Source organism: Rattus norvegicus, chromosome 3 (genome assembly GCF_021556685.1).
Source record: "Rattus norvegicus strain SHRSP/BbbUtx chromosome 3, alternate assembly SHRSP_T2T, whole genome shotgun sequence".
Taxonomy (NCBI): Eukaryota; Metazoa; Chordata; class Mammalia; order Rodentia; family Muridae; genus Rattus; species Rattus norvegicus.
The window spans coordinates 156,565,918-156,636,800 of record NC_141536.1 but is presented as its reverse complement, the minus strand read 5'-3'; the positions used below and the strand labels follow the sequence as shown (position 1 = coordinate 156,636,800).

The 70,883-nt window shown below is 50.9% G+C and overlaps 1 protein-coding gene and 1 long non-coding RNA gene across 2 annotated transcripts; both read right to left on the bottom strand.

Annotated features, from left to right (window-relative positions):
- Positions 1-26,066: 26,066 nt before the first annotated feature.
- Positions 26,067-32,888, bottom strand: LOC134486212 (uncharacterized). Its single transcript, XR_015684871.1, has 2 exons — positions 32,762-32,888; positions 26,067-27,181 (listed from the first exon to the last, which is right to left on the bottom strand). It is a non-coding gene; the product is annotated as an uncharacterized LOC134486212 (long non-coding RNA).
- A 16,233-nt stretch (positions 32,889-49,121) lies between these two features.
- Pard6b (par-6 family cell polarity regulator beta) lies at positions 49,122-70,206 on the bottom strand. The gene is made up of 3 exons (NM_001108609.1): positions 69,905-70,206; positions 63,915-64,137; positions 49,122-51,890 (listed from the first exon to the last, which is right to left on the bottom strand). Exons 1-3 carry the CDS (start codon positions 69,968-69,970, stop codon positions 51,061-51,063), a joined length of 1,119 nt encoding a protein of 372 aa, NP_001102079.1. The 5' UTR covers positions 69,971-70,206; the 3' UTR covers positions 49,122-51,060.
- Positions 70,207-70,883: the final 677 nt, after the last annotated feature.

Sequence of the window (70,883 nt, the reverse complement as noted above, 5' to 3'; positions counted from 1 at the left end):
TCTCACTGGGGTTCCCTGTTTACCCCTGGCTGTCCTGGAACTGACACTGTGGACCAGGCTGGCCTTGAACTCAGAGATCTGCCTGCCTCCCATGCTGGGATTAAAAGGATGTGCCAGCACCGTCCCTTCTCTTTCTAATGCAATTCTAAAACAACAGATCTCAACCTGTGGTCACCCAGGAACACACACAGAACTCAGGGTCTCCGGTGACTTCCCTGTCACTGGCTGACAGAAAAGGGCATCTGAGAGGATTTCAAGAGCAGTTCCTGACCTTGAACCACAGCTGAGGCTACAGTGTAAGCTATTGCTGGCCTCCAGAATCCAGTGAGCTAGCAAGACTGGGGGCAGGGAGCAAATGCAAGCCCAGGGTGAGGGGCAAACCCAAGCCTGGGTCTCCCAGTTTAGGTGTACCACCAGCCAAACAGGCCAGGTTCTGCTCCATTCAGGAGGCAGGAGGACTAGAAGTTCAAGTGGGTTTTGAAATCCGTCTCAAAAAGGGGAGGTGGTGGAGACGTGACCAAGCAAGTAAAGGCATTTATAGCTCAAGCCTGAAAACCTGAGTTCAATCTCTGGGACCCACGTAAAAGTGGAAGAACCCAATCACCTCCACAATATTAGCCTTTGACCTCTGCACGTGGCATGATGCGCACACTCGAACACACTCACATACACACACTCCCACACATATCCACACATTCATGCATACATACACACATGCACACACACACTCGCACATACACAAGCACAGGGACAGCCACACACACTCACACAGAAACACACACCCACACACCAGCGTGTGTGCATACATACACACATGCACAGACACACACACACACATACACGCACTCGCACATACACATATACAGGCACACATACATGCACACACAAAGACACAGACACCTTCACACAGAGACACACACATATACACATGCACACACACATGCATGTGCACATACATACACATGTGCACATACACTTACACACATACACATTTGCACACACAGGCACACATACATGCACACACAGACACCTTCACACAGAGACACACACATATACACATGCACACACATGTTTGTGCACATACATACACATTTGCACACACACAGGCACACATACATGCGCGCACACACACACACACACACTACAATAAGTAAATGAACAGATTTAAAGTTTCAGTGTGCTGGGCTGGAGAGATGGCTCAGAGGATAAGAGCACTGACTGCTCTTCCCAGAGGTCCTGAGTTCAAATCCCAGCGACCATAGGGTGGTTCACAACCATCTGTAATGAGATGTGATGCCCTTTTCTGGTGTCTGAGGGCAGCTACAGTGTACTCACAACACATAAAGTTTCAGTGTGGAGGCCAACCCCTGGTGGCCACTGTGGCTGCAAAGGCAGACCATCAACAGGGTACATGGATAATACCACAGAAGCTGGACACTGGAAGTGGTAAATGAGCCACTTAAAGAACACAAAACACAGGGGCTGGAGAGATGGCTCAGTGGTTAAGAGCACTGACTGCTCTTCCAGAGGTCCTGAGTTCAATTCCCAGCAACCACATGGTGGCTCACAACCATCTGTAATGGAATCTGATGCCCTCTTTGGTGTGTCTGAAGAGAGCAGTAGTGTACTCACATACATGAAATAAATAAATCTTGAAAGAAAGAAAAAAAGAACACAAAACATGGCATGCTTGTAGGGTAGGCAGAAGGGATGACAGACGCGGTGGAATCCTAGAAACATGAGACCAGATTGGCCAGTGAGGCAGATGCAGGTGAAGCCACTCCTGTCACTTCCATGCCCTTGGTAGCCATGGGTGGGCCCTAAATAGCTTTTTCTGCCTGCACGGCACAGTATCTGGTGAGCAACTGGCCCTCAGTAAATGGAGGGCCAGCAGGATGGCTCATTGGGGAAAGGGCTTACCACCAGACGACCTGAGTTCGATCCTTTTGGAGAAGAGAACCAAATCCCACACGTTGTCCTTTGACCTCCGCACGCGTGCGCCCCACAAGAAAGTAAATAAGGGAACAGATGAAGATGGGTGCTGTGTGAGTGGTGGCGTCATGGAGCGAGCTGAGGAGACCCAGGCGAAGAGGAACAGGCAGGGGTCCCAGTCCTGCCTGCAAGGCAGAGCAAAGTGCCCTTTGACCCCCCACTTCTTACTTATTTCCAGAGGCTTCTCCTCTGCTGTGTCTGGAGGTGTGGCTGGGGGCCCTTTCGCCGCTGGGAGATATTCACTATTTGTGTTGCCCACAGAGCCCAACCACCTCCACAGGCCTGTGGAAGGAACCATGGACGGGCTTTGCCTGAAGTCCGTTGGGATGCCACAGCTGACAGCTCTGAGCGCCCCCAGTGTGCTCCCTCCGCCGAGACCCAGACTCCCAGATCCTGGGGTTCTCAGAGGCTCCCTGCCTGGTCCAGGTCACACTGTGGGCCCAAGTGCTCCCATGGTGACCTCGTTTCCAGGCTCCACTTTACGAAGGGCACCTGATATGCACGTGAGGACATGTGTGCGTGTGCCGGCAGCCCCGCTCTATTGCTCGCCCACCACCCGATTTTCTGGGACAGGCTTCTCAAGTCATCATGGTCTTGACGATCCTGCCCAAGTGTTCGTAGTTAGCGGGATCTGGACATGAAGGAGTGGTCAGTGAGGCTCACAGACAAACCAGAGCCTGGGCCTGTAAGGGCTTCACGGCCTGGGCATGTGAGTGCTTAGACAGCAGCCTTGGCACAAAGACTAAGGTGAATTCAATATGGTGGAACCTGCCTTGATCTGCAGGGCTCAAAGGCTGGGTCAGCCAGCCTATGGTGTAAGTGTATATCTGAGTGTGCACGTGTGTGGTTAAGAATGTGTGTGTGAGTGTGTGTTTGTGTGTTTAAGTGTGTTTGCAGGTGGGAGTACACATGGGTGCGTTTGTGGGTATGTGTGAGCTCTTCTGTGTGCAATATGTACAGGGAGCGAGTGCATGGGTCACAGTTCACCTCCAAAAAGCACCTTCTTACAGGCTGCTACCTTGGAGCTGGGGCCTCTTGGCCCACACATCTGGTGGGGATGCTGAGACCAGAGTCTTGGCTCCCAGCTGCAGCCCATTCTAGTTTTACACTCCTAATGCCCGCCGGAGGGATCTGAAGGGGGCTGGGGCCATGAGGGAAGTGTTGACAGGAGGGGTGGGACCCAGGCCTGCCAGCCAGGGCCATTTTCCTGTACTGGGGTGGGCTCCCTCTGCTCACAGACCTGGCGGGAGGGGCTAGCCACTGCCTCCCTGGTGGCTGGGGTGGGGGAGCGGCAGTGATCCCCCCCCAACTCCTCTCTTTGGTGAAAATGTGATGTTTTGCTTCTTTTTGCAGCAGATGGAGACCATTACAGAAATCCCCACTGGTCATAACGAGAGAACTGACCATGCAGCTCAAATCTAAGGCTTCGTCTACAACACACCCTACACCTCAGGCTCGGCAACATCATCGCAGAAGATGAGGCCTTAGTCAGTAAGGGCCAGGGAACAGGGACATGTGCTGGGAGATGTGTCTAACTGGGACAGGGAAGTCTCAACGATATGGTCACCACCACAAGACCTGCACAATGACATCAGGTGACATGCCAGTGTGGATGGGGGAAAGCTCACCTGGGCCCCAGCCCTGCAAGAAGAGCAACAGACATTAATATTGCTCTGAGAACGAGGGAGCTGCAATGCTGAATGGGGGCTCTCTCTCTCTCTCTCTCTCTCTCTATATATATATATATATATACACACACACACACACACACACACACACACACACACACACCCCTATGCATATACATTGCAGGGAGAGTAGGGGGAGGGTAGAAGTGATGTATCCTCATGCAGAAAATTCTTCCCTCCCCCCTCCCTCCCCCTCTCCCTCCCTCCCCCTCTCTCCTTCTCCCCTCCCTTTCCTTCCCCCTACCTCCCTCTCCTCCTCCCTCCCTCCTCCCTCCCTCAATCTCCCCACTCCGTGTGTGTGTGTGTGTGTGTGTGTGTGTGTGTGTGTGTGTGTGTGTGTGTGTTTCAGCTGCTGGCTAAGCTGGCTGGGGAGAAGGCAGGGACTTGGGAACAGTGCAATGGCCCCAGGTTCCCAGCAAGGCAGAAAGAGGCCACCTTGAGTGAACCACTGTGTGTCCCAGCTGCTGTGACCAGGACACGGATAGGCATCCCCTCGGGATGCTGACCTGGCAGTGTTAGCTTTTATTAATGACAGCCATAAAGGCCCACATGCAGGCCTGAGGCTCACTCGCAGTTTCTCATCCCCAAATGGTAAGTCACACTGATTCTGAGGGCAGGGTGAGCCTGAACTCTGTGACAGCCAATTACAGTGTAGTCACTGGGCTCTGGCCAGCAGGGCACAATAATGACATTAGCCCAGATTGGTCTGGGTAAATGTCCGTTTGTCCTTGAGCTGGGTATCTGGCTCAGCTGGTAGGGTGCTTGCCTGGCATGCACAAAGCCCTGAGTTCAGTCCCCAACACATCAACCAGGCAAAATCAGGAAACAGATACAGTATCCAGGGCATGGGAGGATGCCTCACAGGCACAGAGAATGTTCTAGAGGGATCCTGGGATTTGTTTTAAATATTGTACTAAGAATTCAGTCATCTAAGACAGGGAGCATGAACCTGTGATCCTGGCATTCAGGAGGCCAGACAGGAAGATCATGAGTTCAAAGCTAGCTTGGGCTACCTAGCAGGGGGTTGGGCAGGATTTTTCATTGCCCTGAAACTTTGCCACGTAAGCTATACTTCCTGTGAGCTTCCAGGAAAGGTCTAGAGCTGCTCCTGTCTCCTCCCTGGTGTTGGGATTACAGGTGTTTAATACATGCTTTTCCTTATTCTGTGGGTTCTGGGGACCCAAGCTCGGGCCTGCTTGTTAGGCCTGAGACCTCTCCCCAGTCTTTTTATTTTGTGAGACAGGGTTGGGGCTGTCCAGCGCTGGGGATTGAACCCAGGGCTTCCTGCATGCTGAGCCAACATTCTCTTTACTGAGACATGTCCTCAGCCCATGAGCTACATGATGCTTGGAGACAGCCAGGGATTGGCAGCTTGTTACCATAGCAACAGAAAATCAACCTGGCCAAGGTATGCTGAGCAACTGTTTGGACAGGATCACGGCAGAGGGCTTTCTCACCACAACAGGCCATCAATGGCACACAGTAGTACCTCAGACCACATTCACGGACTGCACACTAGGAAAAGCATGGGGCCCCCAGCAGCTGGGCCCACCCCAGCATGGCGGAGCAGGTCCTCCCTTGCTTTTCCTTGTTCTTACGTGAGCCATAAAATTCAAATGAATCAGCTATTCCAGGGGCAAAGTTTTAATTATCTTCCAGCTCTGCTCGATGCTGACAAGAATGCTAATTCTCCTCTAAGTCAGTATTAAACACAAGCTCACTGCTTCGTCTGTGCTCAGAGCCCAGGTCCCTGTGGCCAATTATGTCCAGCGGGTATGAGTTGGGGTGCTGTCTCCTAGTGTACCCCAGGGAAGGGTCTGGCTCCGTAAGGTTCTGCTGCTTCTCTGGGACAGGGTCTAGGCCATGTAGTGAAGGGAAAGTGCTGTGTCCAGGCTCGGGTATGAGAGTGAGACAAGGCAGTGGTGGAACAACTGGGAATGGAGGGGACCGAGGGGGACAGCAAAGCTGGGCACGGCCACCACTATTTTCTCTGTTCTGTGAATGCTGCAGGAGGATTGTCCTCACTTGTGTGTGACATGGGGAGACACACTAGGCTATGTACCCGGTTATATAAATCTAAACAGTGTCCGACATAGACTTACTGATGGTAAACAGTATTCAGGCTAGGGGCGGATGGCTCAGTGGGTAAGTGCCCCACAAAAGAAAGAACCTGGGTTCAAAACCCCAGCCCCCATGTAAGACCAGGCATGTGATCTTATAATTCCCAACATTGGAGGACAAAGACAGGGCAGTCTCAGGGGCTTGCAAGACAGCCAGGTGGAGGCAGTAAGGTGAGTTCCAGGTTCAGAGAAAGATCCTGCCTTAGAGAAACAAAAGAATGATTGAGGGAGATACTCCGTGGTCTCTAAGCTCTGCATGTGCACATAGATGCACATGCGTGTGCGCACGAGCATACACACACACATGCGCGCACACACGCTCTTGCGCACTTTACTTTTTCTAAATATGTAAATGTGTGACTCTGTGGCCCTGACCTAGTTTGCTTCTCTGTGACTATGATAAAATACTGACTGACAGCAATGTGGGGAGGACAGGGACCACAGCACAAGCCATCACCTCGGGCAGGACTCTGAAGGCAGAACCTGGGGGATGGGACCCGGGAGGCAACTACGAAAGCCGAGACCACGGAGAAATGTACCGTCTTGCTTAGCTTGCTTTCTTATAAAACCTGGGCCCAGCTGCCCATGAGTAGCACTGGCCACAGTGGCCTGAACCTTCCCCCGGTCACACATTAATGAAGAATATGCCCCCAGACTTGCCCACAGGCCAAGCTGATAAAGGCAGTTCCTCAGTGGGATGCTTTCTTCCAAGGTGACTCTAGCTTAGGTCTAATTGACAAACACTAGCCAGCATATGGGGTATGTGCGTGAGTGTGTGCGTGAGTGCGTGTGCGTGTGTGTGTGTGTGTGTGTGTGTTGCATGCATGGAGTATGTGTGTGTACGAATGTGTGTTGTGTATGCCCCTGTGTGGAGGTCACAGAAGGCGGTCAGTTATTTTCTGCCTCATCCCTTGAGACAGCCTCTCTCTCTGAGAGCAGGGGCAGCAGCCAATGAGCCCTGTGGTTCAACCATTTTTACCCCATCCCCATCCACTGGGACTATTAACATAAGAGGCCATGCACAAGAGGCGTTTGTGCTAGGGATTTGAACTCAGGTCCTCATGTTTGCACAGCAAGTGTTCTCAAGCACCGAGCCATCTCTCCAGCCCCCCAAAATTTCAAAAGATGGTTCTAATTCATATTTTCCCTAAGATATGTACAATCTGACTGTCTTGTCATTTACCACCACCAACCGAGGCTCACCTTGAACTCAAAACAATCTTTCTGTTATTGCAGGAATACATTGCCAAACCAACATAGAAACTTGATTTTTTTAAAAAATCACACTGTCATGGTCTTCTGACACACCAGAAGGGGGCATCAGATCCCATTACAGATGATTGTGAGCCACCATGTGGTTGCTGGGATTTGAACTCAGGACCTCTGGAAGAGCAATCGGTGCTCTAACCACTGACCTATCTCTCCAGCCTGAAACTTGATTTTAAAATATCTGAAACAAATTCTTGACCAGCTTGGGCTATACCTTGAGAGATACTGTGGCTCAAGAAGACACCAGGCCATGCAGGAGCACACACTTGTCACTGTCAGCCCAGCACCCAGAAGGTAGGGGAAGGAGAACGAAGACTTCAAGGTCATTCCTCCCTATACAGTGAGTTCAAGGCAGCTAACAAAACCATTAGGTAAAAGTACACGGCCACCTGAGTTTGATCTCCAGAACTCTCAAAAGGTAGAAAGAGAGGAATAATTTCATGAAGTTGTCCTCTAATCTACACCCATGAGCACATACATGTCCATACACATGCATGTACATATACATATGCCTGTATATTTACACACACATGCACACATATGCACATATACAAATATACACATATTTGCACATGTGTGCTCACCCACACTAACACATATATACAACACACACATGCTTGGGCACACACCCGTCTCTTCTGGGCTTTAACCTCTTAAGACCACCTCAGCTTCTTGGAAACAAGGACATAGGCAGATGACATGGGGCCCACAAAAGCCCAAATCTTCTGAATGAACTTTAGGCTGCTCCCTGTGGAGACAGAAACCCTACATTTCTGTCAGTATAGTCTTTTTTTTTTTTTTTGGTTCTTTTTTTTTTTTTTTCCGGAGCTGGGGACCGAACCCAGGGCCTTGCGCTTCCTAGGCAAGCGCTCTACCACTGAGCTAAATCCCCAACCCCTCTGTCAGTATAGTCTTAAGCATTGGGGTGTTCTCCTTCATCAGGAACCGGCCCAGGAACAAGGCAGATTCACGAGTAGGGTCCAGCCTCCTCCCCTCCGGTGCTCAAACCCTCCCAGTGATCATTTACTGAACCAAGATTACCGCTTGCCACAAACACCTGGTAATGGGAGCCCAACCTCTCCATCCTCACGTCCTACGCCAACGACAGAAGTGGATACAGAAACCCCCAGATCCGTTCTCTAAGCCACGTTCTACAGCACTGGAATTAATATTGACAAGCTGATAATTATAGCCAATACTCATTAATAATGCCAACGGAATCACATGCTTCTGAGGGCTTCCCACACAAAGTACTTGAAGTATTGGAATTATAGCTGGAGTCAGCTTCAAATTAACAGTCCGACATGGAGTTTCCTTTTCTTTTTCTTTTTTCTTATTTTTTAATGTTTTTTTCGAGACAAGGTTTCTTTTTATAGCTCTGACTGTCCTGAACCTCTGTAGACTAGGATGGCCTTGAAGTGAGACAAAGACACAGAGAGAGAGAGAGAGAGAGAGAGAGAGAGAGAGAGAGAGAGGTAGTTTTGTGTGTGTGTGTCTGTGTGTGTGTGGTGTGTGGTGTGTGTGGTGTGTGTGTGGTGTGGTGTGGTGTGTGCGTGTGGTGTATGTGTGTGTGTTGTGTGTGTGTGGTGTGTGTGTGTGTGGTGTGTGCGTGTGGTGTATGTGTGTGTTGTGTGTATGTGTGTGTTGTGTGTGTCTGTGTGTGTGTTGTGTGTTGTGTGTGTTGTGTGTGTGTTATGTGTATGTGTGTATGTGTGTGTATGGTGTGGTGTGTGCGTGTGGTGTATGCGTGTGTTGTGTGTGTTGTGTGTGTGTTGTGTCTGTGTGTTGTGTGTGTGTATGTGCCTGTGTGTGTGTGTGTTGTGTGTTGTGTGTGTGTGTGGTGTGTGCATGTGGTGTATGTGTGTGTGTTGTGTGTATGTGTGTGTTGTGTGTGTGTGTGTGTTGTGTGTTGTGTGTGTTGTGTGTGTGTTATGTGTATGTGTGTATGTGTGTGTATGGTGTGGTGTGTGCCTGTGGTGTATGTGTGTGTGTTGTGTGTGCTGTGTGTGTGTGTGGTGGGTGTATGTGAATGTGTGTGTTTAATATATATACAGTTGTTGAAACAGGGCAGTCTCAGGCTCACAGAGATCCACCACATCTAGCTAAGTCTGGTTTTTAAAAGCAAGGAACAATTTTGTAGCTGAACTGACTAAAACCAACTATTCTTTGGGCTGTGCTCTGATCGCTGCTGCTGGATCCTACAAAGAGTCAGGCCAACTTCTGAACATGGATGCAGTGGCTTAGGAGGGTGTGCAGATGAATGTCCCTGGGGAAGAGCGGGATTTGCTGAATCGTCCTCAGAAGAGTCTCTACAAAGAAGTGATGCTGGAGACCTATAGGAACCTCACTGCTATAGGGTACAATTGGGAAGACAATAATATTGAAGAACACTGTCGAACTTCTCCAAGACATGGAAGGAATTTTTATATGTAAGCTGATATGTGTATGCTTTTGGAAGGATTTTATTGCATCCTGGAAGTTTTAAAGAAAAGCAATGGTGTAAACAAGTGTTTTAAGTGTAGCTGTGATTATTAAATTCTCACAAAACCATGGACATCCAAAAAAAAGTGAGGAACAAGGAATGGGAGTGGTGGCACACACCTTCAGCCTCAGCACTAGGGAGGCAGAGACAGGCTGAGCTCTGTGAGTTCAAGGCCAGTCTGGTCTACATAGTGAGTTCTAAGCCAGCCTGGACACTGCCTAAAAAAACCTGATTCTGGTCAGGTACAGTTGTATATTTCTGTGCTCTCAATAACCAGGACAGAGGCAGGAGGATCACACATTTACCAATAGCCTAGACCACACACACACACACACACACACACACACACACACACACACACACACACACACACACACTGAACAGCTGGGCACAGAGGCTCACTTGTAACCCAAACAGGATCTTCTGTTCAGCACAGATTCATTTGTTGGTGTCTCAGTTAGGGTTCACTGCTGTGAACAAACACCATGACCAAGGCAACTCTCATAAGGATAGCATTTAATTGGGGCTGGCTTACAGGTTCAGAGGATCAGTTCATTATCATTATCATCATGGCAGGAGCATGGTGGCATCCAGGCAGGCATGGTGCAGGAGGAGCTGAGAGTTCTACATCTTCATCTGAAGGCTGCTAGGAGAAGACTGGCTTCCAGGCAGCTAGGATGAGGGTCTTAAAGCCCATGCCCACAAGGCCACACCCACTCCAACAGGGCCACACCTCCTAATAGTGCCACTCCCTGGGCCAAGCCTATACAAACCATCACATCTGGCACTATACATTTTCTGTATGCACGTACAGGTGTGTGTGACCATGTATGAGGCAGAGGACAACCTGGAGTGTCTCTCCTTAGGTGGCATCTATCGTGTCTCTGTTTTGTTTTGACTTTTTGCCACAGCATCCTACTATGTAGCCCTGGCTGGCTTAGAACTTATAGGAAACCTGCCTCTGTTTCCTGAGTGCTGGATTAAAGGCGTGTGCCACTATACTGGGATTACCTTGGATTTTTTTATGGGGGGTGGGCAAGGTCTCTCTGTGTAGCCCTGGCTGTCCTGGAACTTGCTTTGTAGACCAGGCTGGCCTTGAACTCACAGAGATCTGCCTGCCTCTGCCCCCCACGTGCTGGGATGAAAAGATGTGCACCACCACACCCAGCCTTCACGTTGTTCTTGGAGGGCTGGCCTCTGGGCCCAGGGATCCTTGTCTCTGCCTCCCCAGCACTGAGGTTATAACCACACCACCATACATAGTTGTGTACTACAGGATCTGGGGACTGAACCCGGCCCTTATGCCTGGAACTTTAGGAATTGCACCGTCTCCCCAGCCTGGAATCTGTGCTTTTAGCTGGGGCTCCAGTGTAACCAGGGAGCATCCAGAGCTCCACCCTTCTTTGCTCCAGAGAGCAGTGACAGCCTCACGCTGGTTCTCCTTCCTTTGAATGTTGTAAGGAGAGCATGGCCAGCCCAGGGTGGACGCGGGGTCTCGTGTGACTTGTTATGGCATATTTGTCACCTCTCAACGATCCTTGCTCCCACTGACCATGTCCTTGTATAAGTGTGTTCCCTAGAGGCCAGCAGGATTCAGTGACTTGCCACAAATGGAGAGGGCTGCCACCTGCATCTTGCTGGTGTCCCGACTTGACTTCCATATTGCCAATGTTGATGAAGTAAAGGGTCCTGCAGAGAATGAGGACAGCCTCCGGCCAGCTGCAGAAAACAACCAGGGAACCAAGGGGTGGCCTATTCCACAAGGACACAGATCCTCACTGTGAGTCACAGGGCCAGTCCACCAGCTTGGCCTAGACCACACCTACCTGCCCATCCTTAACAAGCAGGGTTGTTGGGACCTTGTTTAGTTCTGAGGTCATCTTTGGCTTTGTAATAAGTTCTTGTGCTGGCCAACACAGCTGCTGTTAGAGCAACAGTCGTGGCATAGCTCAAAGACAGCGTCTGAGAGCACCCTCCCCATCCTCCAGTGTTGTAAGATATATAACAGTTATTACTTCTTAATATGACTCGGGCAGCCCCCCCAATAGTCGAGACATAGCCCTCTTGATTCATTTAGTCGGCTTTAACACCGTTACTGAGCGATTACCCCTAAACTGTTTTTCTATGTTCAACTGGTTATTTCCCGGTTGTGATCCCCATGTTACCTGCTGTTTGAGCCCTCAGGGTGCACTTCTCTATCCTCGTACTCCTGGTCCATCTGGTCTAATGGAGACTGGTGCTCCTGTCTTTCTCCTCCTCCTCTCATGGTCCCTGCCTGTGGGGGGCCCCCAGCCCTGGAACTGAAGCCCTGACTATCTGTATCCCCTCCCCCCAGTAATGGGCTATCAGACACTTTCATTTAACCAGCTAGAGAAGATTGGTGAGCAGTTTACACGTCATCAGGTGTAGATGTGAGTGTGCTTGTCTAGACTGCAGCCAGATCGTGGGGGGCCAGAATTTAGCCATTTGAATGCAGACCAACCCCCAACACACCAGTGCTGCGACATTCTTTCTGCCTTTCTCGGGTGATGTTCCCCAAGCCTTGTGTGAGTGTCGGTGTGCATGCGTGTGCATGCGCATGCATGGGCGTTTGCATGTGCATGAGCGTGTGTGTAGGATACACATGTCTTGGTCAACGTTTAGGGCTAAGCACTCAGTCACGTGCTCTCTGTTCTTTACTGGTTCAGTGTCTGCATTAGCCAGTGCCCCACCCCGACCCCCACCTCTCACTGGAGAGCAGCCCTCCTCTGTTCAGATGCAAGCGTTCAAAAGCAAAATGTCCCCTGGACTTTGAAGCCCGTTTCGTCAGATGGCAGAAGAGCAACTCCGACTCCCAAGTCTGTTTCCTTGGATCCTCTCTCCTCTCCCTAAGGACTGTCTGTGGAGATATGCGCCCCTCGGAGACAGCAGATGGCTCCTGATTTTGGTCCAGCCTGCGAATCTGTCTTTTGACTGGAGAATCCAGACTATGGAGTCAGCTATTCCTGAGACTGGTCTTCAGGTTGCTGCCATTTTGAAGATCACGCTGTGTTTGCTTTTTGCTTCGCGCTCTCTCGATGAACTGTCGTTGCTCTGTGTGGTTCAGTCTTTCCTGTGGCCTCGAGAGTCGGCATGTTTTCTCTTCGGTCTGCAGGATTCCTTTGAGCATCCACACTCCGCAGAACTTCCTCATCGGCCACAAGCTCCCAGACAGCATGACTTCCATGGAGACGGGTGATGGTTTCTTCCTTCCGATGTTGTCACAAAGGGTTGTTGACATTGGGGTTTTTTTTTTGTTTTGCTTTCAATCATCGTTGGTGTCTTTGCTGGGTATAGTACTCTGGGTTTGCAGTTCTCTTTCCGAAACTGAAATACGGAGCTAGAAAGTTGGCTCATTGGATAAGAGCACTTGTTCTTGCAGAGGACCCAGTTTTGATTCCCAGAGCCCACATGGAGGCTCACTCACACACCACATGTGCATCGGTTCCCAGAAATTGAAATATGTCCTTCTAAGCCCTGCTGGCCTTTCAAGTTTCACTCAGATGACCTCGTGCTGTTGTGAAGTCCCTAGCTTTATGTGTGACTTGGTATTTCTCTCTTCTCACTTTCAGAGGAAGCAAGCAAGACCCAGTAACACCTCAACACCCATCTGATTTGGGGTACACACTCTCTGCTCCCATGAAAATGCACTTGGCAGCCCAGCTTCTTCCTCTCACACTGTGCATACACAGCCCTATCTAAGCAGTGCACCCAGAAACCTCAAGAGCTCTCTATTCCCCATCTGTATTAGGTTACCAGATTCCTGTCTTTGAACAATGGACTGAGTCTCCCCAGCTCTGGTAACAGCCAAATCTGCACAGTTTCTATCCGAGTATATTCCCCAGGTAACTAGCTACTAGGAACAGAAGGGTCTATCCGTCCTGGACTAGTTCTGAGGGCACTGAAGGAGAACTGTGTCTTCTGTTCATCTTCTAAGAAGAGCTCCCCACTCCCCTCATATGCCCACTATAATTGGGTGTGCATATGATTAAAATCAGATGCGTTGTAGGGAGAGGCATAGCCAGGGAGAAAAGGACTATATATCAATCAAAATTGAAAACTATTCAAACAACACCCTGACTAACCTGTCCTCCTTCCTCTCTTCTTTTCTTTATTTTTATGGGTCAGGGTCTCTCATTCTATACCTTTGGCAATCCTGGAACCCACTATGTAGAGCAGGCTGGCCCTGAACTAACAGATCCACTCGCTTCTGCTTCCCATGTACAGAAGGGGGCGGAGTCAAAAAGGGGCTGCTACACCTGGTGCTTCCTTTAGAACCCCATAAAAAAGGTGCCTCGGGCCATAGACTGCCGCCTTTGGGAAGCCTTACTCAGGAGACCCACTGCCAACCACTTCTTTCTTAGTTTTTAAACTTTTATGTGCATTGGTATTTTGCATGCATGTGTGAGGGTGTCGGATCCCCTAGAACTGGAGCAGCAGACAGCTGTACGCTGCCTCGTGGGTGGGTGGGTGGCAAGTATGGAGCCTGGATCCTCTGGAAGAACAGCCAATGATATTAACCTCTGAGCCATCTCCCTAGCTCCCTACCTTCACCACCACTCCCGCCCCCCCCATCCCCACGGTCAGTTTTGACAGTGTTATCCTCTGTAGCCTGCAGCATTGATTAGCTTGCTCCGTCTATAAATCTATGCACTTTCATTTTCTTATTTATTCCTTGTACCGTAGTTGACATGTGCAGGGTGTTCGGCTGCCATGTCTGTCCGTGTAGCACTTCTGTGTCTACTGCCTGTGGAATCTAGAAAAAGGCATTGGGTCCTGTAGATTTTTTCAAAACCTACTTTTAAAAAAGGTACTTGAGGGGTTGGGGATTTAGCTCAGTGGTAGAGCGCTTGCCTAGCAAGCCCAAGGCCCTGGGTTCGGTCCCCAGCTCCGGGGGAAAAAAAAAAAAGGTACTCGAACTCTTCAACATGCCCCTCCCCTGCTTCTAGCCCACCGTCCAAAGGTAGGGGAGACAAGAAGGTAAAAAGGACAAGGGGGTGTGAACTTCTTTAGAAGTAGTTCTTGGGGCGATTCCAGTCTCTGTCAGGCTAGCAGTCCAGTTCAGTGGTGTGGAGAATGTCCTTACAAACGTGTACCTCATAAATTCTCCCCACCTCGTCTTTAAGCTCGAACGTCCTTTCTTTTCCACAGAAGGTAGATCTCCAGGATCCTCTCTGTCCTGATACGTCCCAGTGCTTCTTTTGTTTGTTCTGCTTTGGTTCTATTGGACTTACTGTAGTTTTTATTTCTAGCATATCACACGGGTCTTCCTCACATCTCTATCTCCTCTTTGAGTTCCCTCGTGCTGTCTGACCATTTCCTTTCAGCCCTTTGTGTCGTTGAATGTAACTAGAATCATTACTTTGGTTCCTTCTCAACCCCACCCCCAGCTGAGGACCGAACCCAGGGCCTTGAGCTTGCTAGGCAAGCGCTCAACCACTGAGCTAAATCCCCAATCCGGCATTACTTTGGTTTCTTTGTCTGGGATTCATCTAACTTACTCTCACTGGATGCTGCTACTGAGGGATTAGTACTTTTTGCAAGAATTACATTCTCTCTCTCTCTCTCTCTCTCTCTCTCTCTCTCTCTCTCTCTCTTTCTCTCTGTCTCTGTCTCTGTCTCTCTCTCTCTCTTTCTCTCTGTCTCTGTCTCTCTGTCTCTGTCTCTCTCTGTCTGTCTCTGTCTCTCTGTCTCTCTCTCTCTCTTTCTCTCTGTCTCTGTCTCTCTGTCTCTCTCTGTCTGTCTCTGTCTCTGTCTCTGTCTCTGTCTCTCTCTCTCTCTTTCTCTCGTTTCTTTTCCTTTTTCCTTTTTTGAAGTAGGGTTTCTCTGTATAGCCCTGGCTGTCCTGAAACTTGCTCTGTAGACCAGGTTGGCCTCGAACTCACAGAGATCTGTGTGCTTCTGACTCTTGAGTGCCGGACTCAAAGCTGTGCACCACCATCCGGCTGCCGGGTTTATTTTTTTATTTTATTTTTTTTTTTTAAAACCAGATGTTTTACCTTTTTTTTTTTAAAAGATTTATTTATCACTTTATTCAGACACACCAGAAGAGGGCATCAGATCCTGTTACAGATGGTTGTGAGCCACCATGTGGTTGCTGGGATTTGAACTCAGGACCTCTGGAAGAGCAGTCAGTGCTCTTAACCACTGAGCCATCTCTCCAGCCCGGGTTTATTTTTTAATCACTTATTTTCCTTCAGTTAAAGTACTGGCAGTGTTTGTGTGACATGTGAAGTGGTAGTATGTACTTTAGAGCTCAGAGTGCCTGGGGCAAACTCTGTCTCACCCCTGAATAGAATGGCTGAATAGCCATTGTATGAGCCAAATTAAGGCCATGGGGCCCCTCTGACAGCCATAACTGCTGGAGAGATGGCTCAGCGGTTAGGAGCACTGGGTGCTCTTCCAGAGGTCCTGAGTTCAATTCCCAGCAACCACATGGTGGCTCACAACTGTCTGTAACTCCAGTTCAAGAGGATCTGATTCCTTCTTCTAGCCTCCACAGACACGCATACTGCATACGGTGCACACACACATTCACAGATGCATGTTTATACGCATAAATAGAAGCAAGGATTAAAAACAAACAAACAAACCGAAAGAAAAGCCAGCAGGCAGTGGTGCACACTTTTAATCCCAGCACTTAAGAGGCAGGGCAGGTCTCTGTGAGTTCCAGGCCAGCCAAGGCTACACAGAGAAACCCTGTCTCAAACAAACACACTTACGGGAGGTTATAATTAAGAAGGAAGAAGAGGAGGGATAAAGATGTGAAAGAGGTAAAAGCTGGGGCACAGTGCAGAGTTCGAGGTGAGGCAGGGGAGGACAGTGAAGTACAGTGAGAGCGGGATGTGGGAGGGCCCGATGCGGGAGATCCGGATGCGGGAGCGAAGCTGAATAATAGAAAATGAGACCACCAAAGAGCCCTTAAGTAGCAAATGGCAGGCTCAGTAGTGACAGGCTAACAGCAAGGCTCTCGGTTCCTCAGGCCCTGATGGGCCCCCTGTGGTCACGTGGCACTGACTTATTGCTGCTTTTTCTCAAGTGAGTATGCGTGCGTGCCTGTGTGTGTGTCCCTCCGCAGACATGCAGAGGTCAAAGGTCACTGTTGGGTGTCTTCCTCTCTTCCTGCCCACCTTATTTTTTGACACAGGGTCTCCTGTGCAGACCTGACTGATCTTGCCTCTGCCTCCTGAGTCTGGTGATTAGAGGTACGCCTTTGAGCCCTGCCACAGTGCCTGGCCCTCTACCTTGTATTCCCCCCCCCCCCCCGGAGCTGGGGACCGAACCCAGGGCCTTGCGCTTCCTAGGCAAGCGCTCTACCGCTGAGCTAAATCCCCAACCCCTCTACCTTGTATTTTAAGGCAGGATCTCTCCCTGAACCTGGAACTCAGTGGCTCAGCCAAGCTTCCAGGCCAGCAAGCTCTCAGGATCATCCTCTCTGCACCTCCTCTGCACTGGATTGTGGGCTTACCATGCTGGGCCCAGGTTTTATATGGATGCTGGGGTCCTTAATCTCAGACTCTCGCATGTACACGGCAAGCACTTTACCCGCTGAGCCATCTTCCAGCCCCAACCTTTATTTTTAGACTGGGTCTTGCTAGGTTGCTCAGGCTGCCTTGAATTTGTGGTTCTCCAGCCTCAGCCTCCTCAGGAGCTGGGATGACAAGTCTGGCCCAGCATGTGTTTCTCTTTCTCTTTCCATCTAAATACAAGAGCCTCGTTCCTGGGAAATCGGTTCTCACTACCACAGGACAACACCCACCCATTGCCGCCTGAATTCTCCTCTGTGTGGCTCTCCTGTGATACATACCCTGCTGATTTATGTCTAACCCACCTCCTCCAAGTGCCTCTCCATGTTTGCTGCCCCACCAATCGCTGTCAGGGCACCACCATCTCCTGCTCCTGGCTCCAAGCCCATCCCCCACAGGGCCACTTGTATCTTGGTCCTTCTTAGGGTTAGGGTTATTGGAGGGTGACATTTGGTGTCTTGTTCACCTGACTTCTGGACCTGATCCCACTCCCCTAGGACCCTAGGCCAGTCCCAGAATACTAAGGACTCAATATCCTCATCTGTGAAATGGGGACAGACACCAGTGATTTGTCCACTGAGACTGGAGAGGATGAACCAGTAGTCTGTGGGCCTGAATGTGTCAGCGATGTACCTACCCAGTCACATGGGTTCTGGAGTTCTTACTTACTTCCAACTTTGAAATTCAAGTGTGACTCTTGTTAGGAGTGACAGCACATGCCTTTAGTCCCAGCTTGCAGGAGGTAGAGGCAGGCAGATCTCTGAGTTCCAGGCTAGCCTAATCTACAGGGAGAGTTCCAGGACAGCCAGGGCTATACAGAGAAACACCTTTTAGAGAAAAAAAAGTAAGTCCATCAAGAAAAGACCAGGTTGGGGTTGGGGATTTAGCTCAGTGGTAGAGCGCTTGCCTAGCAAGCACAAGGCCCTGGGTTCGGTCCCCAGCTCCGAAAAAAAGAACCAAAAAAAAAAAAAAAAAAAAGAAAAGACCAGGTCTGGGACTGGGACAGGGAATGTCAGGGGGACCTGGGGCATCTTGTAGCCGCAGACTATGAGAAGGGCCTGTCATGGAGGGCTGGGCTGGTGAGCGCGGGTGAGGCCTTGGTTTCTGTGCCCCCAAAAGATGGTTAAATATGGGGTAACCTAAATGAGAAAATGTCTCAGCAAATGATAAACCAAGATATAAACTACAAAGCATGCCTTCCACACCCACTGTGCATCGCCCAGGTGCTGGGGAGATGGCTTGCAGGGTGAGGCTTGTCACCAAGCCCGAGTACATGAATTCAATAGATTCTCACGACATCCTCTGACTTCTAAGCTGGAGCTGAGGCATGTGCGTGTGGGAAAGCACGTATGTGCGAACACTTGTGCTCACAAATAAATATAATAAACTAAATAAAAAGGTGAGTTTAAGGGGAGAATGGTGAACCCTTGTGAGCCATAGATGTTTGTGTTTGTTTTTGTTTCTTTGGTTTGTTTTTTTAATTTTGTTTATTTTTATGTACACCATCACTCTCTTCAGATACTCCAGAAGAGGGCATCGGATCCCCGGATTACAGGTGGTTGTGAGCCACTATGTGGTTGCTAGGATTTGAACTCAGGACCTCTGGAAGAGCAGTCAGTGCCCTTAACCGCTGAGCCACCTCTCCAGCCCCGCCATAGGTGTTTGGAACAGTCTGGTATGACAGGGCACACCTGTGATCTCATTACTTAAGCCAAGAGGTGGAAGGACTGAGTATTACCTAGAACAGCCTGGGCTATACACAGTAACTTCCAGGTCAACTTGGATAGTATAAGCTAGAGTCTCTCTCTCTCTCAACAAACACAGTCCCAATAGGAACCCTCCTGAGTGAGGAGCTCCCCAAATGAGGACCGGCGCTCCACACCTGATGAGAGAGCTCAGCATATGAAAATCTTCCTGCAGAAGCCTGTAGAAGCCAACCCCATGTACAAGGTGGGCAGAGGGAACTGACTATCAAGAGTTGTCCTCTGATCACAGTACTTACTTGTGTCTCAGTCCTCCCCCCCGCCGCACAAACTAATGAATAAAAATTTTTAAACTTTAAAAAGAAAGAGAGGGAGGGAGTCAGGAAGAAAGGAAGAAAGGAAGGAAGAAAAGGAAGATTGATCTACATTCTTATGGGTTTTTTTTTTTTTAAACAGCATCTCATATAGCCCAGGTTACCCTTAAACTCCATGTAACCAAGGCTGGCCTTGAACTCCTGATACTTTTTAAAAAAGATTTATTTATTTTATCTATATGAGTACATTGTAGCTATCTTCAGACACATTAGAAGAAGGCATCAGATCCCATTACAGATGGTTGTGAGCCACCATGTGGTTGCTGGGAATTGAACTCAGGACCTCTGGAAGAACAGTCAGTGCTCTAACCACTGAGCCATCTCTCCAGCCCTCTTGATATTTTTTCTTCTTCTTTTTTTCGGAGCTGGGGACCGAACCCAGGGCCTTTCCCTTGCTAGGCAAGTGCTCTACCACTGAGCTAAATCCCCAACCCCTCTAGATACTTTTGAACCACGCCTGGCTTTCTGTTTTATGAGGCAGAGTCTTACTAGATAACCCCTGGCTACCCTTTAACCAGACAGTGACCTAACACCCTGGATACTGCGATTATACTGCTAACCACCGAGGCTAGTTAAACAAAATAAAGGCAGATGAGCTGGTTCACAGTCACAGAGCTAGTAGGGGATGGAAAAGTCCAAGTGGAATGGCTCTCAGCCCGCTCCAGGGCCAGGCTGAGAAAGGAGCCATCAGGTCTGAGCTGTGTATGGACCTCACAGATCAGAAGCACCATGGCGGTCTGTTCCCTCAAATTCAGATGCCTCCCTTGGAGCTTGACTTTTTAGTTTCTGGTGCAAACCCAAAAGAACGACCCCGGAGCACACAACTGGGACTGGGAACATCTGCCCTCTAGTTAACCACACTTCCTACTGCTCCCGGTAGCCTCCCTAACACAGAGTCCACGTCACCCAGAACACTCTTTGTCGAGGAGTTTAAAAAAAGAAAGCGACCCGCTCTTTGCTCGCAGCCCACCCACTCTCCTCGTCTTGTGACAGGCACCTGAGCAGAAGGAGCCAAGATGTCTCCTGAGCCTAACACCAAGCAGACCCCTCCCCAGCCTCTCCTCCTACCTCCCTGGAACCCAGAAGTCTGGGTGGACAGTGCTGAGGTCATCAAAGAGAGCTGGTTATCCAGCATGACCGGAGCCCCAGTAAGGAGAGCCAAATGTAGCCACTGGGTGGAGGCCAACAAGAGCATTTTCTCCATTTGTGTCGTGAAGAAGGCGGCTCCTTTGGGCACAAGGTTGGCCTGAGGCTACGGGGCACTGACTGCTCAGGGGAGCTGCCAAGCCCAGAGAGCTGGAGGCCTTGCAAACCCAGGCACTTCGCAGCATGGCAGGCTGGCTGCCTGTGGCCACCGTGTCTGTTTTTAAGGTTTCATATAGCTCCGTCTGGCCTGGAATCTATGGAGAGGATGACCTTGAACTTCTGACCCTCCCCACTCCCCTCTGTAGTCCTGGGAGGGCAGGAGTGTGTCACCATACCAGGGTCATACTGCTTGCGAGTGGACCCAGGACTTTCTATATTCGAGGCCAGTATTCTACCGACTGAGCTACACCCCATGCCTAGGCCTTCTGTCGTGGAAGGTACCCACAGCCATGCTGGGACTTCCCTGGTCCTCAGTCCACCTTCCAATTCTGCCTTCGCTGGAGTCTGGCCCCATGCAGCCACCGTAGAGGAGCCCAGCTCTGCCTGCCTGTTCTCTCACCGGAGGTTGATCTGAACTCACCTCCTTTAAGTACCAGTTTTAGCATTGCCTGCCTGGCCCTGCCCATCCTTCCTGTCTTCAGGCCAAGAGGCTCTGCTCTGAGGTCTCTCTCTCTCTCTCTCTCTCTCTCTCTCTCTCTCTCTCTCTCCCCTCACATCAAACTTCAGCTCCAAGATGGCCCTTCCTTGTAGACCAGTGCCACACCTGTCTGGTCTTCCCTCAGGCAGATCCATCCAAGGCCCTGGCTCTGTCATCCATCTGCTCACAGACAGCGCTGGGTCTAACTTGGTCCTTGATCCTATGGAAACCAGAATGGACAGAATCCTTTTACGCCTAACGCCTTTGGCTGGTTCAGTCCATGGATTATCCCAGCTATCAGAACCTTCTAGGGGAACCGATGCTCACCCTGACCCAATTCTGAAGTGGAACATTGGCTTTAGTAGTAACATCCTCACAGGTCCCCTGACTCTCCTGTGTCACTTCTATGCCCAGGGAAGACACTGAACTGTCTATTCAAGGAAATCATGATGCTTGTCACAAAGTAGGTGCTCAGTTAACATCTGAGCCTACCTTGCTATTACTACTAGGGCTCTCTCAGACCCTCCAAACACTGTCCACAGGGGCCAAACCTTCACTATTTTCCCCTTCCTGGGTCTTATCTTCTGGGGACAACCACAGATTGGAAGCTTCACAACAGGGTTTCCTGGTTTCACTTTCATAAACTTAGGACCTTCTAGAAAATTCTTTGATTGCCCTTAGGGATCCTATACCTGGCTGACCACAGCCATGGGAAACCTTATCTCATTGCTTCTTCCTCAGACAGAGAAAGCCCAGGGGATTGAGAAAGGAACTTGACGGACACATGCCGAATGCTTCTGCCTGGGCCAGAGGCCTCTCTGGGGCCTCACAGGCCTGAAGCCATTTCCTGGCGGCCTCCATGTTTACAGGGCAAGCTTCAAGGAGCTGAGGAGAGTTAAATATAGTCTCAGGCTCCCTGCTGCTCCACTACCAGCATCCGCGCCCGAGAGTGCCACCTTGTGGCTGGCTCCAGGCTCCTTGGTGGGATAGAAACCATCTCGGGGGAAGGAGTAGATCAAGATGGCTGCCCAGGAAGCAGTGGAGGGGCGGGGGAGGAAGGAGGAGGGAGGAGGGAGGAAAGAGGGAGGAGGAGGGCAGGGATGTGGCTCTCTCCCTTCTGGCCACTGGCCCATTCCTACGGGTTGCTAAGTCACCTCCAACATGGCTTCCCCAGAAAACTCCAGTAAAGGCCTGAAGAGGGGCTGTGAACTCAGATCTCTATACTATGTCTGTCAGGCTGCAAAACTCTTCCAAAGCCAGGAGCCGCCTCCACCTCCCTCGCCAGACAAGGACAGCGTCCTGCCATCAGCAATGGTTTCCAGGGAGATAAACCCCTTCGGTTTTTTTTTTTTTTTTTTTTTTTCTCAAAGCAAAGAACTAGGAACGAGATGCCCAGATCCTTGCAGACCCCCCCCCCCCTTTCCCAAAGCTCCTTAACCTTGCTCTAAATAGCAGTGGCTGGCCGCAAGCTTGACCCACCTACCACGTACTGGTTAAGCCACCTCAGGCCGTCCGCCCCACACACCTTTCAGAAGAGACAGAATGGATACATATATGTAGGAATGGTAATGTTGCCGTCACCCTCTGCAGTGCAGTGCTGCGGAGCTGGCAGATCAGAGAGAGGATGCAACTTGCCCAAGGTCACACACCTAAAGTAGAGGGCAAGGGTCCAGGGTAGGCCGGAGTCCACAGCCTGTGCTGGTAAACAAAACTGGGAGACACGTCCTTTGACTGTCCATTCCAAGCAACTGGAGAGGAAGCAGTTCCTGGTGTCCTTGGGTCTCGGGGAGGCGGCTCAATGGGGAAGTACCCGCTGCAGCACAAACCTGAGGACCTTAGGTTCGGATCACTAGAACCCGCGGAAGAAGCTGGCACTACTGGTGCTAGCAGTCCACAAGTAACCCCGGTGCTGGAGTCTGGACTGGAGGCTCTTTTGGGGCTGGCTGAGTAGTTTGTCTAGTCAAAGCAGGTGATCTCGGTGTTCAATGAGCGAGCTTGCCTCAAAAAAATCAAAACGATTGAGGAAGAGACCCATGCCGACCTCTGACCTCCACATATGTCTGCCTGGCATCACACAGAAACTGAATTTCTAAAAAAAAAATTTGTTGCTGTGTGTAGTGGTGCATGTCTCTAATCCCAGCAGCCAGGAGGCAGGGGCAGTTGGATCTCTAAGTTTGAAGCCAGTCTGGTCTACAGTGTTCCAGGACACTCGGAGTTACACGGTGAAACCCTGCTTAGAAAATAAGATAAGGATCTATTTATTCTGTTAGGCGCATGCGTGTTTTCTTACGTTTCTGTATGCACGCTATGTGTGTGCCGGTTCGTGGTAACAGCAGGTGACCAGAAGACAGCAGATCCCCTGGAACTGGAATTAACAGATGGCTGTGAGCCACCAGGTGGGAGCTGGGAACTAAGCTTGGGTCCTCTGCAAGAGCAGCAAGTGATCTTAACCACTGAGCCATCTCTTCAGCCCCTAACCAATTAACTTCTTAAAAGGGCTGGCAAAATGGCTCAGAGAATAAAGACACTTGCAGCCAAGCCTGAAGGCCTGAGTTCAATTCCCAGACTCCCCCCACCCCCAACACACACACACACACACACACACACACACACACACACACACACACACACACACGAATATAGTTTCTTTTTTAAAGATAACAGCTCACTACGTATACCAGGGTTGCCTTGAAATCACAGAGACGCACTTGCCTGTGTTTGGAAAGTGCCTCCACCTCTGACCAATAAGTATAATCTTTCTTCTTTCTTTCTTTTTTTTTTAAATATTTATTCATTTATTATATGTAAGTACAATGTAGCTGTTCAGACACACCAGAAGAGGGCATCAGATCTCATTACAGATGGTTGTAAGCCACCATGTGGTTGCTGGGATTTGAACTCAGGACCTTTGGAAGAGCAGTCGGTGCTCTTAACCACTGAGCCATCTCTCCAGCCCTCTTCTTTCTTTCTTTTCTCTCCCTTTTTTGTTTTTTGTTTGTTTGTTTTTTTCAAGACAGGGTTTCTCTGTCTAACAGTTCGGGTTGTCCTGAAACTTGCTTTGTAGACCAGGCTGGTCTCAAATTCACAGCGATCTGCCTGCTTCTGCCATCACTGTCCGACCCACTTATTAAATAGAAAAAGACCTCTTGGAAACCAAGCACAGAGAGAGATAAACACCAATGGGCAGAGAAGACTCCTGACCTGACCCCGAGGGACAGCAGCCAGGAGCCACGCGCCTTCTACCGTTGCTTGGTGTGGGTTGGGAGCCAAGCCTAATTTGTCAGCAGTTCCTGCCTGCAGGAACTCTGCCCTGTGGAGGGCTGCACCCTGCTAGGGGCTGGGTGCTCCCTCTGTCTGGAGCTGCGGGAAGCCTCCACAGCTGTGACTGAAACAAATAAAGGCAGCCCAGGTGGGAGGGGCGTAGCTCTGCGGGTTCCACAGTCTTGGTCTGGTTTAGCAGACAAGTGGCCCTGGATTCTATCCACAGTTCCACAAATGAACCAAAACAAAAATAAGCGAGCGAAGCCAGGCATTCTAATCTTGTGGGGAAACACCCCAATGTTTTGCAAATACTGACTATGCTTGCTTGTCTTTTTTTTTTTTTTTTAAAGACTTATTTTAAGTGAGTATGCTGTAACTGTTTTCAGACACACCAGAAGAGGGCATCAGATCTCATGACAGATGAGTTGTGAGCCACCATGTGGTTGTTGGGAATTGAACTCAGGACCTCTGGAAGAGCAGTCAGTGCTCTTAACCGCTGAGCCATCTCTCCAGCCCGCTTGTTTGTCTTTTGAGACAGAGTCTGGTTGTGTGGCTCTGGGTGTCTTGAAGCTCCTCCCTATGTAGACCAGGCTAGCTTCAAATTCAGAGAGATCTACCTGTCTCGGCTGGCTTGGTTCTGGGATTAAAGGCACATGACACCTTACACAGCCAACACATATTTTAAAACTGGTCCCAGGCCAAACAGAACAGGACCCTTTGTAAGGGAATCTGTGGGTACCCAGTCCTGACCCCACCCACTTGTGCCAACATGCGTCTTGGCTCTTTTCCCTCAGGCATGGCTCCTTGACTCACAGTCAGAATCACACCAGCAGCTTAATTACCGAAGGCTTGCCCAATGCAGGAGCCTTTTTCTCCAGCTGACCCTGTCCCTGTACTCCACACCTGAGGGCTCACTTGTGCCCCAAGGAGGTCTGCACATCAAGTGCAGCTGCCTCCAGGGTGAGCCACCCCCACAACGCGGACCAGTGCGCTAACATCTCCTCTCTGGTGTGGTGTGCTATAAATAGGGCCCAGTTGTGGTTCTAAACCCTGAACCCATAGTGCAGCCCTGACTATTTCTGTGTTGTAGAGTCCACAGGAAAGAGTCCTTAGTAAGGAGAGGCAGGGGCGTGTTAGAAAGCGCCAATCCTGGGGTTGGGGATTTAGCTCAGTGGTAGAGCGCTTGCCTAGCAAGCACAAGGCCCTGGTTCGGTCCCCAGCTCTGGAAAAAAAAAAAAAAAAAAAAAAAGAAAGCGCCAATCCCCAAAATGTCACACCAAGGGGTCTCAGAAAATAGTGGCATTGTCGGGGAAGAGCTTGGAGGTCGCTGAGGCCAGAGACAAGAAGTTATAGTTCTTCTGTCCCAAGGAAAGCAAGAGATCAGGTAGAGGGGTGCTGGTGACCCCTGGGAGTAGTAGGCTGTCAACTCTGTCACTGCCCCTGCCCAGGGCACCAAGGCCCAGCTGACCCTGAGAGGCCTGTCCTCTGAGAAACATTTTTGCTAGTTTTGTTTTTAAACAAAGGCAGTTAGCCTTCACAGACTCCATTTCCTGAAACTCTCCTCTCCCCTTGGAGCTGACCTACCAATCACATCAGATTGTAAAGTGGAGCTCTCTTAAATGGAATGAGTCTCAGTCACCACCGAGGGCAGGAAGAAAAGCTGGAAGCCATCTTGCTTCAGTGAGCTCACTCACCAGATCTGGGTTCTGTGGACAGGGAGACAGGAGGCCTGCTCTCTGCTAGGGGCTGATCTCAAAGCTTGGGAGAGACATGCCAGGCAGACTCAGAGTCTGGAAGTGGAAACGTGGGAGTGACGGAGGGAAAGAAGAATGGAGACATTACACATCCGGTCTGTCCTGGGTTTGAATCCACCTTTTCTTTTGCCTGCAGGGCAGCCTCAGGGAACTGGACCTGCTTAGTGGCTGCATTTCTGCGGCTGTGCTTGTGACAGGAGCCACCATTCTCTTGAATCAGGGTTGTCACTCTGACTCAGTCCTACGGCAGATCTCTGGCACCCAACAAGAAGGTAAGACAGGGTAGTCCCTTGTCGGGGTCGTCTTGCTTCATTTTCAGGGGAACCCTCAGACAGGGACCTTTATTGCCTCTTTGTGTGGGCTGAGGAACAGAGAAGTTGCACGACTTGCTGGGGTCACACAGCTCATAAACACCAAAGCCAGAATTTGACCTGAAGTTTTCTGGCCTTAGAGCTGACCTCTGTAGCCATGGAAGGCTTCAGGGACTGTGTTCTTTTAGTTGGTGCCTATCAGCTCTGGTCTCTCTCCTCTGTCCACCTCTTGGGATCTAGGGTGGTGACCAGAAGTAGGCAGGTACAAAGACAGGCTTATTGACTGGCCCACTAATGAAGGAGTGATCCCAAAATATTTCCAACCCACAGGAAGCACTCAAGGGCAGCCACCCCACCAGGCCACAAATCACTCACAGGACAATTTTCTCAAGATAATCTCCTAAGCGGCCTTAGAAATGATTCCTGCAGGCCACAGCCCACACACCTTCCACCAGCCCCTCTCTGTTCTTTGTAACTCCCTGGGTGTAAATTGTTCTGCTTGGAAGGGAAGGAGGTACAGCCTCACTTAAGAGACAGGCAGGGGACAACCAGTGAACACTTTTTCGTTCCTGTCCCCTTCTGCTATAATGTCATTCCAAACTTCCCAGCTGGAAGGTGGGCCAAAAGCCTGGAGGAGCTGGCGCTGCCTATGGGCAAGGGACAAAAAGCCACTCCACCCATGGTCCCCCTCCCGTGTAAGAGCAAAAATGGGTGACCAGTTGCTCAGGTCAAAGACTTCAGAGTTCCCTCCTTCCTCTTCAACCTCCAACCATCCGGCTAGGCAGCTGGGGCTCAGTTCTTCCCTCAGAAGGAAGTCTCCGGCCAGCTCTCTGCTGTCTTCTGACCTCTGTGGGCACAAGGCACGTATGTAGCACACAGACATACGTGCACATGAAACACCTAGACACAGAAAATAAAAGGTAAACTAAAAAAGAAAAAGTAGAAATCTGCTAGGCAGGCAGTACATGCTCACCAGGATGGGGCAACAAAGTCACAAATTCAAGGTTAGTCTGGGCTATGGAAATACATACAGACATACATACATACATACATACATACATACATACATACATACAATCACAGGAAGGGAAGAAAGAAAGTAAAACCAGGACTAGATAGATATATAAAGGAAAGGAAGACAGAGAGACAGACAGAGAGACCAGGGCTCTTAAGATGGTTCAGTGGGTAAAGTCACTTGCAGAGCTAGGGGGACAACCTGAGTTCAATGATGGAAGTGAGGAGCAGTCTCCACAGAGGCCCTCTCTGACCTGTATGACATGGATACTGTACTTGCTGGTTTTCTGTGTCAATGGCACAAGCTGGAGTTATCACAGAGAAAGGAGCCTCCCTTGAGAAAGTGCCTCCATGGGACCCAGCTGTAAGGCATTTTCTCAACTAGTGATCAAGGTGGGAGGACCCAGCCCATTGTGGGCGGGGCCAGCCCATTGTGGGCGGGGCCAGCCCGTTGTGGGCGGGGCCAGCCCATTGTGGATGGGGCATCCCTGGGCTGGTGGTCCTGGGTTCTATAAGAGAGCAAGCTGAGCAAGCCAGGGAAAGCAAGCCAGTAACATCCCTCCTTGGCCTCTGCATCAGCTCCTGCTTCCTGCCCTGTGTGAGTTCCAGTCCTGACTTCCTTCGATGATGAACAGCAATGTGGAAGTGTGAGCTAAATAAGCCCTCTCCTCCCCAACTTGCTTCTTGGTTCTGATGCTGTGTGCAGGAATAGAAATCCTGCCTAAAACAGGCTACCACAGCATACATGCATCATACACACACACACGCCTGATAGTAAGTAGTATGTGTCTCCCTCCATGTACATATGACACCATGTGACTGCACTGCTTACAGAGTCCAAAAGAAGGAAGTGTAATTACAAGGTGTGGCAGTTTGAATAAAAATGGCCCCAACAGGCTCAATGCTTGAATGCTTGGTCACTGGGGATTGGCACTTTTTGAGAAGGATCAGGAGGTGTGGCCTTTTGGGGGGAAGTGTGTCAATTGGGTTTTAAGGTTTCAGAAGCCCATCAAAGACCGAGTCTTACCCTCTCTGCCTATGGATCAGGGTACAGAACTCACAGGTACTTCTCCAACACCGGATCTGTGTCTGCTGCCATGTTCGCCGCCCTGCTTCCCGCCACGATGGAAATGGATTAACCTCTGACACTATAAACAAGCCCCCAATTGAAGGCTTTCTTTCATAGCAATAGAGCAATGACTAAGATACAGGCGTGCTAGGAATTGGACCCCAGTACTCTGCAAGTGCAGTAAGCACCGTTAACTGCTAAGCCATCTCTCCAGCCACTTTAAAACTATGTTCTTAATTCTCTGAAAATATCATGCAATGTATTTTAATCATATTTAGCTCTGGCTCCTTCTATCATCTCCAGATCTACCTCCCACTCACCCCTTCACAACTCCATGGCCCCCTTTCTCTTTCCAAAATAAAGCACTGAGTCCGATTGGAATTGTATGTACTGTGTTGCCTTGTGTTGTTACATTGTATCGTATACTCACTGGTATGTATACTCACCGGTATGTGTGGGGATGTCCACTGGATTCTGGGAGACCTACCAGATGCCAACACCTTTAAAGAAAACCGACTCTCTCCTGACCCAGCAGAAATCAAATACCAGTAATTCCTTGAGTAGGGTAGGGGCTCGTGAGCCCCTTCATGGCTTGATCTTGTACAGGTTCTGTGCAAGCAATCCCGAGTCCTGGGTCTTGTCATGGCCAGAGGTCGATGTTTGGCTCTGATCCCTTTTGACTTCTGGCGTTTACAGTATCTCACTGGAAGCGTTCTAACCTAACACCTAAAACTGGAATGCTCCAAGGCCAGTGGGTCACAGAGCGAGACATACCCTAGTCCTTCCATGGGTTTGCAAGTCAGATGAGAAGAATATTGGTTCTACAGAGACGCCGCCTCGCTCATATTTTCCTTGAAACACGGTGCTGGAGAGGTAACTAAGAGTTCTACATCCAGATACACGTGCAGCTGGAAGAGAGAGACGCTGGACCTGGCCTGAGCATTTGAGACCACAAAACCCACCCCAAGTGAGGCAGTCCCTCCAGTAAGGCCACAGGCGCTCCAACAAAACCATACCTCCTGATATTGCCACCACCTATGAGCCTATGAGGAAAATTCCCACTCTAACAACCTTGTGTGGTTTGAACAAACATTTCCATTACTCTTCTTATCATTTTGGTAATTAAGAAGCAGAAGCAGAGAGCAAACAGCAACCAGACGCAGCCTCCCCATAAGGGAAGTGGTAGGGGCCACTGAGGATGCTGGCTGAGAGCTTAGAGTTTTGCTATGTAGCCCTGGCTAGCCTGGAACTCACTAGGTAGATGAGGCTAGTCTCTAACTTGCAATCACACCTCCTAAGTGCTGGACCTCCAGGAGCAGGCCACCGGGATCAGCCGACTGAGCCTTAAAATGGACGAAGAACCAGATGTGCGGGCACACACCTGCAATCCCAGCGCTGGGGAGGTGGAGGCTGGAGAACCAGGAATTCAAGGGCCATCTTTAGCTGCATAGTGAGTTTGAAGCTAGCCTGTCCTACATGGTGAGTTCTAGGCTAACCAAGGACCCTTTTCAAAAACCAAAAAGCAAGCCTAACTACATGAAACCCCTGTCTAGAGGAACTGATCTGGCACAGCACCAAATTCTGTCTCCAGAGTACTAGTCATAGGTGAGCTTCTCAGAGGTCCCAGAGTTTTCAGACCTCTTTGCTCCCTCAAGCAAAGACCACGGGTGTGAGAATGTCCCCGGTTCCAGGCCACTCTGTTCTCTTGTGAGATGGAAACCGTGTCTACTCCTCTCCAGAAATCCCAACAACAAACCAAAGCTCACCCTGGGAGCCAATCATCTGACTTCCACAGTACGGATGAGGGGTTACTGGCTGGAGGGGGCGTCACCCCAAAGCAATTACTTTAGTGGTAGTCTCACCTTGCCATGAATGAAGTTACCCTTAGCTGTATAAATGGGGAACCTTTTCAATTAGCCTCCCCAGACCCTCAATTAGAACAAGGCAGCAAGGTGTGGCTTGCCTATGATCCCAGAACTCAGGAGAGAGAGGCTGGAGGACCTCTGTGAGTTCAAGGAAAGCCTAATCTACAGAGGGAGTTCAAGGACGGCCAAGGATACATGGTGATACTCTTGTCTCAAAAGTAACAACCACAAAGAATTGCATAATGGCTGTCAGAAGCCTACTGCATCTCAGGTGATGGCCGAGTAACCCTCCTTTTGTGAGGAAAGCCAACAGTTAAGAAAGCCAACAGTTGGGGTTGGGGATTTAGCTCAGCGGTAGAGCACTTGCCTAGCAAGCGCAAGGCCCTGAGTTCTGTCCCCAGCTCCGGAAAAAAACAAACAATCAAAGCCAACAGTGATGGACTCAGAGAAAGCTTAGCCGGTGGGAGGAAGATATTGGCTGTTGTGCTCTGGGGAACCTCAATCCACAACACAACAAACAAAACCTTGTTTTGTTATTTTTGTCTTTTTTTTTTTTTTCCCTCGGAGCTGAGGACCGAACCCAGGGGAGCTGAGGACCGAACCCAGGGCCTAAGCTCTCTACCACTGAGCTAAATCCCCAACCCCGTGAATCCTTGTCTTAACAAAAACAAGGCAGTCTGGCTGAAACTGGTTCAGTGGGCAGGAGCTGGGGAGCCCTGGCCATTTCCATCTTCAAACACCTGGCCCTCACGCTAGCTTGTGAGCTTCCAGGGACCTCCCCTGAACTGCCTGTCCCCCAAAGAGGAAGTAAGCGAAGGAGAAATGGACAAACAGTAATCTGGCTGCCAACTAGGTTCCTCCATCCCGGGGAAGTCAGTACCAGAAGCCCACACAGCCCTGCCCCGCCCAACCCCACCGACCAGCCTCAGCTCCCACCTCAGTGGCGACTTTTCTTCCAGCAACTGTCCTCTCCACCACCAAGAATGTTGGCTCTGCCCTAACGCGGGACCCCTACAAGGACAGATCTCCAGGCTAGAAAGGTTTGTTTTATTAATTTATCTTTAAAAAATATTTTGTGGGGCTGGGGATTTAGCTCAGTGGTAGAGCGCTTACCTAGGAAGCGCAAGGCCCTGGGTTCGGTCCCCAGCTCCGAAAAAAAAAAAGAACCAAAAAAAAAAAATATTTTGTGTGTTATTATTTGTCTGTGTATCAGGTGTGCATAGTGCCCATGGCCTCGTGTCTGTGTATCATGGAGGCCAGAAGAAGGTATCAGGACACCCTCCCCCAGCCCCCACCCCAGCTGAGGTTACAGGCAGCTGTAGGTCACCGTTGTGGGTGCTGGGAATGGAACCTGGTCCCCCACAAGAGCAGCAAGTGCTCTTAACCTCGGAACCTTCTCTCTTACACTGCTGGAGGGGCCTGCAGTTTGCTAGGCGAGTAAGCGCTCTCTCAGTCAGTGAGCTGGGTCAGACCTTCAAATTAACAGCTATTTCTTCTGCTGTGTGTGTGTGTGTGTGTGTGTGTGTGTGTGTGTCTGTGTTTCTGGGAATGGTACCCAGGACCTTGTGCAGACAAGCATTCTACATCAAGTACAAGCTCAGCCCTTGATTTTCCGAGACCCTCACTATTTATTTCAAACACTACTGCACCGCTGTGGGGTCTTACAAGAGACGGGGCGGAGAACTTGGGTAGGTAACTTTTCTCTCAACACCTAGAGAGGCCGCCTGCCACAGCTGGAGAGTCTAGTTTTAGATCCGCTTTGTGTTTCTGCGTTTAAAATAGAAAATACGACCAGGACGCACGCGGTCTTTTTCTTCTTAGCAACCATAGCTGCCCGCCGCCTCGGGGCTTCCTGGAACCCACGCGGCCCACGCACTGCTCCAAGCATCTGGCTCAGCCTGAGACGAGCTGAGGGGGCTGAGACCCTGCAGGAGCTGTGAGCCAAGACAGAGGCTCCAAGGCCCTGAGTGGCACAGGGTGGGCTCCGGGCATTTTCAGCCCAGTGCACTGGAAACCTGGCGACGCTGGGGTCCCTGCATGGAGACGAGACTCTTGTGGGGTGGGTCTCAGATAAGGTTGAGTTTCAAGTAGGGATGGGACCAGAGTGGACAGAGGTCCCAGATGAGGATAGGACCAAGGTGGGAATGGATCCCAGGTGAGGATGGGATCTGGGTGGAGATAAGACTGCGGAAGGGGATATGGGCCCCAGGTGATGATGGGACCAGGGTGAGGATGAGACTGAGGGAGATGGCTGGGAATGGAAACAGGGGGAGGAGATATGGACCTCGGGTTGGGACAGGACCTTAGATGGTGGTGGCCGAGGTGGTGGTGGACCCAGGAGGGGATGGGTCTTGATCGGCTGCAACTGAGTCAGAAGCATCTCTGGATAGCCCCAGGAGGGCAGGGCTCCGGAAAGGTGACCTCGGCTCCCCGCCCCGGTTGATGGCGCGGTGAAGTTGAGGTCGGTTCCGGTTCGGGGCCGTGATCCCCAAGCTGGAGACCGCGCTGCCCCTTCGCACCCACCGCCCTTACCTCTGCCTCAGACTCTGGAGTCAGGGAGAGCGCGAACTCGCGTGCCCCATTGCTCTCCGACTCAAACTGATCGGCGTCCAGGAGGATGTCCTGTTCCGGCCCGCCGCTGTAACCCGGAGGTCCGCCTGGCGGAGGCGGAGCAGGTGCGGTCGCAGGACCGGACGCAGACCGAGCGCTCAGCGCCGCCCAGTGGCAGCGGCAAGCTCTGCAGCGGCCGCAACGCGCAAAGCTCGGATGCTGCGCTCTCCGGTTGCTTCTTCAACAGCCAAGGAGAGCTGTTGTAAACCAGCTCTGGCTGCGTGTTAGAAACTCACAGGGAGGTTTTTAATGAGACCTGGTGCTCTGGGTCACCGCATTTCGGTTAAAAGTTAAAATCATCATCCTTGGTTACATAGTGGGTTAGGTTCGAGACCAGCCTAGGCTACATGAGACCTTGTATCAAAAGCGCCCCCGCGCCCAACACACACACAAAGACCTAATTGAGAGTTCTTGAGCCTTCTCTTCCTCCCCCATTCAGCTTTTATTTGTTTTACAGTTATTTGGGGTGTGTGTGTGTGTGTGTGTGTGTGTGTGTGTGTGTGTGGTGTGTGTGTGTGTGTCTCCTCCCAGTTTTTAAAATAAGTTCCAACCCTATCTTACAAAATAAAGTGTCTCAGGGAAGAAAGGTGTTGCTGCCAAGCCTGAGGCCCTGAGTTAGACCCCTCCCCACTTGAGTGGACACAGAGAACAGTCGGACTCCTCAAGGTTGTCCTCTGACCTCTAGACACCTGTGCTGGCACATGTGCACCTGCACACATGAATACACACACACTACTTGTAAATTTAACACACATAAAAATATAAAGTATAACATATATCTGAAAAAGCTGCATCAGGGGGAGTGGGGGGGGGAAAGATGGGATTCTGGTGAAATGAGTGGGCCAGACTTAGTGGTTCCCAAAAAGAAAGAGAGGAAGAGATAGAAGGGGGGAGGGAAGGAGGGAGGGAGGGAGGGAGGGAGGGAGGGAGGGAGGGAGAGAGAGAGAGAGAGAGAGAGAGAGAGAGAGAGAGAGAGAGAGAGAGAGAGAGAAACACTAAATCTGACCCGCCCAGGCTGGGAGGCTTGCCCAGATTCCCCAGTGCCTAGGCTGAAGAGGACGACCTCCTTACAATAGAAGTGGGACCGCTCAAAGGGGAAAGGATCAGACCATAGTCTAGGTTTGAGTTTCCAGCTGATGTCTTTTAAAATATTGCATTTATTTTTAAATGGGTTGGTCTTAGGGTTGGGACTAAATGCCCACCACCCTTGACCCTTCTCCAAATTACATGTGAGTTCATCTCCTATCTGACACCCCTCGGGAGTCGTCTAAACTCGCTCCATCTGGCTTTTGCGTGTTCTGGGGCTGCTGGCTTCCCACTTCCGGATAAGGATGCTGATGTTCCACATCCGTCCGGACTCTCAAACTCTCTGCCCAGCATCTTCCGGAAAATTCTTGGCAAAACCTTGGGCCCCAGGCACTTAGAAAGGGAATCCACTGAGGCCACACACGGCCACCCCCCATCCTCCGTGTCTATGACATGTCTAGTACTGAGTTCTTTCACACATCACCCTAGCAAACCTGCCAGGGCTGGGGACAGCTGCAAGAGGCCAGAGACTCAAGCCGCTGGGCCAATAACCAGAAGAAAGGCTCAGGGAGATGAGGGAGGGACTGAGGCTTGGCAGGGCGGTCCACTGCCACCAGGCACCAGCTATACTGCTTTGGCTCAGTTGTGACCTGGTCAGGAGGCCTACGGTTAAAGCTTCATTCAGCCAAGTGGTAAGTTTGGGGTGAGAGAGGAACTTGGAGAGAATGTGCTGAAGGTTTAAATATCTGGAAGGCCGCTTTCTTTGAAATTAGTTATAACCAACCTTTATAATACCTTTGGGAGGGAAAGCAGGAGGATCAAGATTTGAGGTGATTCTCTGCTAAGTTTGAAACTAGCCTGGGCTACATGAGTCCCTTTCTCAAAACACCAGCCTGGATTTTTTTTTTTTTTTTTTTTTTGGTTATAGCTGCTTATAGATTTATTTATTTATTATATATACATACACTGTAGCTATTGTCTTCAGACACACCAGAAGAGGACATCAAATCCCATTACAGATGGTTGTGAGCTACCATGTGGTTGCTGGGAATGGAACTCAGGACCTCTGGAAGAGCAGCCACTGCTCTTAACCACTGAGCCATCTCTGCAGCCCTCGGCCTGGAATTTAAGTTTAAAATGTGAGTGGCTTTTGGAAATTGTCACTTTCTGGGGGAACTGTCACACCCTGGGCACAGTTGGGTAAGCCAGAAATCACTGTGTTTCTAGAATCTGGTGCCCCATCCTATTTTTTGTACTGGGGACCCCGGAGAAATGGGGAGCTGGCCTGCCCTTTCCAACAAGTCAGTTGCTAATTGGTTTTGCCCCACCAGATTCAGGAGATCACCTGGTGAAGGCCTATGCCAAGGACCCTGCCCAAGGCCACAGGAAAGATTTTTTTTTTAAAAAAAGAGTTGAATTTGCACAGTGTCTAGCCTCCCAGAGGGCTGGTGGCTATGGTCCTCACGCTCTGCTCTCAGTGGTCCAGGAAAGGCCTGGAACGCACTGCTAGCAAGAGGCCTGGAATGCAGCCTGCAGAGGCCGCACCCTGCCCAAACCAGTTTGAACCAGCTGCGGGAAGAAGCAAGGCCAGTCCCTTCGAGCTCCCTCTGGCGCCCAAGCTGTCTTAGAACTGCTGCGGGTTTTAGAGGTTCCTGTGGGTGGGGGCGGGGACCCAGCAAGGCCTGGGGATGGACGAGGGGGTAGGGTGGCGATACATAGGGTAGAGTTGGGGTGCCTGCCCAGCCTCTGCCTAGCGTGGAGACTCCCGGAGCTTGGAGCTGGGCCCCAGGCCACGCCCTTCCACTCCCCCATCTTCTAGCTTCACCTCTAAGGACACAGTGGCCAATCTGCCTTTCAAAGTTCTCTCTACTGAGACTTCAGCCTCCAGGTCTATCGAAGTCCTGCCGTGGTGCAGGGCAGCAATGTGCCCAGTTTACGTGGAGGCAGGAGCATCAGAAATTTAAGGGCGTTCCTAGGTTACATTGAAAGTCCGAGGCCGGGCTGGAAAGATGGCTCAGCGCTTAAGAGCACTGACTGCTCTTCCAGAGGTCCTGAGTTCAATTCCCAGCAACCACATGGTGGCTCACAACCATCTGCAATGGGATTCTCTCGTCAGGTGTGTCTGAAGAGAGCGACTGTGTACTCACATATATAAAATAAATAAATCTTTAAAAAAAAAAAAAAAGAAAGTTCGAGGCCTTGATATGTATATGATGCTATTTCAAAGAGAGGAGAAACGAAAAACTCACAAATTGTGGACCCAGTGGGCACTCCTTTTTATGTGTAGATTTAAACTTTCATTGCATTTCTTTATTGTGGGGGAGGGGTGTGTTTGTGTGTGCATGTGCGTGTGTGTGTGTGTGTGTGTATGAATGTGTGTGTGTGTGTGTGTGGTTCTGGGCTCACTCACCTGTGGCACTTCTAGCTCTGCAAGTGGCATCACACTGGTGGCCCAAGTGTCTCCATGTGCCAGGCACTATTCCCAGACCGATGGATTCCCATCACACCAGTGTAGTGTCAGCCCTGCCATGTCCCCATTGACCAGAGGTGGAAACTGAGGCCTGGAGAAGTTGAGCATTGCAGTCACCTTCCTAACTAGTCCATGAGAGACCAGTCCCAACCTGGAAGAGTCTGACCCCAGGAATGAAGTCCCATCATGCCTAGGAGCCCCTGCCATCTTCAACAGAGCAGCTACAACTCTTCAGTGGGGGCCCTAAAGTAAGGCCTGTTGCTGATCCACCTCAGAAGGGTCTAGGGAGAGTCCTTAGCTCTCAACTGAGATTCCAGCCCACTCCAGCTGGATATAATTCTGTCCCGGTAGCATGTGATCTTAAGAGAAGCCAGGGGGTTGGGGATTTAGCTCAGCGGTAGAGCGCTTGCCTAGCAAGCACAAGGCCCTGGGTTCGGTCCCCAGCTCCGAAAAAAAGAAAAAAGAAAGAAAGAAAGAAAGAAAAAAAAGAAAGAGAGAGAAGCCAGGAATGGTGGCACACAGGTTTCATCCCAGCACTGAGGAGGTAGAGGCAGGTGGATCTCTGTGACTTCAGGGCCAGCCTGGTCTACAAAGTAAGTCCAAGACAACCAGGGCTACACAGATAAGCCTTGTCCTGGGAAAGAAAAGAAAAGGAAAGGAAAAATGAAAAGAAAAGAAAAGAAAAGAAAGGAAGAGATCATATAGAAGATGGGCAGTTAACTACAGGGACTCCATCTATGTGGCCAGGCCATAAGGAAGATGTCACCCACACGGGTGGTTAAACGAGAAATGCCCCCAACAGGCTCATGTATTTGAACACTTGTTCTCCAGTTGGTGGCGCTGTTTGGTGGTGGGGAGCTATGGAACCATTAGGAGGCACAGCCCTTCTAGAGGAAGTAGGTCAGGTGGAGGGTTACAGTCTCACCCCAGTTCCAGTTTGCTCTTCTTGTTTCCTGTGTGCAGCTGGGACTCGAGAGCCCTAAGCCTCCTTCTTTGGCCTCCTGTGGCCACTGCGTGACCCGTCCTCTGGAAGAAAGGCAAACTCTTCCCTCTCCCTTAAGTGGCTTTTGGTCATAGCAACAGAAAAGTAACTCACATGCCGGGCTGAGGCATTTTAGTGACTCGGCAGCTGGTTTGGGGGTCACCCAGGTGCAGATTTGAAACCCCAGTAAACTCATTGGCTCGCAAGCTCGACTTCCACATGGTGGAGGGAGAGAACTGGTGCTTGCAAGTTGTCCTCTGTTCTTGTGCTCTGGTGGGTACACACCTTCCTCCTCCTCCTCCTCCCCCTCCTCCTTCCTTTTTACACTTTGTTTTTCCAACGTTGTTTCTCTAAGTAGCCCTGGCCCTCAGAGTATCGGGACTAAAGGTATGGACTATCTCACCTACCTAGCGCCCCTTGAATATAGCAGGTAACTTTGGAGGGAACCATTTCTGGTAGCCACCACACAGTGGGTAGACTCAGCCTATGTAGGTTCAAATACCGGGTGCACATCCATCCTGTGTGACCTTGGTAGAGTTGATTAACCTCTCTGTGCCTCACATCCTTCAGTGCTGTACTGCAGCTTACCAGTTTTCGAAGCGTGCTCACCCGTATATGGCATCCAAGGGTGTCTGGCAGACAGGGAGCCTCACCCACTGGGAGTGGAGTGAACAGCTGGTGTTTTCAAGACAGGGCAGAGTTGACTGGGACACAAAGTAACTGTGAACCTGCCAGGCAGGGTCTTGGCTAACCAGCATGCATTGGGGCCATAGTGGTCCCTGAAGCTGATGAGGAGATTCAAGTGAACCAGAAGCATGATGCCCCACCAGACTGTGCAAGCTGGTTGGTCCCTGTCAGACTCAGAACAGACGCCTGGTGCTGTGCTCTGGAGAGCAAAGATGGCAAATTGTTACTCGGTCCCGGGCATCTCTGCCCCCTGGTGGACATATTTGGTATGGCATCCTCTCAGAGCCTGGGTGGTGGCTCAATTAGTTGCTTGGGAGTTCATCAAAGCTGCTTGTCTAGGGCACGCTGATGTCATCAGGCAGGCTCTTCATCAGAGAGCTGAGAACTCGGAGATGGAGAGAGACTTAGTTGGAAGACGTCAGTGATGTTCACTCCAGCTGGCCCCAGAAGGAGATAGGTGGTGTGACTGTGACCTGCTTGGACAAGTGGCCAAGAGCAGCAGGTGTTCAAGGAGTCTGGGCTGCAGCTAACATCTGTGCTGTCACTCAAGCATCCTACACTCCGTGTGCACCTGGAGGGGGCCCCCAGCCTTGCCCGGCCCCAGCCTCTAGTCACGACATTTGACCCACCCTGGTCCCAGACTCCTTTCCCTCTGAATCCATGAGGGTTAGAACAGGCAGAAGAGGTGGCAGCCTCTCCCATGTGTCCTCTGACACAGATGGAGCTTGTGCCTGGAGTAAAAATGACATAGAGTAGTGTGCACGGGGGTCTGTCTCGGACATTAAAGTGACCCAGGATCCCCGGTGTGACAAACCTCCTGGGAAGTCAGGGATTATGTGTACTCCCCCATGTGTGTGTTGGGGGAGGGGCAGGCACATGCATGTCACGGTATGAACGTGGAGGTCAGAGGACAGTCTGTCAGAGCTGACTCTCTCCTTCTACCATACAGGTCACCAGGCTTGGCGGGGAGTGCCTTGGGCCATTTTACCATGCACACTTGGGGGATCTGACCCACTCGAAGTCTGAGCAGGTCAGTGTGATGAACTGACTGTGGTTCTTCTCAAAATGTTGAGTAGAAGGTTATAGAATTTCTTTTTTTAAAAAAAAAAGATTTATTTATTTATTATGTATAAGTACACTGTCCCTCTCTTCAGACACACCAGAAGAGATCATCAGATCCCATTACAGATGGTTGTGAGCCACCACGTGGTTGCTGGGATTTGAACTCAGGACCTCTGGAAGAGCAGCCACTGCTCTTAACCACTGAGCCATCTCTCCAGCCCTGATCATAGAATTTCTGATAGCCTCAGAAAGATGGTTCTTTTTATATGTGTATGATATTTGTGTGCATACATGTTTATACATGTTGGTGTATGTGTACAGGTGAACCTGGTGTGTGTGTGTGTGTGTGTGTGTGTGCGTGTGTGTAGGCCAGAGGCTAATGTTGGAAGTCTTTCTGGATGGCTCTCCTCTTTATTCTCCGAGGCAGGGTCTCTTTTTTTTTTTTTTGGTTCTTTTTTTCGGAGCTGGGGACCGAACCCAGGGCCTTGCGCTTCCTAGGCAAGTGCTCTATCACTGAACTAAATCCCCAACCCCGAGGCAGGGTCTCTTACTAGAATCCCAGTCTTGCCGTTTGCCTAGGCTAGCCCACTAGCTTGCTGCAGGGATCCTGTTTCTGCCTCCCAAACACTGGGATGACAGGCAGCTGCTGCATCCAGCTGGCACATACTGAGCACAAGGGACTTGAACTTCCACTCTTGCAGCAAGCGCCTGACATGCTGAGTGCCACCCCACTCCCTTTATTTGCCTGGACGGGATGGCAGAGCCTACTCCGCCAGAGAGTTGCTGCTTTTGCAGAGAGCATTGTGTCTGTCTCGATCAAGGATGTGTCCCTATTGACACAGACAGTGGCTCGTCTCAAGCTGCTGAAGTTTGATGGGCCTTCCTTCTTCACTGCATCGCTGAGGTATGACTCAGTCCCTAGAGACCCCTTTTGTTTAAAATGTGTGGTGCAGGGCCGGGATGTCGTCACTAGGTACACCTGCCTGCTGTGCACAGAGCTTGGTTCTATTCCCAGCACACACAAAATGATTCACTCCGAAATCCCAGCGCTCGAAGGTGGAGGCAGGAGGATCAGGGCTTTAACACCTGTCTCAGCTGGATAGAGACTACAGGAGGACTAACCTGGGCTACTTGAAACTGTCCAAATAAAGAAAAAGAAGCTGGGTATGGTGGCCCACACTGCCCATACCTTTAATCCCTGCATTTGGAAGGGAGAGGCAGACAGATCAAGGCCAGCTAGGGCTACATAGTTTGACTCTGTCTAAAAAAAAGAGAAAACATGGGCTGGAGAGATGGCCCAGTGGTTAAGAGCACTGGCTGCTCTTCTAGAGGTCCTGAGTTCAAATCCCAGCAACCACATGGTGGCTCACAACCACCTGTAATGGGATCCGATGCCCTCTCCTGGTGTGTCTGAAGACAGCTACAATGTACTCACATACTTGAAATAAATAAATAAAATCTTTATTAAAAAAGGAGGTGTGATCTTGGAGGAAGTGTGTTGCTGGGGGTGAGCTTTGAAGTTCAAAAGCCCAAGCCAAGCCCAGTGTCTCTCTCTTCTGCTGCTGCCTGTGTGGCCTGAGGATCTGGATGTAGAACTCCTCCAGCATCATGCGTGCCTCCTGCCGTGGCTTCTGCCATGCTTCCCACCATGACAATCGATAATGGACTAAGCCTCTGAAACTGCGAGCCAGCCTCAATTAAATGCTGTCCTTTGTAAGAGTTGCCTTGGTCATGGTGTCTGGTCACAGCTATAGAAACCTAACCAAGACAGCCCACCACGTACATGCATACACCCATAATAAAATACATTAACATGTAAAAATAAAATAAGTCACAATGCACAGATGTTCATGCGACTCCAGCCTTTGGTTCATTCTTGTAATTCTATCCCCAGGGAGGCCGAGGCAGACAGATGATTATAAGTTGGAGGCTAACCTGTGCTACATAGTGAGACCTTCTCCAAAAGAAACCAAATGAACCATGCAACCCAAACAGAGGTAAATGCTCCAGATACCCAGCATGCACTTATATCATGCACATGTTTGGCAGCATCAGGAGCACAGCATGGAGGAATTGTGGGTAAGCTTGCTTTCTTATAGGGCTGTGTTCCGTGAGAGCTTGTGTGGCTGTTTCACACGGCTGTCCTGGGAAACCTTGCTGTTCTTTCTGGTTACTGTTGACCCAGCAGTGCTGGGCTGCGGTGAACACTGCTTTCTGTGCTCGTACAGTGTCTCCTCAGGAGAATTCCCAGAGGAGAAGGTGGAAGCAGATGCTGTTTTTGGAAAGAAAAGGGGAAACTTCCCTCCCTTGCTCTCCACTCTTTCCCTCCTCCCTCCTCCCTTCCTCCCTCTTTCCTTTTTTCCTTCCTTCCTTTCTTCTTCCTTCCCTCCCTCCTTCCTTCCTTCTTTCTTTCCTTCCTTCCTTCTCTCCCTTTCCCTTCCTCTCTCTCCCTCTTTCCTTTTTCCCTTCCTTCTTCCTTTCTTTCCTCTCTCCACCCCTCCATCCCTCCTCCCTCTTTCTTTCTTTCTTTCTTTCTTTCTTTCTTTCTTTCTTTCTTTCTTTCCTTCCTCCCTCCCTCCATACCTCCCTCCCTCCTTTCCTCCCTCCCTCCCTCCTTTTTTCTTCTTTCCCTCCCTCCCTCCTTCTCTCCCTTCCTCCCTCCCTCCCTCCCTCCCTCCCTTCCTAACAGCATCCTTTGCAGCCCAGGCTGGCCTCAGACTTGCTATGGAACTGAGGAGCACCTTGAACTTCAGAATCTCCTGCCTCCCGAGAGCTGGTCTCACAGCTGTGCCACCACCCTTGGCTGATTTCCTTTTCCCATTCCTATACAGGAATGCAGTTAGGGATGAGGCTAGGGGCCATGGCTCTGTGGAAGAGCGCTTGCCTCGCCCCACCTCCCTCAGGTTAAGCCCTGGGTCCCGACGGATTGGAGATGACTGTGCTCCAGAGGTGGGAGTGGGGTGGGTCCTCCACTGTGGACTGAGTTTTGGGCTAGCCTGGGACACCTAAGACCCTGTGTCAAACTACATGAAACTAAACACAGGTATTTAACTTTTTAACGCTTATTTTATGAGTTGTGTGTGTGTTGGGGTGTGGTGTACACCCGCCATGTGGGGGGTTAGAGGTCAACTTGAAGGTGTCTATTCTTCTACCGTATTGCTTGCTCCTAGGGACTGAACTCAGTCTTCAGCAGCGCCTTCACCCACGGGGCCACCTCACTCGCCCATCTCACTCGCCCCCAATTCCTTCCTCCCTCCCTTCCTTCCTTCCTCCCTTCCTCCTTTCCTCCCTTCCTTCCTTCCTCCCTTCCTCACTTCCTTCTGGTTCTTTTTTGTTCTGAAGCCCACACACACCCAAGGGCCACACAGGTTTCTGAAGTTTTTGCTGTGGCCGTGAAGTGGACATGTACTGCGCTATGGATAAAACACTGTTGGGCACTGGTCTGTGACTCAGGGCTCAGCGGCAGGAGGGGGACTTCTTTCCTGACGTGTGAAGCCCCCCATTAGGTGTCAAGCATGGAGAATAAAAACCAAGGGGACATGATCATATTTACCTGTCAACAAGAAAAATGGACAAGGAGCGTCAGGAAGAAAAGTCAAGCTGGGCAGATGTCAAGGACACAAGACAGTTGGCCCGTGTCTGAGCAACCCTAACGAGGGCTAGGCTGAGGGCCGGAAAGGAGCATCAGCCGGACCATGAATTATGTATGACTGCTGTTAAATATTTCATCTGCTCTTAAGCATGGTTTGTCTTAGCACAGCTAAATGAGGAATGAAAAAAAAAAAAAAAAAAACCATTGCGGTCGGAAGCCGAATCAGTCTATTCATCTTCCTGGGCTGTGGAACAGGCACCAAGACCTCCAAGACACCGATGCAGGGCACACTGGTGGCACTGAGAGCCCGGTAGGGTGACCTTTGCCTTCAGCCAGGTGAGGGAGGGCAGCGCCACCTTCGCTTCTGTCCCATCAGCCTTACGGATCGGGACCATATCCTTCGGCTCCACACACTGGTTTCAAGGCTGTACACAGGGTTTCTGAGGGGTCTGAGTTCCCCTGGGAGCCCCATAGCAAGTGGGTAGCCCAGCAGGATGTCTGCACTTCAGGAGTGGAGGCGGGAGGCGCCTGGCTCGCCTGGCCTGCTGCCCAGCCTGGCTGCTGCTGGCGCGTCTCCCTTTACCGCGGATTTTCTCCGGCTCCCTTGGCTCTGCGTGCCCGGCTGTTGGAGGCACACGCCAGCCCCACTGGGCACGGGCACTGGGAACACAAGCCAAGGTCTCCTGGGGAGGAGGGCACTGAGGCCAGCTCCCAGGGAACAGGCTCCTGGGATGCGGCAGAGTCACACAGGCTTTCCTGCGGCTTTCCACAGGGGCTGGGACCACAGTGGGGAGAGCTTTGCCTGTCAGTGTGTGCTGTTGCAGGAAGCTTAACTTCACATCCAAGTGGAGGGAGGGAGGGAGAGGGGGAAGGGGAGGGGAGGAGGAGGGGAGGGGCGGAGGAAGGGAAGGGGAAAGGGGGGAGAGAGAGCCAGCGCGAGCACACAATTCAAAATGTTCTGATCAGAAATTGGGCCGACTCGGGGTTGGGGATTTAGCTCAGTGGCAGAGCGCTTACCTAGGAAGCGCAAGGCCCTGGGTTCGGTCCCCAGCTCCGAAAAAAAAAAAAAAAAAAAAAAAGAAATTGGGCCGACTCAGTGGTTAAAGGCACCTCTGCCGAGCTGAGCCTTATCACCGAAGTCCCATCTCCCGGATCTACATAAGGGAGAGAAAGCAGACCCCCAAAAACTGCCCTCAGATCTCCACACCTGATACAGGGGCAAAAACACAGACACTCCAAAGTAAAAGACTATTCCTTTGTGAGAGGGCTCACTGTGTAGGGATGGCTCTACGGACTGAGTACGAAAGCCGGGCTGGTGGTGGCCAGCGCTTTAAGCCCAGTACACAGGAGGCAGAGGCAGGCTGATATCACTCTGTGAGTTCGGGGCTAGCCTGGTCTACAGATTGAGTTTCAGGACACCCAGGAATGCACAGAGAAACCCTGTCTCGAAAAACAAAACCAAAACAAGACAAAAAAGATGGAGGAGAGGCCGACTTCACAAATGGTGTGCGTACTCTCCTAAATTTTGGGAAGCCTAAATAAGAGATGAGAGAGAGAGAGAGAGAGAGAGAGAGAGAGAGAGAGAGAGAGAGAGAGCAAAAATAAATGAAGAAAAGTGTGTATCTGGTTTTGAGACAGGTGCTCCTGTAGTGCAATGTGACCTCCACCTCACAGTCCTCCTGCCTCAGCTTCCTAGCTGCCAGGATTACAAGTATGGACCCTCGTCCCTGACTAAGTTTATTCATTACGTTGTTTACTGATAGGGTCTCAGGTAGCTCAAGCAGGCCTCAAATCTGCTATGTAGCTGAGGGATGATCTTTGAACCCCTGACCCTTTGGCCTTAACCTCCAGAATGCTGGTCATCTAGGCATGTCTCAAAATGCTGGGTCATGCTGTGCTGGTGATGGGACTCAGGACCATGTAGACTCTAGGTAAGCAAGTCATGCTTGCCCCCAGGTCCATGTCCTTTTATTTTTTGGCATCTACTTACATAGGTGTAAGGTATGATACATATCTGCAGGTCAGAGGGCAGTTTTTAGGAGTCAGTTCTCTCCTTCCACTATGTGGATCCTGGGGGATCAAACTCAGGTCATCAGGCTTGTTGGCAAGTGCCTTTACCCGCTGAGCCTCCCCTAACATCCCCCCCCCCCCGGGTGTTTTGAAACCAGTTTCCCCCATGATCCACCCAAAGAAATAATCATCCTTTGTCTGGTTCCCTGGGTGGACTGCTGAGTTTCAGCTACTCTGATTCCAATCGCAGCAAAGGCTGCTCACATCTCCCCAAGAAGCCCGCCTGGCACTGTGACCCTCGTTCAGGATTGTCCTGGATCCCTGGAAGGCAGGCTCTCAGCTGCTCTCCAGCTATCTGCTAAGTTAATGATTTAGTTCCAAGTCACTAAGCACACACTCGGACAGTCCGTGAGGGCACAAACTGGAGACAAACAGCTGAGGGCTGGAAATAGCTTCCTCCCATCTCAGTCCCTCCCGGCCAGGTAACCTGGGAGCCAGTTATGTTCTAGAAGAACTCGATACAGGCTACATGCCTGAGTGGACAGCGGCCTCCTCGGGCCTTAGGAAGGACGGTCTGAGTGCTCTTTGTCATGTCCTGGAGCATTCTGGGAATCTGGACAGAGAAGAAGGCTGTACTGATAAGCATCAGTGGGTTGTACTGGGTTGGACGATGGCTTGTCTCCTGGCAGATGACACAGCACAGCCATGCAGCCTGGGGTTCTCTGGGGATCACTGCATGCCTTCGGCGACTCCTGCCCTGCTCTGAGGATTTGACGGCGCCATCAGAACTGTTTCTGAAGGGCCACATTCCTGCTGCACCTTGCTGATCGGCAGGCCAGGACTGCTCCAGACTGATCTGAGTTGCTGCTGTGAGAATGTCAGCGACACCAGGGGCTAGCCTTGTCTACAGAGTCAGTCAAGGACCCAAGTGGAAATGAAATCCAGGCTTTAGTGTCGCCTCCCCTGCTCAAGTCCCTGAGTTCAATTACCGGGAGGATAGGAAGAAAAAAGCCATGTCTGGTGGTTCATGTTTTATAATTCCAGGCATTTGAGAGGCAGAGGCAGGAGGATTAGGAGTTCGAAGTCACCCAATGGTATTTAGTGAGTTTGAGGCCAGTCTAGATTACAGGGGACCCTGTCCTCACGTTAAAGGACAAAGCACAGTGGCTCAAACCTACAGTTCCAGCACTCAAGATGGAACCAGCCTGATGTATATTGTCTGCTCCAGGCCAGGCAGTGTTACCCAGAACCCTCTGCTTCAGGGGTTCAGGGCCCTAATCTGTCAGCCCTAATTGCCCTGTCCCGCTGCAACCCGAAGACATAAGAACCAGAAAGGAAATTTAGCACTAGGCTGGAGAGAAGGCTCGGTGGTTAAGAGCACCGACTGCTCTTCCAGAGGTCCTGAGTTCAATTCCCAGAAACCACATGGTGGCTCACGACCATCTGTAATGCTATCTTGGTGCCCTCTTCTGGTGTATAGGCATATATGCAGGCAGAGCACTGTATACATAATAAATAAATAAATAAATAATAAATAAATAAATAATAAATAAATAAATAAATAAATAGCACTATATAGTCCTGCTCAGTGCAGAGGGATATTTATCTATTTTACACATGAGATTTATGTCCATAAGTGAATGTCACGTGTGTGGGTGCCCACAGAGGCTAGAAGGGGACCCTGGATCCCCTAGGGCTGGAGTTACAAGATCTTCTGAGCTGCCAGGCATGGGTGCTGGGAACCGAACCTGGGTCCTCTGGAAGAGCAGCCAGTGTTCTTAACCACTGAGCCATCTCTCGAGCCCCCGTTTCTGGTACATTGCTTATTTTTGTTGTATTGAGGCAGGGTGTCTGACCTTGAACCTTCTTCCCAAGAGGCTAGTACCCAGTGTGAGGGAACACACCCCCAAGGTTAGCCTTGTGTCCCAGGGCAGGGCAGTAACATCACTGGGCTTGCTTGGTTCAGGCACAGGGTGGGTCAAAGACGCTGAGGAATGGAACGGGATGGGTTTGTAGGCCACCTTCTCCGAAAGGAAGAAACCTGCCTAAGAGAAAGGCTAAGTGGGCAGAAAGGAGGAAGCAGGGAGGGCCCTGCCTAGGTTGTAGGCACCGGCCACTAATGGTTGTGTGCATGTCTGTGGCATGCACATGTTCATGCATACACATATGGTATGCACAATGTTCGTGTATGCACATGACAGCATGCATATACATATGTGCGAGCATATATGCAGAGATCTGAAGTTAACATTGAATGTCTTCTCAATTGCTCTGTACCTTACTTATAAGGATTTGTGCTGGCTATGGTGACACACACCTTTATCTCCAGCATGGAGTAAGTTCTAGGTGAGCCAAGGCTACACAGAAAAACCCTGTCTTGGAAAACCAAAACCAACAGACCAAGAAAAGCACTTGTGTTTGTGGTTAGAGGACAACTTGAAGGAATTGGTTCTCTCCATTACGTGGGTTCTGGGGACTGAACCCGGATTGTGAAGATTTGGCAGCAAGCACCTCTACTCACCAAACCATCTTGCTGGCCCTGCATCTTATTTCTCTGAGACAAGGTCGCCTACTGAATCGGGAACTGATCCCACTGAAGTTACGGGTCAGCCAGTCACAGTCAGGGCTGTACAGCTTTAACTTAAGTCCTCCTGCCTGAATGACCACCTCTTTACTGAATGAGCCTCGTTCGGCCTCAGGGCCCCACTTACTTTTTGGTACTAGGGGCCAAACCTATAAGTGTGTGCACATCAGGCTCTCCACCACTGACATCCCACCCTGTTTACCGAAGTTGTCCAGACTGGCCCTGAACTGCGATCCTCCTGCCTCAGCCTCCCCAGTAGCTAGAATGACAACCCTGTGTTACCAGGTCAGGCAAACATTGATGTTTTAAATCAGTAACACAGTGGCGGAAGTCCTCTCTTGGGTGAACTGTCTACTTTTTTTTTTTTTTTTTTTCTTTTTTGAAACAGGGTCTCTCTGCCTGTTTCTCAGTAGGACTCAGCTGTTCAGCTCTCACTGCTCCAAATCACCTAGAGCCTCCTGGTGCAGGCCCGTGACCACCACACTACTCACACTCTCGTGTGGTACAGGGCATGATTCAGTTCCAGGCCAGAGGAAATAATCACCAAGTGCAGAAACCCACCCACATAAGCCAGTATATTCATTCGTACCAGCCGCTAGCAAGATGGCTTGGTGCTAGAAGTGCTTACTGTTTAGACTGTGGATTCCCAGAACCCATGTGGATGGAGACTTAAATTCTTTTTTTTTTTTCTTTCTTTTTTTCGGAGCTGGGGACTGAACCCAGAGCCTTGCGCCTAGCAAGCGCTCTACCGCTGAGCTAAATCCCCAACCCCAAGACTTAAATTCTTAGGAGCTGTCCTTTGACCCCTATGCACTTGCCACCTACCCCAGCCCACAAAATAAAGGATACATACACCTGGGGCCCAACTCCCAAGTCAGAACAATGTCAAATTCAAGGTTAACCTGAGCTATGCAGTAAGCTCTCAAAAGAAAACCCCAAGAGACCATTCGTGGCACATGTGACCTTAATCCCAGCACTCAGGAAGTAGAGGCAGGTGAGTTCAAGGCCAGTCTGGTCACCTATCAAGTTCTAAAACCAGAACACAAACATGAGACAAGGCTGTGGCCCATGCCTGAAATGCCAGTACCTGGGAGCGGAGGCAGGAAAAGCTAGTTTCACGAGTTCAAGGCTAGCCTGAGGCTATAGAACTTTCTCAAACTAACTGCCCTCAGATATCAAACAAAACCACCCCCCCCCAAAACTGTAGTCAAATAACAAAAAATTCTAAAGAGAAAAGGCAAACCACCCTTTGACAACTGGGCACAGGCCTCTGAGAACCCAGGACACAGCAGGCAAGGGCAGGAGTATTCGTAACACGCTAACCTAGACTACACGAGGAGGGGTTCAACTCCTAGAAGTTGCCATCTGACCTCCACAATCGAGATGGGGCCCAACACCCACACATAAACAAATACACTTGTGCTCACACATACAAAATACTTTATCTTAATAGCACATGTCCTTTCTGTGTAGCCTAGGGTGGCCTGGGACTCACAGAGATCAGACTGCCTCTTGAGTGCTGGACCTCAAAGGCCTGTCACTGGGCCTGGCCTAAAATTTAAAAAACAAAACAAAACAGAAAAAAACTCAAAACAACCCAGGGATGGCCGCATGGCCTGTGCCTGAAATCCCACTTCCCAGAGGCCGAGTGTCATGAGTTGGAGGCTAGCTTGGACTATTCAAAGTACAAATGTAAAACAGAGGCCTGCTGTGTGGCTCCAGGTGGGGAATGTGGTGACTGGGGCTTGGTGTGCAGCACTTAGCCCTGGAAAAGGGTCAAGGGATCAGTGGTGACCCAGTGTCACTCCCTGTGCAGTAACTAAGGATGCTTCATTAGGTGCGCCTCATAGAACGTCAGACAAGGAAGTAGCCTTTATACAAGTCCGTTTTTATTTGTAAAAAATAATGTGGAACTAAAGCTAACTTGATTTTCAAAATCAAAGTTCATTTAGTGATAATGTACATTTTTATAATAAAATTGTAGTAAAATACTGACATTTAGTAGTTTAAACAAAGTATCATTCATGTAAAAAAATCATGTTATAGCATGTAAAATTTAATTAGAAAATTCACGGTTCACAACAGCACAGCATCTGGTTGACAGAGTTGATGACTGAGGACAGAACAGAATTCACAGTGAGGCTCGACATCCGGGACAACAGATATGCACGCTAAGCCGCTGACACTTACGTCTGTGTTCTAAGGAGCCTCAAGAACTGAGCCAACGGGATGGGACCCCCATAGCCAAGATCCACTGGCTCACGGAGGTCTACTGACCACTCCCTTCATTGCTAGGACCTCGTTGTTAACACTATTATCTTTTAAATTAAAATCCACACCAGCAGCGATCTCCATTTTCAGACAGAAGAGAAATTCTGCATTTTACAGTTAAAATTTGTACAAAAGTCAAGCCCTGAAGTGTTTCTTCCCCAAGAGAAAAGTTCTAATGTTAAAACTCTGTTAAAAAAAAAAAAAGAGAGAGAAAAGAGAGAGAGAGAGAGAGAGAGAGGTAGCATGTGAAATATCTCTACTTACAACGTTGAGCCCATGCACCGCGAATGTGTGTGCAACTGAGCCTTCTGTGCCTATGGCTGCTTTCCACCCTAGGGCTGCACTGCATGGTGCACAGTGTCAGAGGGGGATGCTGTCAGTAAGTGGCCGTGCCATGAGAGGAGGGACTCAGTGAATTCAACATTCGCTGGCTGGGTCACTGCACCCAGCCTCAGCCATGCGCTTGCAGATACCACGTTGAGTATCGATGGCGTCCGGCGCCCTTCACTGGATCAAGACTTCATTTCTGCCGGCTCCTACTACGGAGGATAAAGTCCTTCATCTTGGAGTCATAGTTCAGAGCTGGGAGGTGCCCACGCTCGCCCACTGTCAGGTTAGGAAATAAATAACTGTCCGCCTCAGGGCCTCGGGGCAGTCTGAGCCCACGCGTATGGATCTCAGTGGCTGTGCAGGCAACACAAGGGGGCAGGTAAGGGAAGACAACTGCGGTTCCCTCATCCTGAATGGACGCACGGGAAAGAATAAATAGACTCAAATAATCACCACCCCTGTGAGTGGTGAACTGATGCGGGCTTCCCCAAATGCAGGCAGCACCCTAGAATCCCCAGGAAGAAAACAAAGTGCACATCTGTACCATGTGTAAGTCTCTTAACCCGGGGGCCTTTTTATCCAAAACGATCCACACTGCCTGGTACACTGGAAGAGTGTGGGAGCCAGCTAACTGCACTGCATCTCACACTCACTCACTCACACACATGTACACACTCACACTCACTCACACCCTGGACAGGGGGCAAAGGACTATGACACCCTGCAACTGTAAAGCCCCAGGGTGAGGACAACAGGTGACTCCAGGGCCAGGGAGGGGGCCCCTAAACATGGCCGGCTAACGGCTTAGAAAACAGGAAGACAGAACAAAAACTGCACATGGAAAAAATAAATTGTCACAGTTAACAGAGGAGCATTTTAAAGTCAGAAAACATCAACGCTGGGAATCTAAGAACTGAGGTTCCCAGTGGCTAACAGACAATCAGACTTCACAGAGGGCAAAGAGCGGGCCCTGCAGGCAGGCAGACACTGGCCACCGCAGCCCGGCTCCAGGCAGGTCTCAGTCAGAGAAGCAGCACCCGCTCTGTGGCCTGCTCACACTCACCGGCATGGTAGACGCCCCACCCCATCCCAGCCGCACTAAGGCTGTCGTGGAGTATCACGGCCCGGAGGTCCACAGCATCAGTCTTGTGCTACACTCACACACCGTCCCTCACATCCTCACTCAGAGGACAGACAGCTTGGCGACTCACAACGTTATGATTGTTCCGTCTTCCTCTAAGAGTTTCTGATCCGGAGCTCGGCTTTCCGACTCGGTGTCCAGGCTGCTGGGGACAGCCACCAGGCTCGTGTCCTGGAGAGGGGAGAACCCATTCTGCCCCGACTCGAAGCTGAGCTCGATCTGCGTCAGGGACTCCAGGCTCAGGGCCTCGGGGGTGGCCTTCGGGATCTGCTGCGGCTCACCACTGCCTTCAATGATAATGTCGTCCTCATCGCTGTCCTGGTCCTCTGGCTCCAAGCTGGCCCCTGCCTGCTGTGGGTAGCCCAGGAGGCTGTTGTCGGTGGACTGGCCGGAGCTGCCGGAAGTCCGACTGTTACGCACCACGTTGTTCCTCTGGTTGGCCGGCCGCACCGTGATGATGAGGTTACGGCTGTTGGCTATCATCATGTCAGTCACCTGGTCCAGGCTCTTGCCTGACACTTCTATACCATTTACTTCTAGAACTTCGTCATTGACAGCCAGCAGGCCCGTGCTCTGGGCCAGGCCCCCGGGGACGAGCCTGGAGATGAAGATCCCGGGAACTTTCTCTAAACCATGCGGCGTCACACGGACGCTGGAGCCGTCCCGGATGTAGAAGCCCAGGGGCTTCTCTGTGCCGTACTTGTACAGACGGACCCTGCGGTGCGTCTCCGGGAGGATGTCCACATCGATGATGGATGACACGGGCCGGAAGTCCTGCGGCATGCTGATGACGATGTGCGGCTTCTTCCTGTGGTTGTCGGGGCGCAGCACGTTGCTCAGCACGTTCTTCTTCCTGATCAGGGTGTCCGTGCCAAAGGCGCTGTAGTCGGCTTCTTCTGCTTGGAGAAAACAAACGCAGGACGGTTACAGACCCACCAAGAAACATGCCTGCCCGCAGCTGACCCGGCAGACAGCGCCTAAGATCAGCCTCCGGGTGTCAGCTACTCAGCCAGAGCAGAGAGCTGCACGGGTGACTGCCATACCCTCAGAGGACACTAGAGGGCGCTATCACACATCGCAAACATCACTAACTACTGAACTACTTAAGTGAGCGGTGAAATTCTGACAGTCAAGTACGGCCCACACACCTGCTGTCATCCCCACGCTTAGGGGCCAAAGACAGAAGGCAGGAGAGCTCAAGTTCAAAACCAAAATCTAAAACCCAAAAGACCCAGAACATCAAAATAACCTGTGGTGGACCTTACAGGCTCAATTTCCTCCTCCTGCTCTTCTCAGGTGAAGAGGCTCACACTGCCAGGCCAGCTTCCGTCACCACACCTGGCTACAACTTCATCTCTTCTCCCCTTCCTGTCCCCCGGGTGTTACCTGGTACTCAAGGCAATCCTCCTCCTGCCTCAGTCTCTGAAAAGCTGGGGTTACAGGATTTACCTCTAATGTTAGCACGTCATCAAGCTTGGGCTGGCAAGAGGGCTCAGTGGTAAAGGAGCTTGCCGCCAAGCCTGATGCCGTGAGTTTGGTTTCCAGGACCCACATGGTGGAAAAAGAATCAACTCTCAGAAGTTGTTCTCTGACCTCTATGTGCACACTGTTGGCAAATATGTACACATATTTAGTACTCACACCTGCAAACCCATCTCTTGTGCAGCGGAGGCAGGAAGATCAGGAGTTCAAGGGCAGCCTCATCTACATACTGAGTTCAACACCAGCCTCAATGACAGGAGATCCCCTCAGAATTTTTAAATCTTTTAAAAATATATTTGCACGTATGGGAGTTTTGCCTGTGTGTGTGTGTGTGTGTGTATGTACCACATGTGTGCCTGGTGTCCTCAGAGATCAGAAATGGGCGTTGGGTCCCCTGGAACTGGAGTCACACCTTGTAAGCCATGTGCGGGATAGAACCTGGGTTCTCCGGAGGAGCGGCCAGTGCTCTTCCCAGCTGAGCCACTTCTCCAGCCAGAATAAAAATGATTTGACATCAGCTACTTGAAAATAAACTCTCTCTTAGCAGGGTGATGGAGCACGCCTTTAATCCCAGCATTCAGAGGCAGGGCAGAACCTCTGAGTTTGAGGCCAGCCTGCTCTACATGTAGAGTGAGCCCCAGGACAGTCTCGGCTACACGGGGAAACCCTATTTTGAAGGGGAAAGAAAACAAACTTGAGATACAGTCTCACACTGAAGACTAGGTTGGCCATGCTGGAGCAATCCTCCTGCCTCTGCCTTTACTGAGCTAAGATTAGTGTTATCCCAACCTGCCCGCTTAAAACAGCTCCTTTAAATGCAGGTTTTCCTGCATTTAACTAGAACACTTCCGCTTTGCATATTTATCACATCCAAAATAAGGCGGGGGAGGGGAACTCAGGAGAGAAAGATGGCTGGGTGTGGCAGTGGGGGTGGGGGGCACTTGCCTGGAACTAGTGAGGCCCTGGGTTCAGCAGCTGGGAGGGTGGGGGAAGAGGAACAAACCTAACCGAGCCACACTTAATCCAGCCACACTTAATCGTGTGAAGTCAGGACGCAGCCAGTGCTGTTTGTCTCTAAATCAGCTCCCTTCTCCCCATGGGCTCTGAATCTCTCACTCCCCACTCTGGCAGAGGCAGAGGTGTGGGATCTTTCATGTTTTCAACCAGGTGTGACATCAGTGCTGTGGCAGACTGGGGTGCGGGGTGGGAGGGCTCTGGCAAACTTGGAACTCCTGCCCCATCTAAGTTGTGTCGTGTCTCTTGGTTCCCAGCAGATTTCCCTCCATGTTGGAAAGCCTTGTTTTTCAGTAAAACTTCCGTTGTTGCTGGTGAGATGGCTCAGTGGCTAAGGTGCTCGCTGCCAAGTCTAGCGACTGGAGTTTGAGCCCAACCACCCGTAAAGCAGAAAGCCAATGCCTGCACGTTGTCCTCCAACCTCCCCGTGCCCACTGCATAGAGTATATGCAGACAGACAGACAACAGTGCTGATACCTAGTAAGTCACAACAAACGCATGTGCTAACCCTGCATCTGCAGCTGAATTAAGACGCATGCCCTGTTACTGTGCACCTGCAGAAGGACAAATTCCTTGAGCCAGCTGAGTACGTCACAGGCTGGAGACACAGCCCCAGACACTCCTCTCACAAGGTGAAGGCAGAAAACAGATGGAGCATCAAGGAGGGAGGGCTGGGAACAGAATGAACAACGGGAGGAGAGCTGAAGCGGCCTCAGGGCTGGTCTGTCTTTGAGCCCCAAGGCTCTGGAGGCTCAAACAGGACATTTGAGTTGTTAGAGCCCCGGTTGGGCTACACCAGGGACCTTATCTCAGTGACAAAAGCAAAAACCTAAGCCAACCAACCAAGCAAAACCCAAAATCAAAACCAACCGGGAAACAATTAACAAAGACAGACAATACTTCAGTAATCAGAGTGCGGGGCTTGCGGCATGGAAGCAGTCAGGAACCCAAGGCCACCCACCCATCCACAGCTACACAGGGACATACAAGGCCTTGTTTCCAAAACACTGAACCTCTCATGTGCTCCTTCACCCGCAAAGTAACTACCTGGAGATCCCTTACAGACAGACAGCCCAGGCCCTACAGAAATCCTGCTACTCTCTCAGTGGACCTGCCCCAGCTAGGGACCTGCCCCAGCCAAGGACACCCATCATTATCTTCAGATCCCACTCAGGAACTTACAAATGCAAAAAAACCTGAGACAGAAGAAGCCAGGTCTTTACGAGACCAGTAACTTCCAGGTTCCTCCTGGCACCTCGGGGTACCAGTGTGTGGCTCCTTAGGCCACTTGCGGAGGCCTAGGGACACCCTGTCTCCCCATCCCTCCAGCCACATCTCACAAAGCATCTGTGTTGTGTCCTTAGGCAGAAAGTTGCTTTATAGTTCGGTTTGAGAAATAAATCCATTGAAGCAGGAGGTTTTGGCAAAAATCTCAATAAACGCCGTTAGGATTAGTCTTACACTGAACTGTTTATTTCAGAACGACCAATAGTGGAAGCTCGTGTAACATGTCCAGGGGAATTCCAGACCACAAAGCCGAGAAGGCCCCCAAGCTGCTTACATGCCTGCTCATGGGAAACCCTTCGGAGAAAACCCAAATCTGCATAATTTGCCTTGGCCTACGACTCCCTCTGAATGCTCGCTCTAAATTCTCAGAAGCACTGAGAGGCACAAAGGCACCTCTGTTCTCCCACCCAGCTAATCAGTTTCCAGCCACTGGGAAAGAAACACGCTGGCAGCAGGCCAGGGTGCAGGGTGTGAGTGTAAAGTGTAAAGGTGACCGTCCAGGAGGGCCCAGCTGGAGGCCAAGGTCACTTCCAGAGGCCATGGGAGTCCCAGAGACCCACAGCGGAGCTGACCAAGGCCAGACAGGACACCCCATGGAGAACTCTATCCCTCAGCCAACTATCTTTGCCCGCTGCCCTTGACAGGAATCCACCCAGAAGCTTCTAAACTTCTAAGCAGCCAAACGTGTATCTCGCACACAGACTCCCAGCTCTCCTAACAGCACACTCGGATGAGGTGAGCCAGGGTCCATTGTGATGACCAGCAGTGATGCCCACAGTGAAAAGCAGCAACCTTGGGACACAAAAACTTCAGCACAGTACGGAGCAGTCCCAGGCAGGAAGGCATAGCAAACACTAGTACAGGTCCTCAGCGGGCTCTAGAGCTTGTCCCGTTGCAGGTTCAGAGGAAGACAGGATAGCTAGGCCTGGTGGCATGGGCTTGTACGGGCAACTACACGGAGGCTGTGGCAGGAGGACTGGCCCCAGGCCAGGCCAGACATGCTCACCTATAACCCAGCACTGGGGGCAGACGTAAGGATCAGGAGCCAACTTGTTGCACAGCGAGGTTAAGGCTAGCTCCTGTCTTTAAAAAAATAAATAAAGCAGGGTGCGGTGAGGGTGGCATTGAGTGTTGTTCAACCGTAGGGCACTGACCTAGCGGGCATGAAGCCCTAGGTTCCAGCCCTGGTAACAAGAGTGCGGTGGTATTCACAACACTCATAGCTGAGGCGTTGGAGGTGGACACAGATGACCGTGAGTTCAGATCAGCCTGGGCTACACAGCAAGCCGTGGTCTGGTTTTGCAGGGCACTCAGTGTCACCTTCACAACCAACCTTGGGTTGAGAGGGATAAGAAATGTTTTTAAGGGCGGGTTACAAAACGTCCTGCCTGTCCGCCAGCCAGTCTCTTTCTAACGCACAATGATGAATCGAAAATTATCCAGCAACTTGGAAAGGATTAAATACCACTTTAGCCCATGTTCAAGTGACATGGACCCCTTCTTCCCCATGGAAGAAGCAACCACTCACTACTTTTCAACCATGCCTGAGACTGCGCCCTGCCAGTGTGAAACGGGAGGGTACCTGCTTTCGGAGAGCTGCAGTCCTACAAGGACGGCATAAGGAACGCTAGTCAGCGTCAGCAGCGTAGGGAGACCCGACGAGGCTGGCAGGGGGAGACAGGACTTCACTGTGGGAATGAGGTGTCCCCAGAGATGAGAAGAGCAGTAGTAGGTAGCAGGATTGGGAGGGGAAGAAGGTTTTCTGGATGCATAAAGTGTGTGCGTATTTGGGGAAGGGAGTAGGTGAAGAGGTCTGATACACGGAGAAGGAAGGGGGTGTACTGGGGGTGCAAACAGGGCTCCTGAGAAGCGCTGTGGCCTAAGGACTTCGGCCTTGGGTTGTGAGCCCAGTCATCATGGTAACCTTACCTGGGTTTTCTAGAAAGCTCCCTGATGCATGCCTGAAGACTGACCTCTGTGGGCACTGAGGATGTGACCGCCTGGGGCGGAGTCAGCGTGTAGGAAACACGAGGGAAACAACTCAGCTGTGTGTGCTATGACTTGGTGACTGAAAAAAGGTTGGCTCAGAGGTAGGAGCACGGCTTCTGTCAGCAGCGATGGGGATCATTTTGTGACCCATAGCTCTAGTTTCCAGAGTAAAGTTTTTATGGCAGTGTCTATACTTGTATTTGTATTCAGAGGCTGGCCCTGAACTCACTTCCGCCCGGGATTACAGGTTTGTACCACTCACTCTTCCTGCCTCCTTTGAGAAGTAAGGGATGTGTATCCCTTGGACTGAATTAAAATTAAACCCTGGCTCAGTAAAATGTAACCTTAAAATGTAGCTACAAAGTCATGTCCAGTGCCAGGTCAAGGTCTAAGAGCTGATTTTCTGCCAGTTTCAGGTGTGTGAGTCACAGAGGCCATGTCCTGAACGAGACCCAGCAGAGTGGGAGGCCCTGCCAGCACTGTTCACCCCAGGACACACAATTCGTCTGACACAATCTGAGTACAGGTACAGTCAGCTAGGGGAGAGGGCCTGCGCTCTAACATGTCCTGGGTCCCAGACTAAGAGATCTGTCTGGAAACACATTACCCTGACTCTGTTCTACGGGAACATTCTACAGGAATGACCTAATGGGTCTGAGTTGACAGAGTCTCATTATGTAGCCCTAGTTGTCCTGGAACTCTCTATGTAGACCAGGCTATCCTAGAACTCAGAGAGACCCCCCTGCCTCTGCCTCCTGAGTGCTGGGATTAAAGTGTGTGAGTAGTGCCACCATAACTAACACACTCATTTATTGTATGTGACTCTGTGTGTGTGTGTGTGTGTGTGTGTGTGCGCGCGCGCGCGCGCGCGCGAGTGCACACATGTGTGCATGGATGTGGAGGTCAGGGGACAAACTGTGGGAATCAGTTCTCTCCTTCTACCACGTGGGCTCCAGGAATCAGACTTGGGCTGTCAGGCTTGATGGCAACATCAGTACCCACTGAGCCATGTTGCTGGCCCACAGGGAAATACTGGTGCTGGTGGGAGGTCCCCATGCCACTGTCCCTGATCTGGACAGGTTTTAAAGACAAACTTCAATATTTCTAACCTGTCTAGTACATCGTCATGAAACAGACAACAGAGGCCAGTGCTTGTCTCACCCTGGCCAGGCCACAGCAGGAGAAACTCAGCCCCGCAAAGGAGCTGGAAACCCTCTGTGAAAATAATTGTTCAGATACCAGGGTTTTGTTTTGTTTTTCATGATAATAGCCCAAGAAACAGGACAACATTTTTCTTCTGACAGAAAATCGTTATAAAACAGAACTTTTCAAAGTGCAGAGTGTGAGACTGGCTGTCTAGGCGTCAGCTCTGAGTATCCACACTCAGGCATCAGTCCTCACCCCAGAAACTTCAGTCAGAAGCACATCAGATTCTAAACGACCATGGCTTTTAAACGTTAATGGCTTTGGTTACGTGTTTAAAAAAAAAATCACGAGGGGATGAGGGTACAGCTCAGGCCACGGTGTCTGTCTGGCACCATGACGCCGTAGTTTCAAAACCAAAGAGCACCACAAAACAGAAAAGACAAAACTAATGGCTAAAAACACAACCTGCGGCCTTGGTTTAATCCCGGCACACAGGAAGCGGAGGCAGGAACGCCTCCGAGTTCAAGGCCAGCCTGGTCTATGTAGCAAGTTAGCAAGTTCCAGGCCAGCCAGGCTGTGGAGTGAGACCCTGAGTCCAAACAAGAAAAAGACAACAACGAACCAGAAACCAGAACCCGTGGTTTAACCAGGCCCTCTGCTGGCTTCTCCAGGCCACTGACAGAAACAGCCTCCTGCCTGAGCCTCTGCTTGCTTTAAGAAAATGCTCAATCAGAAGTAGAACGGTGTGTGCTATCTTCCATGCTAGGACCTGGTGGTCAACAGCACGTGTGGACCAGAGAGCCCAGACCCACACAACATATGACCAAGCTGCAGGAAAACTGGTCAGGAGGGTCCCAACACAGAGACAGAGCAGGGCAGAGGGAGGGAGGCACTGAGTCAGGCAGGGTGTGAAGGGGTGGGGGGCTCAGTGTTGGAAGGTCTGGCCTATCTGTTTACACCAGGACTCTATTAGCTGGAGTGGAAGGCGGCACACGAAGTTTCAAGTGACAGCTGAGGAGAGAGAGGACTTTGTAATTCTCGATAAAGCCATAATATATTCCCGATATGTATGCATGTTACAGTCATGCACACACTTTGTGTCGTGTGTGTCGTGGAGCATGTGGTGTGGAGGCCAGAAGACAACTTACGGGAGCTGGCTTCCCTCTCCCACCTTGTTGGCCTGGGCACCACACTGACGTCACCAGTCTTGGTGGTCCGTACCATGACCTCCTGAGCCAGCTCATTAGCTCTCAAGTACACTTGAGGATGACTGGGAACTCTGTCATCCAGGGTAGCCATGACCTAACTCTCCACCCCCCATCTCCTGCCAGCTCCTGAGTGCTATGATTACAAGGGGCACACAACACACAAATACGTATACAATAACATATACTTATATTACATCTATTCTGTGCATGCACACATTCCACAGCACACTAAGGAGGTAAGAGAGGAGACTTCAGAAATCAGTTCTTTCCACCATGTGTATCCTGGGGATAGAAGAACCCTGGTTGTCAAGCTTTCCAGCCCCAAAGTCTTATTTTTAAACACTAAAAATCTGCCAGGCGTGGTGGTGCAAGTCTTTAATTTCAGCATCTGGGAGATGGTGCCATGGCATAGAAGCCCCTTTCCCCTCACCATTCCCCAGGTGTGACCTGCTCTCCAGTTCTCACCATTCCCCAGGTGTGACCTGCTCTCCAGTTCTTACCATTCCCCAGGTGTGACCTGCTCCCCAGTTCTCACCATTCCCCAGGAGTGACCTGCTCTCCAGTTCTCACCATTCCCCAGGTGTAACCTGCTCTCCAGTCCTCACCATTCCCCAGGTGTGATCTTCTCTCCAGTTCTCACCATTCCCCAGGAGTGACCTGCTCCCCAGTTCTCACCATTCCCCAGGTGTAACCTGCTCTCCAGTCCTCACCATTCCCCAGGTGTGACCTGCTCCCCAGTTCTCACCATTCCCCAGGTGTGACCTGCTCTCCCCACCATCCCCCAGGTGTGACCTGCTCCCCAGTTCTCACCATTCCCCAGGAGTGGCCTGCTCTCCAGTTCTCACCATTCCCCAGGTGTGACCTGCTCTCCAGTTCTCACCATTCCCCAGGTGTGACCTGCTCCCCAGTTCTCACCATTCCCCAGGTGTGACCTGCTCTCCCCACCATTCCCCAGGTGTGACCTGCTCCCCAGTTCTCACCATTCCCCAGGAGTGGCCTGCTCTCCAGTTCTCACCATTCCCCAGGTGTGACCTGCTCCCCAGTTCTCACCATTCCCCAGGTGGGCCTGCTCTCCAGTTCTCACCATTCCCCAGGAGTGGCCTGCTCTCCAGTTCTCACCATTCCCCAGGAGTGACCTGCTCTCCAGTTCTCACCATTCCCCAGGTGTGACCTGCTCTCCAGTTCTCACCATTCCCCAGGTGTAGCCTGCTCTCCAGTCCTCACCATTCCCCAGGTGTGATCTTCTCTCCAGTTCTCACCATTCCCCAGGAGTGACCTGCTCTCCAGTCCTCACCATTCCCCAGGTGTGATCTTCTCTCCAGTTCTCACTATTCCCCAGGAGTGACCTGCTCTCCAGTTCTCACCATTCCCCAGGTGTGATCTGCTCTCCAGTTCTCACCATTCCCTAGGTGTGACCTGCTCTCCAGTCCTCACCATTCCCCAGGTGTGACCTGCTCTCCAGTTCTCACCATTCCCCAGGTGTGACCTGCTCCCCAGTTCTCACCATTCCCCAGGTGTGACCTGCTCTCCCCACCATCCCCCAGGTGTGACCTGCTCCCCAGTTCTCACCATTCCCCAGGAGTGGCCTGCTCTCCAGTTCTCACCATTCCCCAGGTGTGACCTGCTCTCCAGTTCTCACCATTCCCCAGGTGTGACCTGCTCCCCAGTTCTCACCATTCCCCAGGAGTGGCCTGCTCTCCAGTTCTCACCATTCCCCAGGTGTGACCTGCTCCCCAGTTCTCACCATTCCCCAGGTGGGCCTGCTCTCCAGTTCTCACCATTCCCCAGGAGTGGCCTGCTCTCCAGTTCTCACCATTCCCCAGGAGTGGCCTGCTCTCCAGTTCTCACCATTCCCCAGGAGTGACCTGCTCTCCAGTTCTCACCATTCCCCAGGTGTAACCTGCTCTCCAGTCCTCACCATTCCCCAGGTGTGATCTTCTCTCCAGTTCTCACCATTCCCCAGGAGTGACCTGCTCTCCAGTCCTCACCATTCCCCAGGTGTGATCTTCTCTCCAGTTCTCACTATTCCCCAGGAGTGACCTGCTCTCCAGTTCTCACCATTCCCCAGGTGTGACCTGCTCTCCAGTTCTCACCATTCCCTAGGTGTGACCTGCTCTCCAGTCCTCACCATTCCCCAGGTGTGACCTGCTCTCCAGTTCTCACCATTCCCCAGGTGTGACCTGCTCCCCAGTTCTCACCATTCCCCAGGTGTGACCTGCTCTCCCCACCATCCCCCAGGTGTGACCTGCTCCCCAGTTCTCACCATTCCCCAGGAGTGGCCTGCTCTCCAGTTCTCACCATTCCCCAGGTGTGACCTGCTCTCCAGTTCTCACCATTCCCCAGGTGTGACCTGCTCCCCAGTTCTCACCATTCCCCAGGTGTGACCTGCTCTCCCCACCATTCCCCAGGTGTGACCTGCTCCCCAGTTCTCACCATTCCCCAGGAGTGGCCTGCTCTCCAGTTCTCACCATTCCCCAGGTGTGACCTGCTCCCCAGTTCTCACCATTCCCCAGGTGGGCCTGCTCTCCAGTTCTCACCATTCCCCAGGAGTGGCCTGCTCTCCAGTTCTCACCATTCCCCAGGAGTGACCTGCTCTCCAGTTCTCACCATTCCCCAGGAGTGACCTGCTCTCCAGTTCTCACCATTCCCCAGGTGGGCCTGCTCTCCAATTCTGCTGTTCTTCCAGCTTTTTTTCCTTTTCTTTTTTTCGGAGCTGGGGACTGAACCCAGGGCAAGCGCTCTACCACTGAGCTAAATCCCCAACCCCTATTCTTCCAGCTTTTATGTTGCTTTGCTGTCTTTTTGAAATAGGGTCTTGTTATAGAGCCCAGGCTAGCCTCAAACTCACAGTACTCATAGTCTGCCTTGGGCTGAGATTACAGATGTGAGTCACTGAGTGCAGCTGTCACCAGTGCCCAGATCTCTAGAATCCTACCCTCAACCCCAGACGACCATTTCTAATCCACATGGGTGGTCAATTCCGAAGACTACTGAGATAATCTGTTAAGCCTAGGATCAAGTTTGTCATCCCCCAGCAATCCTAGCCCTCTGCTGGATTCGGGTAATACACGGTTACGGTACTCACAGCCACAGCTGTGCTCTGCTGCACTCCTGCTGTCAGCCAGCTCCCCGTCTCTCCCCTCTGCCCTGCATGGGCGCTCCACACACTGATTCTTGCGAGCAGACAACAGGGCCTCCTGCAATCAGTCTCTGCCCACAGTGTGTGTGCCTGCTGTAGAGCCCACCACCCACCCATGGGCACTTGCGACCGTTCGCACTAACTCGCTCAGAACAGACTGCAGCCCATCAGCAGATGAGACTGGTGGACGTCAGCTTCCTAGGAGTGGGGGCTAATGCCCACCCTCCTTCCCTTCAAGATGCTTTCTTGGTTGGTCGGAAAACCGCAAGGTCTTCATCACACTCTGCTCGAAGCTAAAGCAGCTTTTCAAACTTCCCTTTACCAAATAGGAGGAGCGAATAACCAACAGGACAGGGCTGTCCGTCCTCCACCTGCAGTCCCTCTGTGGCTCTGTCTCTGTCACTCTCTCTCTCTCTCTCTCTCTCACACACACACACACACACACACACACACACACACACACACACACACACAGCAGGGCACTCTTAGGTTTTAGGACTCAAGACACTTTCCGAGAGACAATATCCACAGCCCCCAGAATCTCCCTTCCCGTCTCAATCCCAGCCAGGTTTATATTTAGACTGTTTTTGTGAATTAAAACAATATTCTAAAATGGGAAAGAAACAAGATTTTGCCGAGTACCACTCAGAGCTGGGGCTGCCCCCCTCAGTTGTCCAGGAAGTGGTTGCAGGCAGCACAGTCCCCCAGACAGAGTGAGAGGGAGAGTGAGCGGTCTGCTTCCACTGACTCGGAGGGGGTCAAGGCTGCCAAGCTCACTCTTTCCCATCAGTCCAACAGTGAGGACTAATTTCATAATTTTGATTTTTAAAAAAAATTAAGAAGAGGGGACTGGCAAGATGGCTCAGTGGTTAAGAGTAGTGGCTTGTTCTTTCAGAATGCACAGATTGATTCCCAGCACCCACAGACCACTCACGATGCCTGCAACACCAGTTCCAGAGGACCTGACACCTCTGGCTTCTGAGAACAACTGTACCCATGTGTGCAGAACAAAACACACACACATACTCTCTCACAGACACTCACTCTCACACATACACATACACTCTCTCATATACACACACTTATACTTGCATTCGCACACACACACACACACACACACACACACACACTCTCGTACATGCACACACAATTTAAAAATAAAGCTCTAAGAAGGAAGGCCAGTGGCAAGATGGTCTTGCAGCTCGAAGCACCTGCTGCCTATCCCCCTACAAGCTGTCCTCTAACCTCCACAAGACTGTCTCTGTCTCCATAGTGGTTAGAAACACAGATTTTCAGGCTGGAGAGATGGCTCAGTGGTTAAGAGCACTGACTGCTCTTCCAGAGGTCCTGAGTTCAAATCCCAGCAACCACATGGTGGCTCACAACCATCTGTAATGGGATCTGATGCCCTCTTCTGGTGTGTCTGAAGACAGCTACGGTGTACTCACATATATAAAATAAATAAATCTTAAAAAAAAACACACACACACATAGATTTTCTCCCATACATTCAGGAAGCGTGGATGTTAATTAAGCCGGCAACACAATGCTTTAGCTTCTGTACTACCTGGTGTAAGACTTGCACAAGAGGCAGGCACTCTGTCACAGGCAAGCTCCCCACCCTCCGAAGTGCGTGCTCCTACAAAGGCACTCACCCTTCTTCTGTATAAAGACCCTGAGCAGTGGGTTGGCAGTGGAAACGGCCTTGTGGTAGTTGTCATCATTGTTTATGGGCAGCAAGTCCCCGTGGATGTCTGCGTAGCCCACTAGCACGTCAACGTTGGGGATCTTGTGAACGTGTTGCAGCAGTCCATAAAACTCCTCAAACTTTCCGGGCTTGGATCTTTCCAGAGAAAACCGCCGAAACTCAGCTCCGAACTACGAACATAAAGAACGTATTAGAAGGTACAAAGTTAGCCGCCTTTAGTCCCGCTTGGGAGGTAGAGGCAAGAGGATCTCTGTGAACCTGAGGCCACAGAAGCCCCGTGGTGAACCTCACTGCCAGGAGCGGAAGGCAAAGAGGTGCAGGAGGCATGGCTACAATCCCCATGCCAGTTCTCTCAGGACAGCCCTGCATCAACTCAGCTCCAACCTTGGGTGACACCGGAGGCATTCACAGGCCTAACTTCCTACCACGGCGGTAACACCCCCATAAAATGACTTATCTTTCCGTGGGCTGTAAGAGTCACATCTAAGTGTATCAAAAGGACTTTGAGCTTCTTGGTATGACATGAGTGACGTCATCATGTAAGGACTATACTGCTTAAGGACAGGAGAGAAGCCTAAGTTTGTGTGGGGAAGGAAAAAAGCGTATTAACACACCAGCTTTAAACCCTGCCTGGTCTGGTTAAGGAGCATGTTTGTGTGCTGGGACCAGGAGGCTGGCCTGCTTCAAAAGCTCAGCAATTAGTGAGTGAGGAGATTAACCGCCTGAGGGAGGCAGGAGATCACAGGGCAGGCAGGAAGCACCCTCATCATTCCCACTTACCTTCCAGGTCCCTCAAGGCCACACATTAAGGCTCCTCCACTGGTGTGGTAAAAGATCTCAAACGGGGAACCTAAGAAAGGTTCATCTGCCCTCTTCAAAAAGAGCCTCCTTACGAGTCACTGGGTACACAGCACATTAAATGCTCAGTTAAATGCCAGGAGCTGGGCTGATGGCTCAGCAGTCAAGGGCACGTGCTGCTCTTGCGAGGATCTGGGTTCAGTTCTCAGCACCCACAAGGTGGCTCGCAAACACTCTAGGTGTCTCTCTGAGGCTCCCTTCTGACCTCCAAGGACACCAAGCAGGACACATGGGGCACATGCATGCATGCAGGCAGGCAAAATAGTAGTACACAGCCACTAGAGGGAAAAAGGAGGGGGGGTAGGAAGGGAGGGACATTTGCTCACCCAAGGGGTGGGGTAGTTAAAATCCTATTGTTAACTTTCTTTGTTTGAGGCTAGAGATGGACCTTCGTGGTAGAGTATGAACTTCACATGTGCAAGGCTCTTGGTCCAGAGCCACGAAAAAAGTGTAAATGTTTGCTAAACACGTCTGACTGCCAGACTCTCTTTCTGTATAAATTCTGAGGCTAGTCAGGAAACGTGAATGTTCCACAGGAATAGCAGGTGCCAGGCAGAGAAAGGCCCTTATCCCAACCGGTATTCTCGGCCAACAGCAGTCCCGGGACACCCAGCCGTCCAGCCCTCTCTCTACCTATGGCCGACCCTGCTCTTCTGCTCCCCATTCGACATTACAACAAAACCCCACTGGCCGCTTCTTACTCTTAACAAATTCAAAGTTTCCAAAACACATACCTGAGATATAAACACTAACATTTGTCAGGAAAAATCAGGTGACTCATATTTAAAGTTCTCAAAAAGTTAGTCACGCCTACGCACTTCAGAGTAAATAAAACCCAGGAAACACCCTTCATATCAGTCAGTCTTACGATGTTATCTGAGGCAGTTTCTCCTCCATTTTCAGGAGGCGGGTCTCACAGCACAGCCACAGTCCACACAGGGCAAGCTGACTCATCCCAGGCTATCACCCCCTCCCCTGCAATCTGAATGGAATACACCTAATGACTTAACCCTTTAGGTTTCCCCAAAGCTTCTGGGTGCAAGCTCTCTGTGAACACTTTCTTCTCTGGCTTAAACACTTAGATATTGACAGTAGATTGTGCCCCCAACCCCCAAGAAGGCTGGCAAACGATGAAGTGCGGATGAGTTACTTCGTGCAGCAAAGTATGACTGTAAGAACTTTTCAAGACATGAAGGAAAATCAGACAGAGATCAAACGGACCCAATCAACAATTATTCGCCATGTGATTTTTCTGGCTTGGAATCCAATCTTGGCCTGTTTCCTAGCATATTCTAGAACTTAGGTTTTTTGGGGGGAAGGGGAATGGACCCTGGTCCTCTGGAAGAGCAGTCTGTGCTCTTAACCACTGAGGCTCTCCTCTAGCCCTAATGTGGTTTGTTTGCTGGACTCCCCTGAGGAGCTTTAGCTGCTCTGGGACTTGCAGTGAGAGCTGGGGCTGTGGGGTGTGCAGCACTGTTAATATTGCATTTGCTCATGGGTAGCAAAGAGGACGAGGCATGTCCCAAGACTGTGAGGCTGCGGGCAGGTGTCTTGGCTGTGGCAGAGATGCTGCCAGGCCTGAGTATGCCAGTCAAGCTCCACTGTAGCAGCTATAGCCCCTGTCCTTGAGACCAAGGTTACCTAAGGATATCACACTGATTATGGAGAACTTTCGGGGGAAACAATCAGGAAGCTAAATCAGTTACCAAAGAAAGCTATCACCCAGTTGCTGGTATCACACTTCTAACTAGACCCGTATTTACACTCCATTATTCTTACTATCTGTACCATGTCTCCCTTCCCAGAGCAAAGATAATAAAGTCGACACTATTGTTTCTTTCTTTCTTTCTGGTTGTCCAAGATAGACAGGGATTTCTCTGTGTAGTCCTGGCAGACCTGGAACTTGCTCTGTGGACAAGGCTGGCCTGGAACTCAGAGATCCTCCTGCCTCTGCGTCCACATGCTAGGGTTAAAGGCATGGGCCACCCCTGGCTGACACTACTGTTGCTGTGAAGGAGATCCTACCCACCTGCACACTAGCCAGTTCTAGTTAGGATCACGTAACTGTGATATTATAGAACTGACACTGGACCAGCAGCTGGTTCAGTAGGTAAAAGTGTTTGTGGCCAAGGCTCACAACCTGAATCCAATACCCAAAACTCACATGGTGGTGAGAATCAGCTTCCCAAAGTTGCCCTCTGACCTACACTTACACGGAGGTACCTGTGACTCTCCATATACTCTGTAAATGACCAGAATGTAATGAAAATCTAAATGAGCTTTTACCATTTACATAACACAAAATGAAAGTATTTTTACAAATCTGAGCTAGGTAGGACTAGCAACACATGCCTTTACTCCCAGCGGAGGCAATGAGATCTCTGTGAGTTCGAGACCAGCCTGGTCTACATGAGTTCTAGAACAGCCAGGGCTATGTAGAGAGAGACCCTGTCTTTTTTTTTTTTTTAATAATTTTTATTTATTTGTTATTTATAAGTACACTGTAGCCATCTTCAGACACACAAGAGGGCATCAGATCCCATTACAGATGGTTGTGAGCCACCATGTGTTGCTGGGATTTGAACTCTGGACCTCTTAACCACTGAGCTGTCTCTCCTGCCAAGGGACTCTGTCTTAAAAACAACAACAACAACAACAACAACAACAACAACAACAGAACACACACTGCTCTTCCAGAGGGCCCAAGTTTAGTTCCCACCATGTGTCCAAGCACATGTAACTTCAGCTCCAGTGAGTCGACGCCCTCTTCTGGACTCCGTAGGCACCTGCACTCATGCACACACACACATTTCAGGACAGTCAGGGCTACACAGAAAAATAAAACATCTCAAAACCTCACAAAGCAGGCCTTTGCTGTCTGTCATTCGTTAGCAGATGAGACAGCCTGACAGCATTTCCCAAGTGTATCTTCTGACTCCCTGCCTCTGTTCAGGGGAGGGCTCACACTATTAGTATAGGTACGGCAGCTGAAATACACACCACACACTTTGGACAGAACTATGTAAAATATTCAAAGATCAGTAAATGGAAAAGGAAAACAAAAAGCTTGAAATTCCAGTCCACAAGAGCTCAGTTTCCTGCCGGCAGAGACCCACTCCTATCTGACTGGCTGGCACACCTAGCATCTCTACTTATTTTTTTAAATGATAAAAAAAAAAAAACAAAAAAAACATTAAGGACTCACTACCAAGATCGGGACCATAAAACTCAGTGTTGGTAGTACACAACATCGCAAGTGGTTTTCTTTTCTGACCTCAAGTCCCACAAGCCCAACTACAAAGAGACGCCAGGAGAAAGTTTGTGTGTTGACAGCTACAAACTAGAGAAAAAGACGGACATGTCTGGGAGTCAGTCATCTTCCTATACTAACAAGTCACTTGCTGTTGTATGGAACCCCAGCCAGGAAGGGTGTGTCCCCTAAACTATCATAGTTTTTATTCTAAAACAGCTCTGTGTACACCTGTGTCTCTGTGTGTGCATGTCATGTGTAGGTGCTCTGGGAAGCCAGAACATCAGATCTTCTGGAGCTAGAGAGAAGGCTCACTGGACATGCTGCTCATCCAGAGGATCTGGGTGTGGGTCCCAGCACCCACTATTTCAACTCCAGATCCAGGGGATCCAACTCTCTCTAGGATTCTGGCCTCCTAGAGCAGCAGGCATACAGGCGGCCACACAGACATACATGCAGGCACTTATACACACAAAATAGTGAATTTTAAGAAAGTTACAGGTGCATGCTGCTTGACAGGGATGCTGAGAGCTGAGCGTGGGACTCCGGCAAGAACAGTGCACACGCGTAAGTGCATCTATCTCTCTAACACCAACAGTCCTGTTATTATTAAACAGATCTGTGTATCTATTCTGATATATAAAGTCCTCCCTCCACTTCATTAAGACGGGGTCTCCTGGAACTCTCTAGATCCAGCTTCAATAGTTAGAGATTAAAAATAAAAAAACATTAAAAACAAGTGTAGATATGTGACTCTTAGTTACAGAACTTTCCTCTCAAGCCCAGAAACTACACACAAAGGCTCCAGACACCTTTCCCCACTCACCCTACTCCCAGGACCGCCGTTCCCCAAGGAATCCCTTAACCACCACACTTATTTTTACTGTGGGTGTTTGATACACCGTTCTTCCTGTGTGTCTCACAACAATTTTGTCCTAAATTCTCATGGTCAGCAATGCCCTCTACGACTGTTTTACAAGTTGTTCCATCCGGCAAAACCTGGTCCTAGAGCAGAGTTAGGGGGACGTCACACCCTTTAAGTGCTGGTTTTCTTGTCATCTCAGAACTCTCAGAGAACCAGGCTACAAAATCCTGCTCCTCCTGGCCTTTCAAAATCAGGAGAGGCTTGCCGACATGTTCGAGTGGCTACAGATCACCTTCAAATTCCATCTGAAAAGCCCCTTTTTGGAAGAAGGCATTCTTCAGTTAATCCCCACGGGCTACTCTGCTCACCCGGCTTTGGGATTGAGGAATTCCACGGAAACTGAAATCACTAACAGGACTGGCAGACCCGCCAAGGGGGAAAAACATTCGGAATGAAGAGCCGGAATGAAAAGGGTAGCAGCGTCTCGATTGTCAAGCGCAGCACCAGAGTAAGGCGATAGTGCTAATTTCATAGATTAGACGCATACCAAAGTTAGAGCTGGAAAAAGCTCTCCTCCATTCGATGTACCCCCGAATCCCAAGAAAAGGTTACATGAGAAGACAGCAAGGTGTTCCCAAAGCCTCAGACTCGTGCCCGGGGTGAAGGGATTTCCCCCAAAACTATCCCATCACCTTGCACTGGAGCGGTCCCCATCGCACCCTTAAAGCAAGGCGGGAATACGAAGGATAGCAAACAGGGGCTGTGCTGCGGAGCAGACGCAAACGCTTCCCGTCGCCGCGCTCCACCAAGTTTCTCTCCTACGTGCTTCGGCCAGCAGATCGCCCTCCCCGCTTTCCCACAGGGCAGCCGAGGTCCATCATCCCTCCACCCTACGTCCTCACCGGGCAGCCCGCGTCTACCATCCCGCCAGCCCTCGTCCCCGTCGCCCCGCCCGGCCGCGCACCTTGCTCTTCACCTCCATGGTGCCCAGGCAGCCGCTGCTCACCCCGTGCCTGTGGCCACGGTTCATGCTGAGCGCCCGGCCGGCGGCGGCCTCGTCTGGGGCCCGTCCTCGGGAGCGCGGGCAGCGGGGCCGCGGAGCGCGGGCTCGGGACTCGAAGCGCAGCACGGCGCTTCGTCACGGCACCTGCTAAGGTCCGCGCAGCGCTGTGCCCGCTGCTCCGTGGCGGCCTGAGGGTCGGACTGGCAGTGCGGCAGGCGGGGACACGGGTCCCTCCCAGCGAGGCTCGGAGGCGGCGGCGGCCGCGGTGAAGAGAGGGCGGAGCACAATCCCACAGCCGCCGCAGCCTTGCTCCTCCGCTGCCTCCCCCGCGGGCACGCGCGCGGCCCGGTGCTCGTGCACCCGGTGCTCGTGCACCGAGCTCGGCCGCAGCCGCGGCACGTGCGCGCGCTCACCTGCAGCCTCGGCGGCGGCTCGCGCTCCGCCCACACCCAATAGGAAGCGCGCACCTGCGCCCGCGGCGACAGCCAATCGGCACGCAGCCTGCGGGGCTCGCGCGGCCCGTGGGCGGGCCTCGTGTCTGGAAAGCCCCGCCCACAGCCTAGCGATTGGCCCTGCGTTGCGAGGGAGGGGCGGGATCACCTGAAACTCTGGGCCTCTCCGGATTAATATGGGGAGCAGCAGGACGCATGCGCTGGCTGTAGAGTTTCCGCCCCGAGAAGGCAATGGGGAAGGCCGGCCGGAAGCGCGAGCGCACCTGGACTGCAGCTCGGGGGGGGGGGGGGGGGGTTTGCGCATGCGCGCGAGCGTTTTCGCCCGCTGGGTCGAGTCCGGAGCACCCGTATCTTTAACGCGCCCTAGTCACCGGCTTGGAATGTGTGTACGGCCGTTCCCTTGTGATGACGTGGGATTGCTGGGCTTCCAGGGCCCCTCTTCGACTTGGGCCCCCATGCTGCGGCTTCTAGGCGGCCCCCTGAAACTC

What these genes read in the sequence shown, in the direction of transcription:
- Pard6b (NM_001108609.1), bottom strand. Translation starts at nt 69,970, where the DNA reads ATGAACCGTGGCCACAGGCACGGGGTGAGCAGCGGCTGCCTGGGCACC. An exon ending in CCATGGAGGTGAAGAGCAAG is followed by an intron (nt 64,138 to 69,904) that starts GTGCGCGGCCGG and finishes TTATGTTCGTAG; the next exon opens with TTCGGAGCTGAGTTTCGGCG. An exon ending in GGTCTTTATACAGAAGAAGG is followed by an intron (nt 51,891 to 63,914) that starts GTGAGTGCCTTT and finishes TTCTCCAAGCAG; the next exon opens with AAGAAGCCGACTACAGCGCC.